The sequence below is a fragment of the Pipistrellus kuhlii genome, unplaced genomic scaffold (assembly GCF_014108245.1).
Source record: "Pipistrellus kuhlii isolate mPipKuh1 unplaced genomic scaffold, mPipKuh1.p scaffold_m20_p_10, whole genome shotgun sequence".
In the NCBI taxonomy this organism is placed as follows: Eukaryota; Metazoa; Chordata; class Mammalia; order Chiroptera; family Vespertilionidae; genus Pipistrellus; species Pipistrellus kuhlii.
The window spans coordinates 16,813,440-16,885,528 of NW_023425405.1; the positions used below are offsets into that span (position 1 = coordinate 16,813,440).

The 72,089-nt window shown below is 38.5% G+C and overlaps 1 protein-coding gene across 1 annotated transcript; it reads right to left on the reverse strand.

The window, feature by feature from the left end:
* Window positions 1-14,519: 14,519 nt before the first annotated feature.
* On the reverse strand, window positions 14,520-58,217 carry MTPN (myotrophin). Its single transcript, XM_036427901.2, has 4 exons — window positions 57,867-58,217; window positions 33,734-33,847; window positions 32,290-32,373; window positions 14,520-17,768 (listed from the first exon to the last, which is right to left on the reverse strand). Exons 1-4 carry the CDS (start codon window positions 57,936-57,938, stop codon window positions 17,682-17,684), a joined length of 357 nt encoding a protein of 118 aa, XP_036283794.1. The 5' UTR covers window positions 57,939-58,217; the 3' UTR covers window positions 14,520-17,681.
* Between the last annotated feature and the right edge of the window lie 13,872 nt (window positions 58,218-72,089).

Sequence of the window (72,089 nt, forward strand, 5' to 3'; positions counted from 1 at the left end):
TGCCTCTCTAAACATCCAGGGGAGTTGCAGTTGGAGAGTCAACGTTGAGGCCAAGGAAGGAGCCATCTGTTTTTCAGAGCGGCTGGTTGACAATCTCTGGAGAATGTGGGTGGAAGAGGTGAGGTGGGGACAGGGGCGGTGGCAGGCCGAGTTGGGAAAACAAGCATCCGGGCTCTGACTCCCAGCGTCACAGGTGGCCCCTGAGGCTCTTGGATCTGGCGTCTTGAAGGCCGGAAGGACTTGCCCTGGGAGGAAGGCTCGGGCTCTTGGAAAAGCTCTCTGCCCAGCTCTCCCTGGAGACTTGCTCATGAATCTGTCTGCCTGTGTTGGGAGGAGTGGGCACTTTGAAGTATCCAGCATCTCTGTGCACAGGGGAGGACAGGAGTGCCCCTTTGGGTATTTTTAAGACAAATCATATTTTGGAATGTGGTCAGGATTCTCAGCATTGAGAACATCCTGGGGAAGGGCGCTCAGCCGGTTATCAATTATTTATGCTTCCAAGGACGCTGGAAACACAGGCAGCAATGGGGTGTAAGAACAAGCCTTGCCAGGTATTAATAACCAGGAAGCCTGATAACTGGGTGGGGGAGGGCCACAGTGGACCAGTAGGCTCCCTAGCTCCCAGGTGAGGGCCCTTCTAATGACTCCTCAGTGAGGCTCCTGGGAAAGAGAATGGATTTTCCCTCTTCAGCCACCTCTGTCTGAAGAACTTCAAGGTAATTCACTAGCAAGCTTTTTATAAGAAGGCAGCAGTTGCTTTGCCTGGATGGACACAGAACATATATACCCGAGGCTGGATTTTTGAAGTAAATTAAGTAAAGGACCTATTGAAAGTCTGTGAAATGCCAGATACTGCTCGAGGCATTGGGGACACAAAACTTAAAACAATGGTCCCTGGCATGTAGCTCACAGCCTGCTTGGGTATTCCAGGTAAGGGGCAGAGCAATGCAAAGGTTGCCAGATCAATTAATATATAAGTGCTTTCGCAGTATTGGTGTGCTTGGGGAGATTAAAAACATCATAGCTTATTTTCTCATGGGACTGATAGGGAAGGCAAAGATAAATATGGAATAGTAACAAGATATTTAATGAAAACTTTTTCAGCAGGACTTTGGAAAAAGGAGAGGTCAGGGTGGATTGGAGTTTAGAGAAGGTCATGAAGACACAGTGGGAGACTCATTTCTAAAGGGAGGATGGGATGGAAAAATGCAGGCCTCAGGAGCAAGGCCAAATATTGAACCTGACATGGAAGCCATGGAGGGTCTTAGAAGAGGAATGTGTTTGTGTCCTAGGGCTGTCCTAACAAAAACCACCCACTGGGTCACCTAACACAGCACAGAGGTACTGGCTCGCCGTCCTGGAGGATGGAAGTCAGAAGTCAAAGTGTCAGCAGGGCATGTTTTCTCTGAGGCTCTGGGGGAATCCTTCCTTGTCTATTCCTAGCGTCAGGTGATGGCCATCCATCCTTGGCTTAAAGTTACATCCCTCCAATCTTCACATGACCTTCCTGAGGACACCAGATGGATTGGACTGAGGGCCCATCCTACACTAGTATGACTTCATCTTAATGAATGACATCTGCAACCCTATTTCCAAAGAAAGTCACATTCTGAAGTATTGAGGGTTAAAACATCAACATATTTTTTGGGGTAGGACACAATTCAACCCATAAGACTGGAGAGCTGGTGGAAGTGGGATATTGATAAGGTTCATCTGAAAGGAGCATGTTGATGGGTTGGATTGGAAGGGGCTTCTGGCTGGCGGTTGCGGCAGTCTCAGGGCCTGTAAGGGGCAGTCGTGTGGAGAGGCAAGCGTGGCCCTGGGAGTTTTTATGACAGCAAGAGAGGATGAAACTAAATGTGAAATCAGGCATGGCTAGGTGGTAAGTCTACATGATTAAAAGAGTGAGGTTGTGACATGTTTAATCAATTGATTTTTAATAAGCATTATGTTTGGAAGGAAAGAAATGTCCTCTTTGGAAGAGTGGGTGAGCAGTGAAGATTGTAAGTTTAGTTTTCGTTGTAGAAGGTACTTGGAGGGCAAGTCCAGAGCGTGGATGAGATTTCAAGAAAGATGTAGATTTGGGAGTCATTCCCGAGGAGTGGGGGATGCCCTGGACCTGGCTTTGGGGTTGTTTCTTGTTTTGATATTAAGCTTCACCCAGTTCTCTCTCCAGTGGGGTCGAGACTCTGGTCGCAACACATGAACACTAGGGACACTGTCGAGGGTGTGACAGGCTGACTGTGGGCTGTCTCCTTGGGAATGAGAGTAAAGGGCTTTAAGAATAGGATGCAGAAGGACTACATCGGTTGCCTGACATTCTTGTTTCCAGGGTATCCTTGTTTATGCCTCCAAACTCCCGGAGCCCTCACTTGCTGGATTAGAAATGGGATGTTTTCAGATTTCCTGAAACCTAGCACAACTGCCTTCTTAAAACACAGTGTCTGTCTTCAAACACATGAATCATTTACCATCATTCTGTGCTGCAGACCGCTGTTAGCTGAGGGCTCTCAGCCCTTGCTTCTCACCTGATTATCCACAAGTGTTTCCGACTCCATTAGTCAATCGAGTTTGAATTTGGCTCACCTGTGCTGCCCATCAGCGGTCTTAATTGAACCTCTTCAGGCCTGTTAGCATCATCGGGGGAGAAAGCAGGATTGAGCAAAGATCTTAAATTTCTGTTGGATGGATTTACGTTTGGATACAAGGAACTTCATCGCTGGTGTCAGCATTGTTTCTGGGTTCCCGGCAGACGCAAGTCAGCTCAACCAGGCGGGAGTACAGAAACATGGACGAGTTGATCTAGGGCAGTGGTTGGCAAACTGTGGCTCGCAAGCCACATGCGGCTCTTTGGCCCTTGAGTGTGGCTCTTCCACAAAATACCACGGCCTGGGTGAGTCTATATTTTGAAGAAGTGGTGTTCGAAGAAGTTTAAATTTAAAAAATTTGGCTCTCCAAAGAAATTTCAATTGTTGTACTGTTGATACTTGGCTCTGTTGACTAATGAGTTTGTTGACCACTGGTCTAGGGTGCAGGTTCAGTGTCTGCAGAGGAGAACATCACACGATATGAGGAAGGAGATGCTGCTATTCGTGGGTGTCCATCCCCATGCAGCCCATCACCCCACACTGAGGATCTGCGGGCACGCCCTTCGCTTTGGCATCTTTTGCTCAGAAGCTTAGGGAAGCACAGATGTCTTTCTGCTTAAGGAGAGGACAACTTCAAAGAGGAAGAATGGGGCCAAAACCATAGATGCCATTTTTGGCAAAAAAGATTGTCAGGTTGACATGCAAAACTGGAAACATAATTCTTTCCTAAAATATGTCAGCACCAGGCCATCTTTAGCCCAAATAGATGACTGTGGCAAGAGAAAGAGAGCAAAGAGATTTTCCTTTTCTTTGTCGCTCCCTAACTGAGCAGGCATGCATTTGACTTTCAGAATAAAATAGTGAATATCTCATAAAAACAGAAATAAATTCAATCAAATGAAAGTGTTCTGGTTCACATTAGAGGTACTAGAGTTTTTTGATTCCCTGATATTGAATCAGTAAGACCACCTTAAAAAATATATTGATTTTTTAAAAAAAAATATTTTATTGATTTTTTACAGAGAGGAAGGGGGAGAGATAGAGTTAGAAACATCGATGAGAGAGAGTCATTGATCAGCTGCCTCTTGCACACCCCCTACCGGGGATATGCCCACAACCAAGGTACATGCCCTGGACCGGAATCGAACCCGGGACCTTTCAGTCCCCAAGCCGACGCTCTATCCATTGAGCCAAACCGGTTTCGGCTATATTGATTTTTTTACAGAGAGAAAAAGAGAAAGATAGTTAGAAACATGATGAGAGAAAAACATTGATCAGCTGCCTCCTGCACACCTCTCACTGGGGATGTGCCTGCAACCAAGGTACATGCCCTTGACCGGAATCGAACCCGGGACCCTTCAGTCCGCAGACCGACGCTCTATCCATTGAGTCAAACCAGTTAGGGTAGTAAAGACCTCCTTTTAAAGTCATGCCCTTTTAATCTTCTGAAATGAGGGAGTTGAAACTTTTAAGAGGTAACCAATATGGGTCACAACCAAAATGTAGGCACTTGGTCTGGTTATCCTCAGAGAAGAATTCCTTTTTTTTTTTTTTTCTTTTTCTTTTTTCTTTTTTTTCCCCATCATCAAACCACAGTCATGTCTCCTGAGTGAGCCGTTCAGTTGCCTGCAGGAACTGGGTGGCAGACATCTAGGTTTAAATTTATTTTTGTTTTTATGGATTGTTATCATTATGAAGAGAATTGTGAATAGTGGCATGAAACAAGCTCTGCACTCCTAGCTATGGTCAGGAGATGGGCCACAGGCACATTCACAAAGAGGAGGAAGAAAGTGCTTCTGTGCTCAGTGCACGGAGCGGATGTTAGGAAGCACGCCCTCCTCGGGGAGAGCAGGCCTGGGACCACGCTGCTCTTTTGTGCAGCAAACGGAACACTGGTCAGCCTCTCCCTGGATGTGGAGAGAGCGCTGGGACTCCATGCCCCTCATGGTTCTCAACCTTTCTAATGCCGTGACCCTTAAATACAGTTCCTCATGTTGTGGTGACCCCCAACCTTAAACTTATTTTCGTTGCTACTCATAACTGTAATTTTGCTACTGTTATGAATCATAATGTAAATATCTGTGTTTTCCGATGGTCTTAGGTGACCCTGCTAGCGGTTCTCAATGCTGCTGTAGAGCCCATCAGGGTGGGGCCTGCTGCTCCTTGGTTAGTGAGTGGACACGGTGCAGAGAGATGCCCTGGGCATTGCTGCCCTGCAGGCAGGGTCATTAGGGTGCCAGGCAATGTCCTGAGGGGTCTGCTGGGCATGTACACGGGTCTCAGTGCTGCTGCCACCGGCCACCTCCCTCCCGAGTCTCCGCCAGCATCAGGGTTACACAACTCCAGATGCGACCAGTGGAGCAAGTCCACCCGGGCGGAGCCTTGCAAACCTGAGGCCTTAAGATTTCCAGGCACCACCAGGGGCGCCCACCGGAGCAGGCCACGGTGCTTCCCTCCAGGAGGGGCAGGCCTCTCTGCCGCCCGCTGTGGGTTGTCTCTGTGGGTTGTCTCGCTCGGTTGCTCATTCCCTGCCAGCACTCATCAGGACAGAATGATTTTGTGTGTTCTCTCCTCCCAGCACCTGAGCCCCATTAGGCTGGAGTTATGGCAGTAGCACTTACTGTAGTGGCTGGTACATATTTAGACAATATTTGTTGAGTGAATGAGCTCTCATTTAGAAAGCTGGCTAGCCTCACCGCCTCCTTTCATTAAATCACACTGAGCTGACATGCCCCTGGTTTCTTCCATAGTTGGGTTCTCTGGGTACCTCATAGACCCTGTGGCTCCTGTATCAGGCATAGCTCTCTTCCCTGACCTTTCCCTTTCCCCTCTCTTCTTGCTCTTGTACCTGGAGGCAATTTTTTTAGTTTCTGGAGCCACTGTGGCTGGTGTGGATCTCAAGCAGGCTGCTTTGAAATGATTGAAAGAAAGATAGTGCTGAGCCCCTCCCCCCTGACCTCCCTCAGCCTTTATTTTTGGCAGGAAGGCCAACACTGGGCTGCACAATGGTTAGCGTGCTCAGTGGTTAGCGTGCTCAGTGGTTAGCCTGGGAATCTTGGTGAGTCTTAGCCCTGTGGCTCTCCTCTTTGTCCTGTGCCATGCTGCCCACTCTATGCAACCTCCCACCTCTCCTAGCACTACGTAAGCCACAACTTTTTCTTGTTGCTGTATTTTGTCTTACAACCACTAAGTGGTTCCTACCAGCAAATCCCCACCAGCCTTTGATTCCTGCAGGGAGAACAAGAAACACCTTCAAGGATGTGAGAGACTCTTTTTTCTGTCTGCACAGATAGAAAGGGATAAAGAAGATGCTAATGAAATGCAAGGGTTCGCTATTTATGGTACCTACACTTTCCCAGAGGGAAGGCAAAGGTTTTTGGTTTTTAACATATTTTTCTTTTCTTCAAGAGTTTGAAAGAAAAGGAAATCTGGGCCCTTAAAGATATTTGTTTGCTATCCCACAGGTGTGTGTGTGTGTGTGTGTGTGTGTGTAACTTCATTTTCCTCTTACTCTTCAGCTATCTTTTCTTGTCCTTAGGAGACGCTACTGATTCTTCATAGTAGATGTCATTCAGAGAGCATGGTGTAGCAGTTACCTATTGCTGCATAAAAAAACCACCCTAAGCTACATGTAAAAATGTGAAACTAGACCACCAATTACACCATGCACAAGAATAAACTCAATATGAATAAAAAAATTTAAATGTAAGTCATGAAAACCACTGAAAAAAACATAGCAAAATCTCAGACAGCTTGTGCAGCAAAATTTTCACAGGAATAAAATACTTAGAAATAAACTTAACCACGAAAATGAGACACTATACTAGCATAATAAGAACTACAAAACATTAACAAAAGAAAAAAGACACAAATAAGTACAAGGGCAATTCATATTCACGAGTTGGAAGAATTAATATTGTTAAAATGTCCATACTTCCCCAAGTGATTTATAGATTCAGCACAGTCCCTAACAGAATCCACATAACATTTTTAAAGACCTAGAAAAACAATCCTAAAATACATTTGGAAACAGCAAAAGACTCCAGAGTGCCAAAGCAGTTTTGAGCAAGAACAGCAAAGCTGGAGGCATCACACTTTCTGACTTCAGAAGATACTGCAAAACTAAAGTAATCATAAAGACAGACATATAGACCAATGTAACAGACTACAGAGATAGACATAAATAAACTCTTGCATATATGGTCAACTAGTATTTGACAACAGAGTCAAGAATACTCATGAGGAAAAGATAGTCTTTTTGTTAAATGATGTTGGAAAATTGGATATTCACATATAAAAGAATGAAATTGGGCTTTTATGTCATATCAGATACAAAAATCAACTCAAAATGGATAAAAAAGTGAAATTTAAACCCTGAAAAAATAACTCTTAGAAACTTAGGAAAAAAGCTATTGACATTGGATTGGGCAATGATTTCTTTGATATGACACCAAAAGCACAGGCCACAAAGAAAAACAGACAAGTGGGACATCACACTGACAGGCTTCTGTACAGCAAAGAAAGCCGCCAATAACATAAAAGGCAACCTATAGAGTAAAAGAAAATATTTGTAAATCATATATCTGCTAAGGAATTAACATATAAAATATGTTTAGAATTCCTATAACTCAATAGCAAAGCCCCCAATAACTCGATTGAAAAATGTGCAAAAGACCTGAACAGACAATTTTCCCAAAGAAGACATACAAATGGCCAACAGGCATATGAAAATGTGTTTAATGTCAGTAACCATCAGGGAATGAAAATCAAAACCTCAATGTGATATCATTAGGTTGGGTGTTATAAAAACAACAACAAAGGACAAGTTGTTGGCAAGGGTGAGTGGAGAAAAGGGAGCCCTTGTACTTTGTTGGTGGGAAGGCAAATGGGTGCAGCCACTAAGGAAAACAATACAAGGTGGGGCAAAAGTAGATTTACAGTTCTGAGGACATGAAACAGTTTATTATTGTGTTATTATTTATTAATTATTGTATTTTCCATACAAGCAATGTAAACCTACTTTTGCCCTGCCCTATGTGAATTACTCCAAATATTAAAAAAATAAACACTTGATCCAGCAATCACAATTCTTATTTTTTAATTTTATTTTTCAATTACAGTTGACATATAGTATCATATAATAGCTTCAAGTATACAACTACATTTATTAGTTAGATTAGACATTTGTATAACTTACAAAGTGACCACCCTGGTAAGTCTAGTACCCATGGACACCATACATAGTTATTGCAGTATCATTGACTATATTCTCCATGCTGTGCTTTACTTCTCCATGACTGTTTTTATAACTGGAAAATTATACTTCTTAATTCCTTCCCCTTTTTCACCCATCCCTCCCCATCTCCCATCTGGGAACCCTCAATCTGTTCTCTGTATTTATGAGTTTGTTTCTGTTTTTTGTTGTTGCTGTAGTTATTTTTACATTCCACATGTAAATGAAATCATATGGTATTTGTCTTTCTCTGACTCACTTCACTTGGCATAAGACCTTCTAGGTTCATCCATGTTGCCACAAATGGTAAGATTTCATTATTTTTTATGGCCGAGTAATATTCCATTATATATATTTATACCACTTCCATTGCATATATTGCATACTGATATACATATGTACCACATCTTTATCCATTTGTCTATCGATGAACACTTAAGTTGCTTCCATATCATGGCCATTATAAATAATGCTGCATATGTCTTTTGGATAAATACCCAGAAGTGGAATTGCTGGCTCATATGGTAGTTCTGTTTTTAACTTTTGTAGGAACCTCTATATTGTTTTCCACAGAGGCTGCACTAATCTGCATTTCCACAGATGGTGCATGTGAGTTCCCCTTTCTTCACATTCTTGTAAACACTTACTTGTTTGTTGATTTATTGATGATAGTCATTCTGACAGGTGTGAGGTGATATCATTGTGGTTTTAATTTGCATTTCCCCGATGATTAGTAACGTTGAACATCTTTTTATATGTCTATTGGCCATTGTATGTACTCTTTTGGGAAGTGTCTATTCAGACACTTTTTTTAAATGGATTGTTTGAGGGTTTTTTTTGTGTTAAGTTGTATGAGTTTCTTATATATTTTGATATTAACTCCTTATTATAGATGTATCACTGGTGAATTTGTTTTTCTTTTTATGGTTTCTTTCACTGTGCAAAACTTTTTAGTTTGGCGTAGTCCCATTTGTTTGTTTATTTATTTTTGTTTTCCTTGCCCAAGGAGACATATTTTTTTAAAAAAATTACTAAAAGTGATGTCAAAAGTTTGTTACCTGTGCTTTCTTCTAGGAGTTTATGGTTTTAGGTCTTACATTTAAATCTTTAATCTACTTGAGCTTTTTCTTGTATATGGTGTAAGGAAAGGTTTCGGTTTCTTATTTTAGTACCCTGTTTCCCCGAAAATAAGACAGTGTCTTATATTAATTTTTCTCCCAAAGTTGCGCTAGGTCTTATTTTCAGGGGTTGTTTTATTTTTGGGGAAACATGGTATGTCTGTCCAATTTTTACACCACCTTTTATTGAATAGACTGTCTTTACCTCATTCTATGCTCTTGTCTCTTTTGCCATAGATTGACAATATAAGTGTGAGTTTTTTCTACATTCTCTATTCCATTCCATGTGTCAGTTTTTATGCCAGTACCATGCTATTTTGATTAGGAGAGCTTTGTAGAATGCTTTGATATAAAGTGATATCTCTTTGTTCTTCAAGGTTGCCTTTGCTCTTCTGGGTTTTGTGGTTCCACATAACTTTTAGGGTTATTTGCTCTAGCTCTGTGAAAAACACCATTGGTATCTTGATATGCGTTGCCTTAAATCTATAGATTGCTTTGGGTAATATAGAAATTTTAATGATGTTAATTCTTCCTATCTATGAGTATGGTATATGCTTCTAATTATTTGTATCTTCAATTTCTTTCTTCAATGTCTTATAGTTTTCCAAGTACAGTTTTTCACCTCCTTCTTAAATTTATTCCACTTTGATGCAATTATAAATGGAATTATTTTCTTAATTTCCCTTGGTATTTTTTATTGGTCTATAAAAATGCAACCAATTTTTGAATATTAATTTTGTATCTTGCTATTTGACTGAATTCATTTATTATTCTAATCATTTTTCTTTGGTGGATTCTTTAGGGTTATCTATAGCATGGGTGGGGAACATCTTGCCCATGACCATTTAAAGGCTGAAAAATCATATGGTCTGGCCCTGCCAAGGCATTAGGGGTGAGTTAATGAAATGTTTGACCAAATAGCAAGCTAATTTTTAAGTTGATAATTTTGTATAATCCTCAAATGATATTATAAATATCCTTGGCAGAAAAAAGGTTCCTTGCCTCTGATATATACATAGTATCCCAACAATTCCATTTTGGGATATATATACCCAAAGCAATTGAGTTCTAAATCTCAATTATTGTAGCATTATTCACAAGAGCCAAGACATGGAAACAACCTTTACAAATAGATAAAAGAAAATGTGGGGAACAGGTGCGGCAAAGTAGGTTTACAGTTGTAAATATGAAAAACTTTCTTCTTATATTATTATTAACTAATGATTGTATTTTTTATACAAACTGTAGACCTACTTTTGCCCCATCCTGTAAACAATGTAATATTATTCAGCCTTAAAAAAAGGAAATCCTGCCATATGAGACAACATAGACCTTGGCGGAAGAAATGAGCCAGACACACACACAAAAAATGCATGATCTCACTTACATGTGAAATCTAAATTACAGTAGTCCCCTCCTTACCCATGGCTTTGCTTTCTGAAGTTTCAGTTACCTGCAGTCAACTGTAGTCTGAAAATGTTAAATGAAAAATTCCAGAAATAAACAATTTATTAGTCTTAAATTGTGCACTCCTCTGATTAGCTGATGATATCTCACCCTGACCTGCCTGGGGCTATAAATCATCTCTCGGCCGTACACACACTCATGCCTATTAGTCACTTAGTAGTAATCCCAGTTATCAAGTCAATTGTCATGGTATCTTAGTACTTGTGTTTAAGACACCCTCATTATACTTAATAATGTCCCAAAAGCCTTTCACATAATTTTTATTACAGCATATTGCAAACATTTTTCTAGTCATTACTCGTTACTGTTAAAATTATTCTATTATTCTGACTGTGCCTAATTAATAAATTAAACATTATCAGATGCATGTATAGGGGAAAAATAGCATACATAGGGTTTGGTACTTATCACGATTTTAGGTATCCACAGGGGGACTTGGAATGTATTCCTCATGGATAAGGGGGAACTAATGAGGTCCAACTCAGAACAGAATAGAATGGCAGTTGCCAAGGGCAGGGGGAGAGGGAAATGGAAGGTGTTGGTTAAAATGCACTAAGTTCTAGTAAATAAATTCTGGAGATCAACTGTTTTATAAATTAAAAAAAGCATCACAGAGCCACCCCACAGACTGAAGCAGCGTTTAGCAAGGGAGTAGGTCTGAGCATTGGTTTTGAATATCTGCATGAGAACAGTTTTTATTTTCACATTATTTGGAGGAGCATGGGTTCTAGAATGAGACAAAATTAATTTTTACTACTCATGTGTTTTCTACTAGCTGTGAGCAAGTTACTAGTATTTCCTCTCTCTTGGCCTGTCTCTCGTTAACATCTAATTATTGTGAAAAGTAAAAAAGATAAAAGTTCTCAGCACAGTGCCTGCCTCCTGTCACACCAGAAATGTTCATTAAAAAAAAAATGACATAAATTAGCTGAGATCTGAATACCTTCCAGCCTGCTGAAATTGAACTGGCGAATCATGAGCAGGGCAACATAGCTGGACTTGGAAACACCCACAAGGAATGTACAGAAACATGGAACATTAGATGTCAGGAAGGGACATTTAAGACATCTTCAGACTTGTTAGTAAAGCCTTAGAAGAAGATAGCTTTTAAAAAAAAAAGTCAATTACTGCCCTGGTTAGCAAACTGCGGCTTGCGGGCCACATGCGGCTCTTTGGCCCCTTGAGTGTGGCTCTGCCACAAAACACCACGGCCTGGGCGTCTACTTTGAAGAAGTGGCATTAGAAGAAGTTTAAGTTTAAAAAAATTGGCTCTCAAAAGAAATTTCAGTGGTTGTCCTGCTGATATTTGGCTCTGTTGACCGATGAGTTTGCCGACCACTGGGCTAGTGTATCCTCAAAACCGGCATCCCCTGGCTAGGAATCGTCGTTGCCCGCTTTCCTTTGTGACAGATGAGTGTTGCCCGACATGTGAGCCAGCATCTACCCCAGCCCTGTAAGTGAGACTCTGCTTGCGGCTGCCGCTGCGGAATGCGATGCGCAGACGTTGCTAGGGCGTCCAGACAATCCTTCAGCTTCTTTTCATAGCTGTGCTTCAGGACAAGCCACAATGACTCAGCATCCCACCCCATAGGCAGCATTTCCCCAGAGGACCATTGACTGCGATCTTTGTCTTTCCTCCATTGATTGTGGTTTGCAGTATCAGTAGTATTTAGGCTCCTTGGCCAATGTGTAGGTACAATTACACTTAGGCCCCGTGATCCTAACGGCAGCAATCCTTCAGCAGGTGTCACTGAAACAAAGCTTATCTCACACACTTGGTTGTATAATGGTTTGACACTAACGGCTCAGAACAAATACAGTGAACATGTACCAGGTGTCAAGTACTATTAAAGCTGCTGATACATTTTCTCAATCAGTGATTATATTTCAAAGAAGTAAAAGCTTTGAAAAAAAAAAATCCTAATGCTGATGTGCGATGATCTAGCTGGCACTGGGGACAGAGTTGACCTGAAACTGAATATACTTGGCACGAGGTTGCACCCACTGCAGTGGAGAATCCAGTCACAGCACTGACGCCAGCGCAGGGCAGTGGGGTGGAGAGAGGAGCCTTTGGCCCCCCAGAGGGCTCTCTCCTGCTGCCGGCCTGGCAGGCAGAAGCCAGAGGGACGCCATTAAGTGGCTGTAGCAATCCAAGTGACCTGCTGTTGGGGAAAAAACCCAAAAGTCTGAGGTCAGGGCTGATTCCAAAGAACTGACATGTAGCTTATTCAAATTCATGAGAAACTTACATACATGGGCAAAGGGCAGAGCAGCTGCATCCTATACGGGCCCCTTTTTAAAGGGGAAACCAGGAGTTAATAGCAAAACCAGATAGCAGGTAGTCGTGCTGAGAGAGCAATGTATCACCATGTGAAAAGTTAAAAGGGAACATCAGGCCGTGATTACACTCTGTACCTTCATTAATCCCCTTCCTGAGGGGATGACGTTTGTCCTTTTGGTGGCATTCCGCTTTTGGGGTAGTCAGTCAAGAATGAGGATACAGAGTTGAACAGTCACAAAAAAGTTCATCTCCCATGGGGCATGGCTGCTGGAGCCATATTGCATCTCTAAAGTGAGTTCCCCTGCACCTGCCACATGGCAAGCCTCAGGAGACTCGACGCTTCTCCCCAAATTCCTGATGTTCCCCTCACCCTCCTGTGGAATTCAAGGAGCGGACCTGGGCAGGGCCTAAATGTCAGGAATTCAGCCGTGCGTGGGGGCCTGTAACCCTGGTCTGTGGGAAATACTATTCACAGCAAGTGAGAGGACATCCTACAGAGAAAAAGCCCTAAGAAAAGTGAGGGGTTATTCTCACCAGTGTTCAATCTTTGGACCCACCGTTACATCTTATCCTGACTTCTTTTGCCCTGAACATACCTTTGAATATCGTCTTGAGATTTCCTTGGGCGTCTAGAGCTCAGGACTTGGCCAGAGTTTTGCCATCTCCCGTGTTAAAGGATTCCATTTACTTTCTAGGAAGCTAGCCTGGATGTCATTATTTACAGGTTTTTTGGTTTCTCCCTTTTGGTCTCCAGCTTGGGCATACATCAGAATCACCTGGAGGGCTGGTTACAACAGACTGCTGGACCCAGCCCCAGGATTTAGGTAGGAGCGGGCTGGGCATTTCTATCAAGTTCTGTTTATGGTGATATTAGTCCAAGGACCATCTTTTGAGAATCAATGGGAATGCAGGAGGAAACAAAATCTTAGAACAGTCCAATACATTGTGTCATGTGAAAGTCCTGTCATAGCTGCTCTCTAATCACCAGTTTCACAGTAGCTCACCCTCAACTCTGTTTCCTATAGATGTACTTCCCATCAGCAGATACTGGTCTTCTCTTCAATTATACCAGGGGGCTCTGTCCTCTTTAACACATATTTAGCCAGACTTACTTTTATAGACCTCAATTCTTAAAATGAGAACTTCAGAGCTTATAACCTTTTCTGTGGACACTCCCACCTACAACCACCCATACTTCCTGTGTGTATTCTTCTGTGGACCACATGCAAGTTCTGAAAGACAGCTTTTGCTGTATTTTAGCATCTGTACATATTTTTGGACCATTTCAAAGTAAGCTATACAATAGTCTTGGGGTATCAAGATTACAATAGAATCACAAATTTATCTACAATCATGTTCAGTTTTGAGATTTAAAGTTAAATCAGAACATTTATACTGAAGAACATACCATACAAAAGTGCTCAGGATCAAGTGAGTTTGGAAAAAATGGAGACCCTTCAAGGATGGTGCAGCAACTTACATGAGCATGTGAAAGATGGATCAACTTTAACACTTTAGACCCTGGAGACCCAGGCTGTGCTGGCTGCCTTGTCCCTTGTGATTGGACCCCATTTATAGAAAAACCATTTGGATCAGGAGACTGACACAAAAGCAGAACTTCCCAATGAGCAGCCAGCTTATTTCAATTAAATCATCCCTAAGTCTTATTTTTCTTTCCACTTATCCCTCCCCTCCCCCCAGAAGTGTGATTCAGGGAGAAAATTTGGATTAATTACATGTTTAAGTTGATCAAAGTACTGGTCCAGCTGTGGAGAAGACTGGAAAAGGAAGGTGACAGTAACTGAGGGAGAAAATGCTGCCAACATGTTAGCTGTAGCACAATTCAAGTTTATTCCATTTGTTCTTGCAACACAAAACTTAAACACAGTATTAGTTAGCATTCTGATGTACATGAACTAGGATAATATGAGAAACCCAATTGTGTCAAAAGTATTACATTGTGGAAAAAATGAACTCAAATATATCAAAATGCACAAAGCATTAGTCTTCCTCTATTACTGCTTAGAAAGATATGATTGTTTCTCCATTTACAAAATAGAATCAGGACAATTTAAATTTTTTAAATTTTGCATGCAAAACACTGCAACTGCATATGTAGGAGGGCACTCTCACCAGCTTCTATACACAATCGAGTATGCAATATTGCATGGAAGAAAACAGCTTAATTAAGTGTTAGGGAGAGAAATCAAATAGGTACGTACTGATTTGAACTCCATTATTTAGGAGAAAGAATCAATGAATAAAGGGGCTACTTGCTTGCAGCTTCCACACACTGACCCACCTACCTCCCCTTCACGCCCCACGGGGTCTAGAAGGTGAGCTCTGCATAGAACTACTTGGTTATTCAGGTGCTGTTCGTGGACTGTAAGTCTACAGATAACCAGTCTGAAGCTGCAAGGGGGGATTTGTTAGTATACTAATAGCATAGTAAACACTCGGGTGTTTTTATACACCTGTTTTTAATTGCTATAGTGCATACGAAATGACTGACTTAATACAAAACTACAGAACATGCAAGGTTTTTGCTGAGATGTTAAATATTACTTCAGTGGAGAAAAAAAACAAAAACTTAACCTTTCACTAATGTATGTAGTACCAAAATGCAGACATGGTTTTAACTTCCTTTATTCAAAATATGAACATTAAGTGTTGCGAATTTTTCTGCCAAGTGGTTCAGAAATACATTATAAATAACCTAGTTTAAAAAAAAAAAAAAAAGAAATTGTAAACCATCTTGGCCAGTCTATTCTATGTTTACATGTTATTTTCTCAAGCAACCGCTTCATAATTATGGGGTTTACAAAACGGCTGGGAAAGAAGGCGGCGAAGCAGCCTCCACTGCATTACAGGGAACACAGGGCAAACTGTACAGAAAGTCCCCTGGCTTCGACACCAGTGACTGTGGGAAGCAGACCAGGTTCAGGAATGATAGGACAGTGCACTCTCTGCAATAGCCAACTAGAACAAAACACTGAGGATGTAAAGGTAAAACTGTGTAGAGGGTAATCCAAGCCTTTTAGATCACAGTATGCCAAGAGGTGAAAACAAAGATTTCAAAACACCTTGTTGATGGTTCAAGACTGAGAGAGTGCCCTCCATCTCCAATGAGGATGGCTCCAGGTTTCAGTTCAGTGGTATCATGAAGGACTGATTACTGACTTTGACTCTTGACTCTTAACAGGCTGCATTAAGGCAGCAGAATTAGCCAAATGTATCAAAGTATTTAAGCCACCATTTTGTGATTGTTTCCTTAGATAAAGAAAAATTACAGGGTTAGGCTAGTTTTAAGTGAAAAAAGCCACAGGATAAAAAAGGGTTCATGGGAAAAAGTGTACATGTCACTCACACTCACCCCACACACACACACACACACACACACTCACCCCACATACCAACCAATCAGCAACTGATCAATAAGACTTGTAATTAACCAGGCTGATGGTTCTTTGATAGTTTAACTCTGCTGTCGAATGCTACATTGCCTTAAAAAAAAAAAAAAAATCCGTAATTCTTTATTTTCCACAATCTGAATACTAGTCCCTAACCCCGTTTTTAAAAATTTGAGGTACGTTTAGTTATTGCATGACATGGCTATGGAAAAATCTTAATATTTTTTAGTAAGCTTAGATGGGTGGCAGGTCAAAGGAATCTTAAATTTTGCTATTGTACATTTAAAATATTATGAGTATATGCTTTAATTAGTCATACTGCTCAAGAAATAAACATTTGAAAATATGTCTAAACATTTTCTGCAGGTCATAATCATCATCTTAAGGTGTATTTAAGGGCACAGAGTACATTTTGAAAGTGTCACATTTTCTTCTATGATGCATGATTTAGAAAAGAAAAAAATATACTGTGCAGGTGGGCTGGCATATGTTCAGCAGAAGTTTATCAACAGCTGGGGGAACCTAGTAACAAGCATATTTTTTAAGAGATGGGGGTTAAATTTGTCCAAATAGTAAATCTCACCCCAGTGATAGCTTTGGTGCAATAAGTAAGTAATCAGCATCCAAGATGGGTCAAAGAGACATTCCTACAATGTTCCTTGTTCTCCACACATAACCGGGGTCAATCCATTCAAATAGCAAATGAAGACAACTATAGTTACGAAGACAACTGTCTCTTTGTATGATACTAACAGGCTTATGGCTATGATTCTAGTTTTACATCCCCTTTTACTACCAGCAAAGTTTTAAAGTGTTTCAATGTTATATAAGTATTTGAATCTAGAGGAGAAAAATTTATGCATACTGGAATGGTTTCTCCTATAGACTTCCAAAATTTAAGATTTTATAAATAAAACTAGTCAGTTTTACCTAAAGATACATGAAATCCATGGGAAAGGGGAGAGGAAATCCAAAGTTCAGGCATCTAGCAATTTAGGTGTGCCCACCTCCCCGTCACTGAGCTTTCGCGTAAAGCTGACAGTCACCGAGGGAGGATCTGGTCACCAACCACAGGCGGCGCGCTCTTCACCACACCGGGAGACCCCAGAGTGCACCTTAAGGCAGAAGGCTAGAGCTAATCGCTATCTCAGCACCCTAAGTTTACACCACAGCAGCCACTACTGCTCGCACAGTTAGGGCTACCAATTATGTAGAGTTGGCCTTTGTATAATCAGACCCTCGACACAATCTAATTACTGAATTAGCTAGGGAGCTGAGAAGGTCAAATGTTACGGTATGTGTCTTTGCTCTCCCTTGGGTATAAACTGTGTATTTTTGGAAGTGGAAAAGAGGCCGACTTGATCAGGAGGCTTTGTAAAAGCCTGATTGTAGTTTTTGCCTCTCCTCCAGAACATTTTTATTTTTTGTTTTCTGGTAGTCCGATTTGTTATGAATTTCTCTCTCCCCTCACCCCTCCTAAAGTATTTAGCTGAAGAAGCTGGCAGATAGAGAGTGACAGACAGACAGGCAGCAGTGTGAGGCCACAGGAGAGTCATTCTTCCAGAGTGTCAGCCCATCCATCCATCACTGAAGTAGGGCTTTGATTGCCTGGTTGTCAGTGGCTTCAAAAGCAGTGAGTCCATCTGGGCCTTTCACAGTCTTATCAGCACCCTGGAGAAGAATGGGAAAAGCCTCTATTATTAAATGAGCCCACAACTGAGAGAAGAGAACGAGACTAGATTACTTAGCATCCACTAGTGCTTACACCTAGAATTAAACTCTCTTACTTAAACAGAGTTCATCCTATTGAAGAAAAAACCCTAAACACTTGGCAAAGTTATAAAAATGTCAGATTATTTTTTAGGCACTAGAAATTCTAAATTACACACACAACTTGCCAAAACATTGGCAACGACTGGCTTTTATTTATACTACTATGTATTTGCCCAATTAATCTTTAAAAATTAATACCCTTAGATGTAGTGTAAAAGTTCTTTAGCTAAAAAAGAAAGTGTCACGGTGACAAAATTATTTTTCCCCTCTCTGCAACTTTTTTGAGCGTACCTAAGCGTTACACACATTATTTCTAAAAATCTGGGGCTTACAAAACTTCTATTTTTGACAGAGTCCTAAAGAACACGTGTAATACTGGTCAATATTCTTATAGACACTTAGCAGTGAGTGCTGGGATGTGGCTAGGAAAGGGGCTCTGTGATGCTCTCTGGGGATGAAATGTCTCCAGCCCACCTCAGCGCTTCTGGAAGCTGCTGTTCTGGACCATTTACTTGCAACAAGATTTCAGGTTTGGGAATGTAGACCTATACTTTGTGTCCATCCACTGTTTTAAATCTGTCTTCCTTTACTGGAATAAAAGTTCCATGGGAGTAGGAACCGTGTCTGTTATCACTCACTCCTGTGTCGCCAGTGCCTAGGAAAGTGCCGAGTGCATGGTAGGTGATTTGCTCCCTGAGCCTCTTTAACTACCAGAGACAGCATTATTCTCTCATTGAGGGTTCTCTTTGCTAGCTCCAATCAACCAGAATGCAGTCACCGAATCGTCTGCTCTCAAGTCCTACAGCTGCCATACTTCTGGCCTCTTCTGAGTCTGATTCTCAGCTTTCCTGTTGGTTCTATGACTAGTCCAATATCTTCAAAATTCTTTCTACTTGTTAGTCAATTTCTGCTATCTGCAACCCCCCAAATCTAGCTTACAGAGTATTTTTTAAAATTATATAAATCATAATTACAATACAAACTCACAACAGAACTCAGATTATGCCAAAAAACAACTCATTTTTCAATTAGTTAATATTCAATATTATGTTAGTTTCAGGTACAGCATTGTGGGGTAACCATTTCCAATGTATAAATGTGTACTACCACTTCTTTTATCCACTTGTGTATTGATAGGCACTTTTCATACCTTGGTTATTGTACATAATGAATGCTTCAATGAACATGCATATATCCCTTCAAATTCATGTGTTGGGTTTTTCTGGATATACACCCATAAATGGAATTGCTGGGTCATAAGGCAGTTCCTTTTTAATTGTTTGAGGAACTTCCATCGTGCTTTCCAGTGTCTGCACCAACCTGCATTCCAACAGTGCATGAGGTTTCCCTCATCCTTGTTTGATAATTTATTGATGACAGCCATTCTGACAGGTGTGAGAAAATATCTCATTGTGGTTTTAATTTGCATTTTCCTCATGATTAGTGATGTTGAGCATCTTTCATATGTCTATTGGCCATCTGTATATCCTCTGCCCATTTTTGAGTCAGATTTTTTTGTTTTTGGTGTTAAATTGTATGAGTTTCTTATATATTTTGGATATTAACCCCTACTGGATGTATCATTGACAATTATCTTCCCTTATTCAATAGTTGAATTTTCATAGAACTAGATGGTTAATAGTTTCCTTGTTGTGCAAAAACTTTTTAGTTTGATATAGTCCCATTTGATTTTTTTTTTCTTGCCAAAGGAGACATATCCAACACATTATTACTAAGAGCAATGTTAAGAGTTTATTGCCTATGTTTTCTTCTAGGGAGTTCTACAGTTTTGAGTCTTAAGTTTAAGTCTTTAAATCACTTTTTATTCTTGTATATGGCAAGAAAATGAGCCAGTGTCATATTTTCATATGTGTCTGTCCAATTTTTCCAACACCAGTTAATGAAGAGACTATCTTTATTCCATTCTATATCCTTGCCTCCTTTGTCATCGATCCATTGACAATATAGGTTTTTTCTTCTGGGCTCTCTATTCTATTTCATTGATTTATGTGTTTGTTTTTATGCCAGCACCATGCTGTTTTAATTTCTATAGCCTTGAAGTATAGTTTGCTATCAGGTAGTGTGATATCTCCAACTTTGTTCTTTCTCCATTGCTTTGGCTATTTGAGGTCTTTTGTGGTTCCATGTACATTTTAGGATTGTTTTAGCTATTTGAATAATGTCATTGGTATTTTGATGGGGACTGTACTGAATCTGTATATTGCTTTGGGTAGTATGGATATTTTTAACGATGTTAATCATTCCTATTCAAGAACACAGTATATGCTTCCATTTATTTGTATCCCCTTCAATTACTTTCTTCAGTTTTATAGTTTTCTGAGTACAATTCTTTCAACTCCTTGGTAAAATTTATTCCTTGGTATTTTATTCTTTATTGCAATTGTAAATGGGATTGCTTTCTTAGTTTCTCTTTCGGATAGTTTATTGGTGTATAAAAATGCAACCAATTTCTGAATATTAATTTTGTATTCTATTTTACTTAATTCATTTATTAGTTCTAATAGTTTTGGTTTTTTTTTTTAATTCCTCACCTGAGGGTATTTTTTCCCATTGATATTTAGAAAGAGTGGAAGGGAGGGAAAGGGGGGAGAGAGTTCTATTGTAATAGTTTTTATGTATGGATTCTTTAGGGTTCTATCTGCAAATAACTGGTTTTTCTTCTCTTCCAATGTGAATGTATTTTCTTTTTCTTGCCTGTTTACTGTGGCTAGGACTTCCAATACCAAGTTGAATGTAAGTGGTGAAAACCAACATCCTTATCTTGTTCCTGATAAGGCAAACACTTTAGCTTTTCACCATTAAGTATAATGTTAACTGTGGGTTTTTCATATATGGCATTTATTATGTTGAAGTATGTTCCTTCTAACCCTACTTTGCTGACAGGTTTTTATTATAAACCGATGCTAGATGTTGTCAAATGGTTTTTCTGTATCTATGGATATGATCTGCATCCTTCATTTGTTTATGTGGTATATCATGTTAATAGTTTTGTGGATATTGAACCAACCTTGAATAAATCCTACTTGGTCATGATGTAGTATCTTTTTAATGTATTGAGGAATTCAGTTTGCTAATATTGTATTGAGGATATTTACATCTATGTTCATCAGGGATACTGGCCTATAATTTTATTATTATTTTTTATAGTGTCTTTGTTTGGTTTTGGTATCAAGATAAGGCTCGCCTTGTAACTTAAGTTTGTGAGTTTTCCCACTTCAAATTTTTGTAGTAGTATGGGCAGAATAGGTGTTAATTCTTCTTTGAATGTTTGGTAAAAGTTAAAGCCATCTGACCTAGCACTTTCATTTTTTGGGAGTTTTTTAATAAAGGACTCAATTTTGTTAGCAGTTATTGGTCTGTTCAGAATATCTCTTCCTGATTTATATATGTTTCTTCCTGGATGTATATTTCTGGGAACTTGTCAATTTCTTTCATGTTGTCTACTTCAGTGGTCGTCAACCTTTCAAACCTCATGAACCACCAGTTGGTGACCACTGGTCTAATTTCTAGGCATATAATTGTATTTCTTATAATACTTTGTATATCATAGTGTCTTTTTCATTTCTGATTCTATTTGTTTGGGCATTCTTTTTTTCTTCTTGATGAATCTGGCTAAAAGTTTACCAATTTTGTTTATATTTTCAAAGAACCAGGTTTTCATTAGTCTTTTCTATTTTTTTGGCCTCTATTTTGTTTCTGTTCTGATCTTTATTATTTTCTTTTTTCAACTCACTTTGGGTATTTATTTTTTCTATTTTCTAATTCCGTCAGGTGTAAGGTTAAATAGCCTATCTGAGATTTTTGTTGTTTCCTCGAGGTAGGCCTACATTGCTAAATTTCCTGTGAGAACTGCTTTCACTGTGTCCCACAGCTTTGGGGTCATTGTGTTTTCATTTTTCTCAAGAACTGAAAACAGTTCTTCCTTGATCTCATTAACCCATTCATTGTTCAGTGACATGTTGTTTGGCCTCCATGTCATTGTGTTTTTCAGTTTTCTTCTTGAGTTCTAGTTTCATTTCATTGTGATTGGAGAAGATGCTTGATATGATTCCAATATTCTTTTTAAAAAATATATATTTTATTGATTTTTTTTTTTTACAGAGAGGAAGAGAGAGGGATATGGGAGAGCTAGAAACATCGATGAGAATCATCGATCAGCTGCCTCTTGCACACCCCCTACTAGGGATGTGTCCGCAAGAAAGGTACATGCCTTTGATCGAAATTGAATCTGGGACCTTTCAGTCCGCAAGCCGATGCTCTATCCACTGAGCCAAACCGGTTTCAGCTGATTCCAATATTCTTAAATTGAGACTTGTTTTCTGGCCTAATGTGGTTTATCCTGGGAAATGTTCCATGTGCACTTGAAAAGAATGTATATTCAGAGGTTTTTAGGCAAAATGTCCTGAAAATATCAATTAAGTCATTCTGATCCGATATGACATTAATACCACTTTTCCCTTGATTTTCATCTGGATGATTTATCCATTGATGTCTATTATTACTACTAGTAACCCAGTGCAAAATCTGTGTGCCAGCAGCTCTCTGCAGGGCCTGGCCGCTCCACACCCACTTTTCAGAGGTTTTCCATGGCCCAGAGACTCATCTTTGCCGAAGTGACAAAGCAAGCATTCTGCCAGGCCGCTCATGCTGCCCGCTCTCAGTGGCCACCCCTCAGGACTGGGGGACTCCAGTGGGGCTGAGAGGACAGGCACCGCCATCTTGTGGCTATGGGTGCTGCCATCTTTGTGACAGAGTGGTGGTTAATTTACATATTACATTTTTATTAGATAGGATAACATATATTTCTCCTTTATGTCTTAATATTTGCTTTATATATGTAGGTGTTCCTACATATATAAAGCAAATAATATGTAATGTTTATGAGTTGATCCTTAGATTAATCCCTTTATCATTACAAAATTCCTGTTTCTTGTGATAGCCCTTTTTTTTTTTTTTTTAAATATATTTTATTGATTTTGTACAGAGAGGAAGGGAGAGAGATAGAGAGTTAGAAACATCGATGAGAGAGAGTCATCGATCAGCTGCCTCTTGCACACCCCCTACTGGGGATATGCCCGCAACCAAGGTACATGCCCTTGACTGGAATCGAACCCGGGACCTTTCAGTCCCCAAGCCGACGCTCTGTCCATTGAGCCAAACCAGTCCCGGCAATAGCCCTTGTTTTAAAGTCTATTTTGTCTTTAATACAAGTATTGCTATCCCAGCTATTTTTCCTTTTCCATTTGCATAATATATCCTTTTCTATCCCTTTACTTTCAGTCTGCATGTCTTTCAACCTGAAGTGGGTCTCTTGTAGGCAGCTCATATACTTTCATTAAAAAATAAATTTCCATTAAAGATAGTATTGATAGGTATGTATTTTATTGCCATTTAATTGTGTAGTTTTGTGTTCCCTATTTTCTTGTATGCTGATGACTTTCTAGTGCAATGTTTAGACTTATTTCTTTTTATTCTTATAAATTTCTTATAGGTTTTGGTTTGTGGTTATCATGCACTTCATTTTTATCAAACTATGTTTATAGCAGTCTATTTTAACTTGATGGCCACTTAAATTCAAACACGTTTTTACTTACCTGCTCCATATATTTTTGTCATTATTTACTTTTTTTGTGTTTGTACTTATTAATTTACTGTTGTAATTACACGCTTTACAACTTTTGCCTTGCCTTTTAACCTTTGTACTGTAGTTGGTTGAGCCACTGATTTTTATTAAGTATTTGCCTTTGTCAGTGAAAATATTTTATCTTTTCTTATTCATATTCTAATTTTTTTTATTTAAATAAGTCCCTTTAGCATTTCTTGTAATGCTAGTTTAGTGTGATTAATTTCTTTATTTCTTAACTGAGAAACTAACTCTTTGTTGACTTTAAACGATAGATAGCCTTGCTGGGTAATCTTGGTTGTAGGTCTTTGCTTTACATTACTTTTGAGTATTTCATGTCAATCTCTCCTGGCCTAAATGTTTCTGTTGAGAAATCACCTGACAGTATTATGGGAGTTCCTCTGTATATAACTAAATGCTTTTCTTTTGTTCCTTTAAGATTCTTTTTTTTTTTTTTTTTTTAATAAAGACACAGGGAGTCTCTTTTTCTTTCTTTTTAAAAAAAATATATTTTATTGATTTTTTACAGAGAGGAAGAGAAAGGGATAGAGAGTTAGAAACATCGATGAGAAAGAATCATCAATCAGCTGCCTCTTGCACACTCCCTTCTTGCACTCCCCCTACTGGGGATGTGCCTGCAACCAAGATACATGCCCTTGACCGGAATCGAACCTGGAACCTTTCAGTCCGCAGGCCGATGCTCTATCCACTGAGCCAAATGGTTTTGGCGTCTTTAATCTTTTGACATTTTAATATTAATGTGTATTAGTATGGGCGAATTCTCTGCACTTCCTGGACTTGTATGTCTTGTTCCTTCCCCAGGTTAGGGAAATTTTCACTCATTTCTTCAAACAGGTTTCAATCCCTTACTCTTGTGAATGTTGGAATGCTTAATGTTACCTTAGAGTTCCCTCAATAAAAAAAAAAGTATCCCCCTCGGCCCCCGTTCCGGTGGTCTGTGAATTTCCTCTAATGTAGTCTTCATTTCAGTTACTGTATTCTTCATTTATATGTGTTTTTTTAAATCTTGGTTGAAATTCTGAGTTCATGTATTCTTCCCTTGAGTTCATTGAGCATCCTTATAATCTGTGTTTGGAACTTTGTATCTGGTAGATTGGAGACTGAAGTTTTGTTCTGTATTTTCATTTGGGACATGCTTCTTTGTCTCCTCATTGGCCTGACTCCCTGTGTTGTTTCTCTGTATTAGGTAGATATGCTTATTCTACTCATCTTAGCAGGTATCCTATGGGGCCCAGGGGCACAGTCTCCCTGTTTACCTCAGGCAGTTGCTCCAGGGCATCCCTTATGTGGGTGTGTGCACCCTCCTGATGTAGTTGAGCCTTGATTTCTGTTGGCACATCAGTGGGTGAGATTGACTCTCGGGCTGACTGGCTTTGAGGGCTGTTGGTGACTACAGAACACAAGCTGTTGTCTGGGGGCTGATCCCATGGAGCGGGAGTCTTTACTGGGGTTCTGGTGCCATACACATCTGCCTTTCATGTGTAAGGATGTGGAGGTGGCTGGGTGGTGGTGTCTGAAGGCAGATACTACGTGTGTTGTTTCTGGAGCTTCTTAGGAAGAGCTCTGGTTCAGGTCAAGATTAACTGCTGTTTGTGTCCAGCTTAGGGTGACCAGTAGGAACTACAAAGTAATCTGCATATGGTTGCTGCTTGTGTTGGAGATCCTAGGGAAAGGCTATGCTGTGTACTGAGGTGCCAGGCTTGAGATACCTGGGTGGGCACCATGATACTAGTTGAGTCAATTCAGTTTTTCCCCATATACCTCTGGTGCTTTTTCAACTGCTACCTTTGCAAGCTTAGGGTAAGTTTGTCAGCCACCAAATCTTTGCATGGGGCTGAAACCGGTTTGGCTCAGTGGTAGAGCGTCGGTCTGCGGACTGAAAGGTCCCAGGTTCGATTCCGGTCAAGGGCATGTACCTTGGTTGCGGGCACGTCCCCGGTAGGGGGTGTGCAAGAGGCAGCTGGTCGATGTTTCTCTCTCATCAATGTTTCTAGCTCTCTCTCTCCCTTCCTCTCTGTAAAAAATTAATAAAAATATATTTTTAAAAAAAATCTTTGCATGGGTCCCTCAAGAGGAAAAATACTTGGGATTCTCACAGCCCTCCATATCACTGTGATATGCAATCCCTGCTGGTTTTCATATCCAGATGTCAGGGGCTCCTCCTCCCAGCACTGTGCCCCAGGAGCCGCAGGGGGGACCTCTGCAGCCCAGATATACATCCCAATTCTTAATCCACACACGTAGGGTGTGGAACCTGCTTGTTCTGTCTCCACTCCTCCTACCAGTCCCTACATGGCTTCTCCCCTACATCTCTAGTTATAGGGCTTCTGTTTAGCTAGTCTTCAGGTGGTTCTCAATGATAGTCATTCTACAATTTAGTTGTAATTGTGATGTAGTCAGGGGAGGTGAGTACAGTGTTTACCTACTCTGCCATCTTGACTGGAACAGTATTACATTTGATTCTCAATTCAAACAGCAAAATCTGCACCAGTGCCACTTTGAGGATTTGATAATACATTAATACCCCTCTCAAATACCACTAGCATAATCAATAAATGGCTGTATGAATTTTTTTTAAATGTAGCACAGATAAAATATTGAACAAAACATGAATGCTATCAGATAAGGTGGTTTTTTACATTTTCTTAGCAAACTAACTTTTAATATTTTTTACTCTATAGCAGGGGTGGGAATGCCCAGCCTGCAAAATTATTTGGCCTGGCCCTGCCCAGGCATTAGGAGTGAGTTAATTAAATGGTTGACCAAATGTAGCAGGTTAATTTTGAAGCTGATAATTTTGTATGGCCTGAATATCCAAATGGCCCTTGGCAGAAAAGAGGTTCCCCACCCTTGCTCTATAGCAATTGTATTTAAGATGTAAAGATTTTGACTTATTGTAAAACAAAAGCACTGAGTAAACCTTTGTTCTATATCTCACTCATTTATCTCCAAAGCAGGAGCAGTTAACTTAGAGTGGTCTGAACCAGCTATGAGTAAATATTGTTCAATAATCAGTGGTCAACTGTGGAGAATGGTATGGACTTTCCTCAAAAAAACTAAATATGGAATTTTCCATTTGACCTCGTGATCTCACTTCTAGGAATATATCCCAAGAAACTAGTAACACCAATCAGAAAGGATATATGCACCCCTATGTTCATAGCAGCACAATTTACAATGGCTAAGATTTGGAAACAGCCTCTAAGTACCCATCAGCAGATGAGTGGATTAAAAAACTGTACTACATCTAACACAATGAAGTTCTATGCTGCTATAAAAAGGATAACCTACTATTTGCAAACAGTATGGATGGAGATGGAGAGCATTATGCTAAGCAAAATCAGTCAGAAAAAGATAAATACCACATGATCTCACTCATTTATGGATTATAATAAACAACATAAACTGACTAACAAAAACAGAGAACCATTGATCAGACTATCAAACCTCAGAAGGAAGGTATGGAAGGGTGGGGGTAACGAGGAAAAATCAATCAAAGGACTTGTATGCATACATATAAGCATAACCAATGGGGGGAAAGGGACACATATGCAATATCTTATCAATAAAAAAAAGAGAAAAATTTTAAATGGAAAAAATATAATCAGTGGTTATATGTATATGGATATTTTTGTTGTAAGAAAGTCTAAGGAGAAACTTTCTTTGAAGTGTGAAATTGGGCAAGAATGGAAAACAAAACAAAATTTCTTTTGTATTTTCCTCTCATAATTTAAAATGTTGCCATTTTTTTTTTTAAATTTAAGAGTAAAACAAACTGTTTTAAAATGAAAATTTCAGTTGAGATTTTGATTTTTTTCATTCTTTTCTATTTAAAAAAATTCTTCTTATATAGAAAATTGAGTGGTATGTCCTTATAAATGATGGAATATAAACACACACAAAATATAGCTTATCTGTCTAAATTCTAAATTGTAGCAAACTTAACATCTTTTTAAAACAGCGATAAAGAAGTAAACTTTATCGCTGTTTTAAATTTAAATATTTCTTCTTCCCCACAATATGCTACAGTGAGTTATCTATAAATGGTTTTCCCTTAGGATTAGGGAACAAGGATACTTAAAATCCTTTATTACAAGGCATTACATAATTTATAAGGAATTTTAGTATTATAGAAATTTTGATATACATTAATACTACAGGAAATGCCTAACATGGTAATGTATTAAATTTTACAGGGACTACTATTATTTCTCTTAGAAGATGATTTCTTTAATCATGGAAACTAGATTATGATATCAAATTATATATGCAGCTGTGAAAAATAAATGGATTTTGGACTTGTGAAAGTCTACTGGCTAATATCATAGTTCAAGAGTAGCATTTCATGATTAATTTTCTTTGAAATAATGTAATAATGCAAGCCTTCTATTATTCAGGTATCTGGGGTTTTAACCAAGAAGACCAGTTTAGTAATTAACAATGAAAATTCCATATTTCGTTTGGCTACATTAATTGATAATAAAAATTTTCAACAAATATGCACTAGCATAGTCTAGTAAAAGCATCCAGAACGATATACATTTTTACTATTGAGGGTTAAAGTTGTGAAATGCTGTGAGCTAAAAGAGGGGTCAGCAAGCTATGCCCTAGATGCTTGTTTTTGTAAGTAAAATTTTACTGGTATGCAGCCACGTCCATTTGTGTCTGTATTGTCTGGCAGCTTTAGAGCTATAGTGGCAAAATCATGACAGAAACCACATGGTTGAAAATTGAGCCTAATGCTCTAAAAAAAGGCCTGCAACTTCTAACTACAGAATATTTTATACTGCCTTTTAATTTTTCCTTTTTTATTGCAAAAACTTGCCAGTTAAGATTTTCTAGGATGGAAAAGGGAAGCTTATTGAACTTACAATTCAAAGTGACATGTGCTTACACTCTACTTTTGCTTTGATAAGAACAGGCTGCTTGGCCTTTTTATTGACTGCTGTGCTGTTCAGTTGTCACCTGTCTATCATGATGTCTGTTTCATTCTCCAACTTGGGTTTCTTCCTCCTCTACAACTGGTAAGCTTCCCAGGATGCTTCTTGAGCCTGTATTTTTACTTGTTTCATCTGTCTCCTTTCCCTTTTCTCTTCTCACTAGTTTTATTAATGTTTTTCACATACTCCAGATTTCAAAGAGTACCAGGAACTTTGATCATTCTGCTTCCATTTTATAGATTATTTAACAGATTATTTAATAATCTGTAGTATTAGCTTATTTTAAAAAAACTTTAGTGCTCTGCATTTTAATATTTGTTTGGATTTATTCACATACTACTAATTTTTTGCTTATGACCCTTCTTGTGTCTCACCTTTCCCGCTGGGTTTATTTTGTTTCTGCCTGAAGTGCATTCAGCTCTTCACTTATTTGCTGCTCAGGGGCACTAACCACTTCTGGACCTGGAGCAGCCTTGGATCAGCTTCTACCTTTTGTAACAATTACCCTCTTGCTCATGTTAGGAAATGCTTTCTATACCCCTATCCTGCTGCTTTCTGTTCCTCAAGGATTCATTATAATTTCTTATGGTTCACACCAAATATTAATTCATTCATTTTAAAAACATCTTTTCTATGGTTGGGAGGGAGAGAATACACTGGCATGTGCTCACACCTTGAAGTGTAAGTCCTACATGATACATTGCTAGCTCACCAATTAAAAATCAGCCCAAGTAGCTTTTCTACATGTTCAATTTCTCATAACTGTTTCTGACAGTAATTAACCTGAGAAAAATGGTCCCCTTATCCATAAAATGGAGATGAATATACTTATGTATATTGGTTGATAAAAATTAAAGGAGATTATATACATAAAGTGCTTAAAATATTATATAATGTTAGTTTGTTAGTTCTTTTGCTATGTGGACAATCAAGAAATGTTTTAAATTCTTGTGTCACAAATTTCATCTTCCACTGCATTAAATTTTAAAAATAGTCCAGCAAGTATCACATAGTTAATTTCAAATATTTTAGCAATCTTCTTTTTGTTTTTGTTATTTCTCTCCCCGCCCCCCCATTAGTTGCAATTATACTGAGTTCCTAAATTTCTGTTTATTGTTTGGCTTTTTTCCTATGCTACTCACCACCTGAATAGTATACTAAGAATGTCAATGAATCTGGTAAACTTCTTAAACTACTTTTTTAAATGAATTTATAATAATACATAAGGATTCTATTTTTGATAAAAAGTATAATTAGATTTCATAATACAAACATTGACTAATGTAAAAAAAAAGGCACTGAAAACAGCTTCATTTTAGCAGCCATGGATGTTTTAGAGTACAATCAGTTCCTAAAAGATATACTGGTTAACAAAACTACAGGGTGTACTTTAAAGAAGCTATGCAATACTAAAATGAAAGTAAATAATTTTGAAAAAGCAGAACTCAATTTTACTAGACTACTTTTATAAAGGTTAAAAAAATGCCAAAAAATGCCATCTAAAACAAAAAAACAGCTCTATAAGGTTAAAATTGATCTGCTATCAATAGAGCCATCTCTGAATGTCCCTGACTTAGCTACAAAAATCAAGGCTCAAACACAAGCAAAAGAACAAAACTGCAGGCACCAACTAAAAGAAAAAAATAAGCTATTTAAAAGTCAGACACCTCAATTGACTACCAATAATTTAGCAACAGAGTACATATTTATAGCAATCCTTCTGGCATAACATATTAGGGCCTTCATGTAAATCAAGCCAGCCTTTCAACAATGACCTGGAATATATTTTGGCAATAAGGGATAGACAACAATGAATGGTTCAGATCTCTCTAGCATAAGAATAATTATGTTTTATTTTGTTTGTCCCACAGGAAAGAGAGGCATAGCAGAATGAAATAGTTTGGATCCACAGTTTGAGATTGGGATATCTTATTTAGCAAATGACCAGAGCCTAAGGACCTAAGCTAAACATGATCCCACGGAGGTTTTTATTTTCAGACAATTTCACCTTTGGCGGGGTAGAAAAACATCAGGGAAAGAGGTAATTTCTTTTTATTCTGAATTATGAATTTATTTTTAACTGAGATAACATGTAATAGCTGTATTAGTTTAATTTGATATTTGTACATATTGTGAAATGATTAGAGTAAGTTTAGTTATTTCACATCCTTTACTTCTCATCCTTACAAATTTTGTGTGTGTTGGCAACTTGTAGCTTTCAAATATACAACAGTCTTGTTAGCGGTTTATTTTACTACAAGCTTAGCAGATAGGTCGAGGCCAGGGGAATACAGCCTATTTTGAGGAAGGGCGCTTACAGGTAAAAAAAAGAAATCAGATCCTGGTCCCATGGCTTAAGCACAGGGTCAGGCAGTATCTGAACTGTAGAATTATATGCGTCAACAAGATCTCCTTAAGCCTATCTAAACTAGGGTTAGTAACTTGCAATACAAAGAGTACAAACTAATAAAATATGGGAAATTATCTTTCATGAACTATACATCAATATTTGTAGCCTGTGACAACCAGTTTTTAATACAGTAAACAAAAATAATCCTCTAGGGATGAAATTATCTGGTAGTTTACAAAGCTGCTTTTTAATCTTTTCATGAATATGGGGGAAGGAATGGACAGTAAAGAGAAAAACAGTGACTGGAAGTCTTTGTGCGCACATCCCACCACACATTCTGTATCTATTAGTGGCAAAAAATATTTCCAGTTGGTTTTAGAAGAATTAGTATGTGTGTAGTAGCTAAAAATTACTATTGATATTTACCAAAATCCCTCCAAAACTCTTAAAACAACTGCACATTAAAGAAATCCAGTAACTGTGTTTAACATGAAGCTACCGTAAAAACCCTGAGTTTTAAAGGACCTGAGTTAACTACTTTCAGAACAGTATCTTTAAAAGTTCTCAAAGTATTACAAGACAAATGTGTTACCTCCTTTCCCAATTTTACTGAGTTGACTTGGGAAAGCATAAAATCCTCTTCAGTCTTAGTGTTTAATAAATAGCTTTTATTATAACTAATGTACCAGGTATGGTGGCAAAATGCTTTACTCATTAGATTTCTATTCTTTCAGTAGGGAGTGTTAAAATACCAAATGAAATGTTATAAATAACACTTTCTAGATTATGGTCATAAAATAAGTTTGAGATTAATACTAGTGCCTTCTTTTATTTAGATTTGTCTCCCAAAATTTGGAGGTCCTAATACAGCTAAATGGTTGTATCTGGTGCACTGAGGCTGGGTTTTGAACTCCAGCTAAGAATTTATAATAGCAAAGACAAAACATTGGAAAATTCCAGATTTATCCTTATTTCAGTAACATCAAGAAACCAGATGACTTGGAGAACCTTTACTTAGAGAGTAAACTGCCTCTAATACTCTTCCCAGTATGTATTCTTCTCAGTACACACCATAGAAAAAGAAATTTACAAATTTCATTCCAGGGCCACTCAAAATGTGGTCTGTAAACAGCTCTAGTCCATAACATTTTCTATTTCATTAACTACAATGCTTATTTCAGTTAAACAGTTTGCAACTGAGCTACTGTTTGCGCCAGAGCCATTCACAGCAACTATTCTTAATTATGAAGATTGTGTTGTTTTATATTCTAGCCCAAGGTTCTTACCCATTACCAACTAGTAATAAGTTTGTGGACCAGCTATTTTGGGTTATAATATTCTAGACCTCAATTTTAGATACTAATAGATTTCTGTCCCTGAGGCCAAACGAATAAATTAGCCAAATACTTAGCTGAAAGTCACACAGCAGTGGAAAAGGCAATAAAAAGTAGTAATTGACCTCACCTTTGACAGAAGCAATTTCACACAGGAAACGTGACCTTCATAGACAGCAGACAGAAGAGGAGTAATATGATGTTTATCTGGAGCCTGTGAAATAATAGAGATAAAACCACCTTATCCATTTTTTCTTTCTAGATGGTATTAGGAAACACTGATGAATATTTTCAAGTCAATGTTTACCTATTTGCCTTTCTATCCAAAATCACTTTATAGGTACACATCTCTAGTCTCTGGAGAGCTGCCCTCTAGAGCAGCAGTCGCCTGCGCAGACCACTGGTGGTCTGTGAGATGTGAAAGGTTGATGACTCGCAAAGAGAAACCTTGCTTGTGGGTTTGGGCCTCTAGAGCAGCAGTCACCAAAGTAGAGGGAACAGGGCTTTAACCCCAGCTCAAATCTTGGCTTTGCCACTTACTGTGTGACTAATTATAATCTCTCTGAGCCTTACTCCCCACTAATACAGAAATACCATTCAGGTGCTGAAGGGAAGAACATAGCCAATGAAAAGTTTGCCACAGCTCAGCCAAGTGACTTAGTGTCCCCTGAAATGTGAGAAGTTCATTTCACTTGCTGTCATGGTTACTTAAATATTTTTCTAAAACTCTGAAATGCAGAAGCCACAAAAGAGTCAGGAGATGGCTACTTCTGTCTGACCACTTGCTTACTGACCTCTGTCAAAAAATACACCATATTGCCGGGACTGGTTTGGCTCAATGGATAGAGCGTCGGCTTGGGGACTGAAGGGCCCCGGGTTCGATTCCGGTCAAAGGCATGCACCTTGGTTGCGGGCATATCCCCAGTAGGGGGTGTGCAAGAGGCAGCTGATCAATGACTCTCTCTCATTGATGTTTCTAACTCTCTATCTTTCTCCCTTCCTCTCTGTACAAAAATCAATAAAAATATATTAAAAAAAAAAATACACCATATAGCCGAAAACTGTTTTGCTCAGTGGGTAGAGCGTCAGTCTGTGACTGAAAAGTCCCAGGTTCAATTCCGGTCAAGGGCACGTACCTTGGTTGAGAGCACATCCCCAGTAGGAGGTGTGGAGGAGGCAGCTGATCAATGTTTCTATCTCATCGATGTTTCTAAACTCTATCCCTCACTCTTCCTCTCTGTAAAAGATCAATAAAATGTATTTTTTTAATAAAAATGCACATTTACAATGACTGCAAGGTTCCATGGTCCACTGGCAGATAGCATTTGCTACTTATAGGTAGCGCAACTCTCAGGTTGCTTTAGAACCTGAAAAGCAGCAGCCAAGGGGAAACATCCTGATCCTCAGCTTGAAAGTCAGTCTGTTTGCTTGTTTAAAATCCCAACTATACATTTCTAAGTTACAGAAATTATGGAATAATTTAAAATGAGGTTTCCACAAGAACTATTTTATACATCTACATAAAATAATTACAACAGAAATTTTTTTCTAGAATGACAATGTTCTTTACATACATTAATATCTGCTCCTTTCAGCAGCAGAAATTCCAGGATTTCAAGCTGCCCACAATCTGCCGCATAGTGAAGAGGTTTCCTTCCACCTTCTAGCGTCCGGTTGACATCTTCTCCCTTATAAAATAAGCCAAAGAAAACAGTATGTATGTGGATGGTAGACTGAAGGAGGGAAGGTGCTTGATATTTTTACTTTCTTAAAGCTCTAAGAATTTCATGAAATATTTGCATTTCTTGCAAAGTGAAGTAACCAAAAACTTGAAATACTGCACACAGTTTGATAGTAATTCAAACCACGATTAGTCAAGCTGAAAACAAGCAATAATGCTAAATGTAATGAAATATACAGTGCTCTATTTCTAAGAAGTTCAATCAGCATAACATCAAGAGATGGCCAAATGAAACTGATGAGTTCAAATACTGACTTTTTTACACATATCACATGACATGTATTTTAATTCTTCAAAGAAAGCATCACTACTTTGATGGCATCGGCCATTATCACAAGGAATGTATTAGCTATTAAAAATTCATTTCATTCATCATAGTCCTACTGTATGGTAAGCACTGTATACAGGGAACAATGGTGAGCGAAATCAGACATGGCTTCTGATTGCACAGAGCTTACCATCTAGTGTAATCAGGTTTAAATGTATTTCAAAATATAACTGCTATGAAGGAAAGGAACTTAGTGCTACACGAATACTTTTCAGAAGGAATATGACAATCTTGGTGATAGACAGGAGGTGGGTAGTATCAGATGATGAACTTAAGGCCTCAAAAATAGTTTCCATTCATTGAGGATTAACATTGAGGATTAACAGATTCTAACAGTTTACTCTAATAAGAGAAACATGCAAATTAACTATCTGCTATACCCACAAGACATGCCCACCAGCCAAGCAAGCAGGAGGCTTGGGTTGCCCTGGTAATAGAGAAAGCCAAGCTTCCCCGTTGCCCTGGCCGGCCCTGGCCTCTGCTCAAGGCTACAAAGTTTCAATTGTAGAATAGATTCCTGTTTCCAGCTAGCCATGGCCTCCACTCCATGGAGAATATTTAAATATCTTCCCTTGTTTATAAACCGTCAACTTCTCTATCTCCTTTCTTTCTCAGCAGATAACCTCATATCCTTCTTTTCATAGAACACTGCCTCCAGACAAGAATTCCTCCAGAACTTCTCTCTACCAAGCTATCTATTATATCTAAAGCCAATCTCTCACCTATATGTGTTAAATATTATCCTTTCTTGTTTTCTTGAAAAGCTTACTCCTTTGTTTATCCCTTTTCTTGTCTGTGCTTTCAACTGTTCCTGCTCTACTGGCTCATCAGCATATGCTTTTTACAACTCTTCCACTAAAAAAGCAAACAGCAACAAGAACCTCTCCTTGGACCTGACATCCACTTTTTAGTGACTGTTCTCTTTCCTATCCTTTCATGGCTAAACTTTCCAAAGAAGTACTGTCTATATTCGCTATCTCCAATTTCTCACCTTCCATTCTAATCTGACTTCTACCTGGAACATCATTTTGCTGATGTCAATGATCTCCATGTTGTGACTGACAATGTTGACTACTCTTTCCTTTTTTAAACACTTTCTTTTGGCTTTAGTGACACCACATTTTCCTCCTACTCTGCCTGGGGCTTCACTGTTTCCTCTCCTGACTCATCCACTTCTATCAGATGTTTAAAACACATTTTTAGAATCTTAGTTATGGTTTCATGAATTTTAAAAGATGAAAAGAAACACTGCATTAGAAAAAGACACACTATTTACAATTCAACAAACATTTACTTAGCCTATCATAAGTTAGGCACTGTGCTACTTACTTAGGATAAAATAGAAAAGTCTGACTTAATGAATTTGCTGTCTACTTGGGAAGATACAAAAGAGCTCTAATTGAGGGAATGCTCAATAATTTAACTTATTGACTTTTTTTTTTATTGCTATTTAGTTTTTCATGTATTTATATTTTGTGTTAAATTGTAAAGGTCCTTGGGGGTCAGAGACTACATCTTTCACTTCTAAATAAAATCACAATTCACAATGCCAAATGTGGCACTTTGTTATTGTTGATTATGATAGCATATCATAAAATGCTAAATAAAGAAAATATCAGTATTAGACACGCTGTCTATTGATTTAGAGATCGTGGGTGTGAGAGAATATGCCTGAAGAAATAAATTAATACATTATTATGTATGGAATACCCATAAACCAACTGGAAACCAGCAGGTACTAATATGGAAAAGTATCTACTACATATCATTGTTATGAGGCTTCGCCGAAATAATGTAAGGTGCCTACGATTATATAGAAAGACCTCAATAAACATCAACCACTATTATTATCAGAGGCCTCACTACTTCTCACTTGAATAGCTTTCTACCCAATTTTTCTATACTCAACATTTCAACCAATATAAATCAAGTACATCAATGTTACTAAAGAGTAAATGATCATGCAAAAAATTCAACTGTTTCTTTTGTTTAACAAAAATCCTCATGGTGACACTAAAGTCATCTTCAATTTACAATTCTGGCCTTTTTATTCTCATTCATACACTGCTCCAAACAAATAGGTGCTTTCCCACTTTTGGCAAACTTGTTGTCTTCCTTTGGCACAGTACCCAACTTTCACTCATATCTTCAATTTCTGAAATTCTACTAACCCTTTAAGATCTATTTTCTATATAAAACTTTTACCTGATACTCTTGATAAATGAAAACCCCCATTAAAGAACAATGCCTTACTTATACAAGTATATATCACTTATAATGTCTATATGCAACTTTCACGTAACATTCCAATTTAATGAATTGGTGTAGTTACTTATACCATCTTTGTCATACTATGTAACCCAGTGTTTTTCAACCTTTTTTGGGCAAAGGCACACTTGTTTCATGAAAAAAATCACGAGGCACACCACCATTAGAAAATGTTAAAAAATTTAACTCTGTGCCTATATTGACTATATATAAAGTAATTCTCTTGAATAGGAATCAAATAAACACAAAGAAAGTATTTTATAATTACTTTATTATGAAATATTAAGTAAACAAAATAGTGAAAAATTATAAAATTCTTGTCTTGTCTGCACCTACGGCACACCAGGCAACATCTCGCGGCACATTAGTGTGCCGCGGAACAGCGGTTGAAAAACGCTGATGTAACCTGTTGGTTACCAAAACAACTACCACTTCACAAAGAGGTATTTTAAAATCATTACTAAAGTGTCTGAAAAGCCACAGAAACTGTTTTGAAAAGGACTTTGAATGCCATCTAATTCAACCACCCATTCTGTGGCTGAATCCTTATTTGTGTATACTCTACCTGCAACCGAACTTCTCTAATGAAAAGCACCTCAAGATCTTACTGATCAATCCATTCCTGTTTAAATGCTAAAAAAGTCACTATTTACTGGTTCTGGTTCTATCCTTGGGGACACATGAAACAAGCAGTCCCTATTTCACATTAGATTATTAATTACGTTTAGCAGTAACATCACATTATAAATAAAACAAAATTTTTTCTAATTTATTATCCTAAACTTCAGCTACTGATTTCCTGAGTATATATGTAGGGCCATCATATTAATTGCTATTCAATTGCATCTTATAACATTCATCTTATTTTCCCAGGCTCCACGTTCTTTCTAGATTCTTATTAAAAGAAACCAGAGGCCTGGTGCATGAATTTATGCACAGGTAAGGTCCCTCAGCCTGGCCAGTAATCAGGGACCGCTGGCCAGGGGGAGGGACCATGGGAGGTTGGCTGTGGGAGTGCACTGACCACCAGGGGGCAGCTCCTGCATTGAGTGTCTGCCCCCTGGTGACCAGTGTGCATCATAGCTACTGGCCATCATACGGTCATAACAGTCACTTAGGCTTTTACACACACACAGAGACTAGAGGCCTGGCGCACAAAATTTGTGCACAGGGGTGGGGGTGGGGGTGTCCCCCTCAGCTCGGCCTATACCCTCTCCAATCTGGAACCCCTCAGGAGATGTCTGACTGCTAGACATCCCTCTTGCAAACCATATAGGACCACTGGTCCTATCCGCTCACCTGCCTGCCTAATCACCCCTAACTGCTCCTCCCTACCATCCTGATCGCCCCTAACTGCTCTCCCCAGCTGGCCTGATCCTCCCAATCGCTTCTGCTCGACCCCCGTCACCATGGCTTTATCCAGAAGGACATCCAGTCTATAGATTTGTTAGTCCATATCCTCCCCAAACTATCTCCAGCTTTCCTCATCACTGTCACTAAGGTATTTCTAAAAAAATGTAAGACTGAAGGATGAGCACCACCAGTGTTCAGTAAATTTCCTTCTAGTTTGCTATATAAAGAGGTAGTATATTTGGCTACTACAATTCAGAGTCTTGAATCTGGTTCATTCACTCATCCAATCATCCTTTTCCATCATTCCCCCAAGCATATCATTGAGACATTTAAATGTCAATGAAATGTTTGAGATTTCCTTTATCTAACAATCTAGAACTACAAAAAAATTAGTATAGCAGGACTTAATTCTAAGCATTTTTTTCTTAAGTGTTACAAACAACCCCACTATCACTTATACATAATTAATAAGTAACACATGAATTAAATAAAATTTGGAAATTAAAATGTTTTTTTCTAGTAAGGCCTACCATCCAAAATACAACCATTATTACTATCTTGGCATACTTCTGTTTTGTTTTTTCCCTATGAAAGGTAGTTGCTTAAAAAAAGTTACAACACAATTATTTAACATAGGAAGGATCTTGCTGTTATTCTTGAAAGCTACAAAATATTTTATCAAGTAGATGAGTCATAGTTTACTTAAAATTTCTCTTAATTCTGAACATGCAGATTAATACCAAATACCCAATAACATTAAAGCTTTTATTTTGTAGAATAAAACTATCATATGTCATTGGTTCCAAAACACATGTTTTCCTTTATTTTAACATCTCTGAGTCACAAGAGAGAAAGAAAAATCTCAACACTTGGCCTTGGTGAGAGATAAAGGGAACTTATGGGCTGATTATGTGCTTTGTAAAAATACTAATGGTCATTGCCCATGCCTGGCTTTAATACAGAAACTAACATATAATGGATCAAGATGCTACAGTGTGAAGTACAGAATTAGATTATAAATGAATTTAGAGAACACAGAATAGTGAAATTCATTGAAAGTTAGACCAGACAATAGTAAAGCCCATGATGTTATACACCCTTCTCCCTGCCATTCAGACCTTTTCCTGCCAGTTTGTTAAAGCCAAGATGGAAGTGAACTGGTTCACCCAAACTCTGTCTCTGCTAACACCCTTTTTCTGTTCAGACTTTGGACAATCTTCTTTGCCTGCCATTCAGACTCTAAATTTTGCCAAAGATGTTCACGTTGAACTGATACAGCTTAATCTGATCTTGATATTACCTTCTGGATAGAGAACAACTACGAGCTCTTTCTATATAAATTCATGTTATTCTGTTATACACTGCTCTAGATCCTTTATAAGACCTTAAAACTTTAAAGAACTTTTCACTCACTAGTCATTTATTTGGTCAGTCATTCACTCAACATTTAAGAGCACCCACTATGAGCTGGAAATTATTCTAAGTGGTAGAAATACAGAAGTGAACAAAAAAGACAAAGTTCATCAGGTCAAGTAACTGCTCAAATAGGCTCAGCATGAGCTGGACTATGCTCACTGTGGTTCCAGTTTTTCTTTTGGCAATAGGTTTGTGCTAAGTCATACAAACATAAAATGAAACTCCATTCCTCCTCTATCTGCTTAATCTTTTAAAAAGTACTCACACACAAGCATAAAATAAATAAGCCCAGATCACCTTCTTACAGATATACAAAAATAAACTAAAAGTGGATTAAAGTCTTAACTGTTAGACTAAAAACAATAAAGCTCCTAGAAGAAAACATAGGTAGTAAAATCTCTGAGCAGTGGTTAGCACACTGGCCCATGGACCAAAGAGTCCAGGGTTTGATTCCCTAGGTTGTGGGTCCAAATCCCCAGCCTTTGTCTGGATGAGTGCAGGAGGCAAGCAATCGATGTGTCTCTCTCACATTGCTATTTCTCTCTGTCTCGCTCCTTCCCTCCTTCCACTCTCTCAAAAAAATAAAAAATAAAGAAAAAATAATCAATGGAAAAAATATTCTCGGGTGAGGTTTAACAAAAACTGACATTTCTCTTAGCAATATTTTTTTTTTCCTGATGTATCTCCTCAGGCAAAGAAAACAAAAGAAAAAAAAATAAACCAACTAAAGATTAAATACACTGATCTAAAATTTTTTGCAGAGCAAAGGAAACAAAATTACAATCTAGTGAATGGAAGATGATAGTCACCAATAATACATCTCATAAGGAGTTAATATCCAAAATTTATAAAGAACTCATACAACTCAACAACAAAAAAAACACAATTCAATTAAAAAAAAAAAATGATTAGAGGACCTGAATTGACACTTCTCCAAAGAGGACATTTTGATAGTCAATAGACATACGAAAAGATGCATTCATGTTGTTAATTATCAAAGAAATGCAAATTAAAATCACAATGAGATATCACTTTACACCTGTCAGAATGGCTATCATCAATAAATCCACAAACAAGTTTACCTGAGGATATGGAGAAAAGCTAACCCTTGTGCATTATTGGTGGGAATGCAAACTGGTGCTGCCACTATGGCAAACAGTATGGTCTTCAAAAAATTAAAAATGAACTGTCAGCCCTATGACCCAGTAATTCCAGTTTCATTTCTGGGCATAACAGAAGAAATGCAAAAACACTAATATGAAAGAACATATGCACCCCATGTTCATTGCAATGCTATTTACAGTATGAAGATATGGAAGCAATGCAAGTGCCTATCAATAAGAAGAGTGGATGAAAAAGCTGTAGTACATACAGGTAATGGAATACTATTGGGCCATAAAAAAAAAAAAATCACCCCATTAGTAACAGCCTGGATGGACCAAGAGGGTATTATGCTCAGTGCAATAAGTCAATCAGAAAAAGACAAAAAACATCTGATTTCACTTATGTGGAATCTAAACAAGATAAACAAACAAAAATTGAAGAAAACTCAACACAGATAACAGACTGATGGTTGCCAGATGAGAGGAAGGTTTGGAGACTGATGGGGCTTGATGGAGGACGTGAGACTGCGTCCCCCCCTTCCCCAACCCCCCACACCTGGCGCCAGGTCAGGGGACCTGAGGCCAGCCCAATGCCAGGCTGGGGGACCTGAGTCTGCGACCCCGCCTGAAGGCTTGATGGGGGTAGGGCTGGTTGGGTCTTGGTCTTCTGCATTTTTAAAGTACGTGTGGGTGGTGGGCAGGGACTTGATTCTAGGTCCCACGATGCACCCCAGACTCTGACAAGAAGGAGATTTTCATATACATTTTACTAATTTTCTTTCATCTATGACACTTATATTATAGAGAAAGGGCAAACAGCAATATTAAAATATTTCCTCTAATTAATTTCCTTTTAATGTACACAAATTTCATGCACCAGGTCACTAGTATTATAATAACTAAGTATGGTGCCAGGTGGGTACTGAAAACACTGGGGGTGGAGGTGAGGGTGGGGACACACTTTGTAAAGTATATTACCTAACCACTATGTTGTATACCTGATCTAACACAAAATAATATAAAATGTAAACTGTAAATAAAAGATAAAGTTTCTTTTTTTTTTTTTTAAGTACTCAGGTTCATAATTATATGAATATGGAATCTAACAACCTAAAGACAAATTCCGGCTTTGCCATTTATTAGCTTGGTTACCCTGGGCAAGTTACTTGAATTTCTGCAAAAACGATCTTTCAAGATGAAGGGAGAGGGATAGAGAGCCAGAAATGTCGATGAGAGAGAAACATCAACCAGCTGCCTCCCGTACACCCCTTACCAGGAATGTGCCCGCAATCAATGTACATGCCCTTGACCAGAATTGAACCTGGGACCCCTCAGCCCACAGATGGACGTTCTATCCACTGAGCCAAACCCGTTTTGGCTCAAGATAACTATTTTTAATCAAAATTTTATGACAATTCAGTGAGAAAATGTAGAGAAAGTACTCAGCAAATAATCTAACATAAATGGTGACCATTAGAATATCATTATTATTGTTATATTTCATAACACAGGTCACATATTAGGTTTCGTTTGCTTTATCTGTATTGATATTATTATTCTAATCACTTATAGGGTTCAACAGTAAATTTTTTTCTGATGGGCTGCTATTACTATCATTACAAGTACAAGCTTATGGAAGTTTAAGGCAAACAAGGTACAACAGATTAGGTACACACTGGTGAAGACAAGAAATCATTTCAAGGGGCTCTGTGATAGGTGTTAATAGCTCAAATATTTACAATATAAATATAGAGTAGGTCAGAAAGAGTCTAGTGTACTTAGTATTTCTATTTTTCTAGATGTCTCACTCTTATTTTTTATTTATTTTAAATATATTTATTAATTTTTTACAGAGAGTAAGAGAGGGATAGAGAGTTAGAAACATCGATCAGCTGCCTCCTGTACACCCACTACTGGGGATGTGCCCGCAACCAAGGTACATGCTCTTGACAGGAATCGAACCTGGGACCTTTCAGTCCATAGGCTGACGCTCTACCCACCAAGCCAAACCGGTTAGGGTTAGATGTCTCACTCTTTTAGTAGATTTCCCCTAGCTTTTTGCAATCTTCAATTTCCCCCCAAAACTATTCTAAATAGTTTTAATATGGAGTAAAAACCCATTTACAAATGTGAGGTATATTTTTAATAGTTTCCGATTTCTCGCTCTTAAATGGCAAAATCTTCTGTATTTTTCTCAAAAGTGTACGTAGCGTGGTGGAGATATTTACTAAATCCAGTACTTCTTACGGACTCTATTACACAATATGGTTTCTTTGAGTAATAAACATTCACATGAGAAAGTATTCTTCATACTATTTCTAAATGAAATGGTCCACTGATTCCTGCAGAGAACTTTAAGCCATTCTTCAGGCAAAAAGAAACAATTCTCTTCCTTTGATCTCCAAGATATGTACAGGTTGCTGCATCTGAGTTCTAAGGCATAAGTACATACTGTACTGTCACAAGAAACCAGTGTCCTCAAAAGCTACTTAACAAAACAGGAGACTAAATTAGCATATGTATGACCATTTTGTAGCACTGCAAGTAAATTAATACTGGATAACTGATAAAGTAGAATGCAGCAAAACTATTAAATTTAACAAATTCTATACAGTTGTCCCCAATAATTCAGTTACAACTAAGTATTACCTTTTGCCAGTTAGAGTTCAGAGGAAAAAAAAAATTGTTCACATTAAAAAAAAAAAAATCACAGCAAAGCATATATATTAAGAATAAAAACTACAAAATAAAATGCTGCGTTTTTAAGACAATTATACATATAACTACATATTTCTGTTTCTGGGATTCTTAACCTAGAACTATTCAAGGTCTAAAATACATATATAAATAATAGGCTTATTTTTACTTACTTACCAATATTACACAAGCTAATGGAAATCAAAGAAAAAAATGAGCTAGGGAAAATTTTAAGAGCAAAAATAATGCTTAACTCTTTGTATTTTTAAGCAAAAAAAAAAAAAAAAAAAAAGTATTAAGCATCTATTTTTCTTTCTAACAAAGAAGTTTTTAAATGGAAATCATGATAGTTAAGGCCCCAAATCTTATGGCATATATCCCCCATCTACACATCTACATAGAACTTTAACTTAAGCTTCCCCTCCTTTCCAAAATAACTACTTTAGTGATTTAAATTAGTTTTATATAAGTGTGATACTTATTAAATGCATACTTTATTTTTCTTCTTTGGAAAGTTTAAAAGCAATTAGTCATAGACATTTTCTAACTTAAAATAGTGAAGTATTTGAATAATTTTTCTACTGATGGTATAAAGTTAAAATTCTAATTTAACCAAAATACATGTATTTATAGAAAGAAAAACTACCGAAATTAAGAAAATCTACTCAAAACACTATAATAGAATTTCAATTTGGACAAAAGACTAATATGAACAAAAATTAGCTTGTCAAGAAAATATTCATGGCTCCACAGTTGAAATTTATTCCTAAAATCTTAAAGTAGCCTGGGAAATATCTCAAGTTCTGATCCAACAGATTACATTCCTAAAGGCTGTATCTGTAAATAAACCCATGAGAAAGTAGGAAGGAGAAAAAGGAAGGGAAAGGGAAGGCAAAAGAAGAGAAGGAGGGAGGGAAAGAAAAATTCAGCCCTCGAGTTTCTGACATGATTTATACGGCAATCTATTGTATGGAAAGGGGGATACATACAGGGTGGGGCAAAATTAGGCTTACATTTGTTCATATGAAAAGTAATACAATAATCAGTAAGTAATACAATCGAAGTGTTTCACCTATTCAACTGTAAACCTACTTTTGCCCCACCCCATGTTTTGAGATTGTTTTCCTGTTGCCATCCTACATGATTAACAGCTTGAATTATTTTTTAACATCTTTTATTCCTAACAGAACTGCTTGTTTTCCAATACTATCATAGAAAATAATCTAAAGATAAGTCAATTTTATTCCTTGAAACTGTTACTTTGCCCAAAAGTTTACAAATTTTTAAAAAAATTGTATTTAATAATTTTAGCTACATATGTCTTGCTCATCTGTGTTTACTAATATTTAAACAGAAGTATGGCGACCCTCAATTTCTAACCTTGGATCTTCTCAGTTCAGAAAACTTCTATTTCTATCTATCAGTTCAAACTTGTTATTCTTGACCTAGCCAGTGTGGCTCAGTTGATTGAGCACTGTCCCGTGCACCAAAAGGTTGCAGTTTCGATTCCTTGTCAGGGCACGATCCCTGGTCAAGGTGCTGTGATGTTTCTCACACTGATGTTTCTTGATCTCTCCCCCTCTCCTCTCCCTTCTTCTTTCTAAAAAATAAAAACATTTCTTAAGTAAACTTACATGTTCTTCCCTATCTTTTGCTAATTTAGTTTCTGCTTTATCTACTATAATACTTAATTTTCAATTTTTATTTTTAATATATTTTATTCATTTTTTACAGAGAGGAAGAGAGAAAGACAGAAACATCTATGAGAGAGAAACATCGACCAGCTGCCTCTTGCACACCCCCTACTGGGGATGTGCCTCAACTAAGGTACATGCCCTTGACAGGAATCAAACCTGGGACCCTTCTGCAGGTCGACGCTCTATCCACTGAGCCAAACTGGTTAAAGCTAATCTTCTATTTTTTTAAATCTGGTATTTCATTTGTGGTTCTGAAACATTTCCATGCAAATGACTGAATACAGAATGTAACACAGTTCTGGAATGAGTCAGATCAAGTCCTGTCTTTCTACTTCTTAGCTATAGGACCTCAGGCAAGTTAATTTCTATTTCCCTAACCATAAAATAGAAAACTGACCAGGGTAGTTTTGAGAATTAAATTATATGCATGTCTATATGTATATTAATTTATATGTAGGGCCATATCTGGCATAGAGTAAATACTCAAAGATCACTCAATAAGAAAGCACTCAATTTTCATTATCTTTCATTTGGAATTTTATTTGGCATTGACTTCTCTATTAAAATTTCTGCCTGGTTGGTATGGCTAAGTGGTTGAGCGTTGACTTACGAACCTGGAGGTCATGGTTCGATTCGGTTAGGGCACAAGACTGGATTGTGGACTTGATCCTCAGTAGGGGGCATGCAGGAGGCAGCCAATTAATACTTCTCTCTCTTATCATTGATATTTCTCTCTCCAACTCCTTTCCTCTATGAAATAAATAAAAATATATTAAAAATAAATATAAAAATTTCATCTGAATTTGATTTGGTGTTGATTCTCCTGTATGCTGCAACCAATTGTGATTCTTCTTGGCTTTTACAAATAGTCTATTCTTTTTTTAAATTAAATTCTTTATTGTTTAAATTATGTATGTCTCCCTTTCCCCCCCATTGACCTCTCCCTGGCTACTCCCACCCCCAGCACATGCCCTCACCCTGCTGTCTGGGTCCACGGGTTATACTTACAAGTATGCATACAAATCTTTTGGTTGACCTTACACCTCTCCCCTGCCTTCCCTCTGAGGTTTGACAGTCTGTTCGATGCTTCTATGTCTCTGGATCTATTTCTGCTCATCAGTTTTATTTGTTCATTTAGTCTATTCTTTTAGTTGTGTGTTTTCTTAACACAGCAGTATAGCTGCTTCTAAGTTTTATTCATGCCATCTATTAAATAGGGAAATGATTTATTCAGAACCCATACAACTATCTTGTTTGCTATATACACCCTTTAACTGAACCTACTTAAAAAACTTATTCTCAGAATTATTCATTATTGTATTTCCATGGCTACTGAATACAGTGGAAGGCATGGTAGGTGCTCAAATGATATTAGGTGAATGAATTATTAATGAACCAGTGAAAACTGTGTTAACTGCCTCCTCTTTCACTTCTGGAGTTGAAAATCAAGCTGAGTTTCAGGACTGACACTAGGGCTGGGGAAAGAAAAATTCTGGAACAATTCCTAACTTCGAAATAATCTAGGCATCCTTCCCTAAGTTTCAAATTTACTGTAGAGATTTTATGCTTTTTTTAAAGAGATCTTCATTCAACCTCTCTCTTTCTCTTCCCTATCCACACATGGCTTTTTATGACAGTTCACTCTCTTTTAACCATATAAGTTTCTGAATCAGACTTTTGGAAATGCTGATCCCGAAAGTAAGTTTTGTATTTGCTCATAAAATTTAAATTATTTTTTATCTCAAGAACTCAAGGGAAAAAGAAATTAGATAACACGGTTTTTACAACTTCAATGTTATACAGAACTGAGCAAACAAGGACCCACTGGCCAAATCCAGCCTACTGTGTGTTTTTTTTTTTAATTTTTTTTATTTCATTATTTAATATTTGAAATGTGTAGATTTTTTAAAAATATATATATTTTATTGACTTTTTACAGAGAGGAAGGGAGAGAGATAAGAGAGCTAGAAACATCGATGAGAGAGAAGATGAGAGAGAAACATCAACCAGCTGCCTCTTGCACACCCCCTACCGGGGATGTGCCCGCAACTAATGTACATGCTCCTGACCGGAATCGAACCCAGGACCTTTCCGTCCACAGACCTACGTTCTACCAGTGAGCCAAACCGGTTTCGGGTTTTTTTGTTTTTTTGTTTTTTGGTTTTGTTTTTAAATCAAGTGTTACTGAACACAGATATGCTCATTTGTTTATATAGCATCTATGACTGCTTTAGCACAATAGCAGACATGGCTCACAAAGCCATATAGCCTCTGTCACAACTATTCACCTCTTTGAGGAAAAGGATCTACATAAAAAACAACAAAAATGGCAAATATTTACAGTTAGAATATAATGTGTTGGGCACTGCTTTGTGGATTTTACATCTACTATCTCTTTTAAAAATTAGGTAAGACGTGAATGGACACTGATGCAATCCCCATTTGCAGATGAGAAAGCTGAGGTTTGATAATTAACTTGGCTAAAGCTAGTTAGTTAAGTGGTAGGGTTAGGAGTCAATCCCAAGCCTAGTGGAATCTGAAGTGAAAGTATAATTACTATTCTACAGAAGGCTTTAAAACAGTGGTTCTCAACCTTTCTAATGCCGTGACCCTTTAGTACAGTTCCTTATATTGTGGTGATCCCCAACCATAAACTTATTTTCGTTGCTACTTCATAACTGTAATTTTGCTCCTTTTATGAATTGTAATGTATTTTTGATGGTCTTAGGTGACCCTGCTAGTGGTTCTCAACCTGTGGGTTACAAACCGCTGTTGTAGAGCCCAAGACTATCAGAAAACACAAATATTCATGTTACAATTTATTAAACAGTAGCAAAATTACAGTTATGAAGTAGCAACAAAAATAATTTTGTTTGGGGGTCACCACAACATGAGGAACTGTATTAAAGGGTCACGGCATTAGAAAGGTTGAGAACCACTGCTTTAAAATAACAAAGGTATTTTCTAAGTTTGCAGCTATTGTAGAATGCTTTCAGTTGGACTGGGTTGATGATCACATGGTTAATCCTCCCACTCGATGAGGATATTTTCTCATTGGTTTTTAGAGAGTGGAAGGGAGGGGGAGAGACACAGAGAAATGATGTGAAAGTGACACATCGACTGGTTGCCTCCTGCATCACCCTAATCATGGGACTAGGGCTGTGATCGAACCTGCAACCATGGACCAAAGTACATGCCCTTGACTGGAATAGAACCCACGACCCTTCAGTCCTAGGGCCGACACTCTACCCAATGAGCCAAACTGGCTAGGGCTCCACATTCTTTGATACTGTTATAGGTAATGTGGCATTGAGTATTTATCCATTTTAATATTTATCCATTAGTAACAATAAAAAGCACTGATGATTCTTATTCTTCACAAAGGAACAAGCATAAAAACCATCTTTACTTTTACTGACATTATATAGTAAACTGTTAACTGGAATTCTAAAATGAGCCCTCAGCTTGGGACGGCTTAGGTGCAACTTTTCTTTGGTCATGAATCCAGGTTCATCGACACCAGCCACTTCCACCATGCCACAGAAGTTGGGCCCCGAGAGATCAAAGTCATATATCTGAGGTGCACTGGTAGGGAAGTCAGTGCCATGTCTGTCCTGGCTCTCGGGAGCCCCTAGGCTGTCTCCAAGAGGTTGGTGATGACACTGCCAATGCAATCAGTGATTGTAAGGATCTGATTATTACAGTGAAACTCATCATTCAGAACAGGCAGGTCCAGACTAAGGTAGTACTTCTGTCTCTGCCCTGACCATCAAAGAACTGCCAAAAGACACTGATCTTTAGCTAGAGAACTTTCTGCAATCATTAAAGAGATCCTGAGGATTGCTCCTTGGGGGACTGCAATGTTGATGGCCACCACCCTCACTCCTCATCATATCAAAGGTGACATCAACAATGGTGCAGTGGAATGCCCAGCTAGTTAGGAACTACAAAGGAAAAGATTTCAAATTAAAGACCATTTGACAACTGGAAAAAAAAAAAAAAAAGAATTCTAAAATGTTGGCCATTTTAACTGAAAGCTGGTGTTACTATTTATACAACTATTGTTAAAACTTATTCTACAACTATTGGAAAAGTTGAATAAAACTCAATGACATCATTTATACTAAGAACATTTGTTACAAAAAGGCATATAGTAAAATACTGTAAACAACAAAAGGAGTTAATTCCTAGAAATACCACTGAACCTAAATTTAACTAAACTATATGGCAGATAAGAGACAATGTGATAAATATTGGGAATACAAAACTAATTTATATATTCTAAAAGCTCACAGGGGAGTTAGGAAAAAATTAATATGGGCCCTGGCCAGTTTGGCTCAGTGGATAGAGCATCGGCCTATGGACTGAAGGGTCTCAAGTTTGATTCTGGTCAAGGGCACATGCCTGGGTTGCGGGCTCAATCCCCAGTGTGGGGAGTGCAAGAGGCAGCCGATCAATAATTCTCTCTCACTGAAGTTTCTTATCTCTCCCTCTCTCTTCCTCTCTAAAATCAGTAAAAATATTTTTTAAAAAATTAATATGGAGTTCTTAAGTACAAGAATAGTAACCAATTCATATTGATGAACAGAAATGTAATACACCCCCCCCCCCCCCCAGATATTAAAAGTAGCTCTCTAAATTGCTGGGAAGGTTGAAGAACTAGACTCAGTAAATGAGTAAGACCAAGGAGGTTTAAAAGAAAATCAAAATCTGTCACAAGAATGACGTGGGCACAGAAGCGATGCCACAATGGGCACCCCACTACTTCTGTTTTTGGAAATAATGTCTTATTGCAGCCACTACATCCTTTACTGTGCTTGAGTTTTTGTATTTAGCTCCAGATAAAAGCACCCAATTAGCCATGCTTGGGTTAGGGGTCCATTTCTAAGTGTAGGCAGGAGAAAGCCATTCATTTGCCCTCTTTGGCTTTGCTATGGTAGGAGCCAGGCCTTGCATTTCACCAAGGTTCATGAAATGTATGTACCAGTTCCCTATGCACCACAGAACTCCTCAAACACAGGGAGGGATTTCAAATGCTGGGAAACCCTCCACCTACCAAAAGACAATGTCCCACCACCAACACTATCTTAAGCCAAGATCTGTTGGAATATTATTGGGGGAGAGTCTCTGAATTCTCAGAGACTATTGACAGGCACTGTTCACATATTTAAATGGAAACAAATGATCCACATCTGTACATGCATTTAAAAACAAACAAACAAAAAACAGCCATTAAGAACAAAAGACATATGCCTTGGCTGGTATGGCTTAACTGATTGGGCATCACTCCGTGCATTGAGAGGATGGTTCTCGGGTGACACACCCCAGAACCCGGCTCCCTCCTCTCTGGTTCTGGGTGCATCACCTAAGAACCACAGCTGCCAAGTCACTGCAGCTTGGAAGCTCCTGAGCGTCTGCCCCTGGTGGTCAGTGCGTATCATAGCTACAGGTTGGCTGGTCGAAAGGTTGGCCGGTTGCTTAGGCTTTTCTATAGATACGAGATGTTTTTTATCTCTCTTTCTCTTTGAAATCAATAAAAATATATTTTAATAAATAATAGATAGGAGGTGGCAGATAAATTTCAATATGCAACTTAAGATGTATTATTAAGGCATTTTAAAAAAGCAAAAGTGCAGAAATATGCACAGAATTTTTTAAATAGAGAAAAGAATAAGTGAATTTTCTATCTTTTCCTGAAATTAATTTTGCCAACCTGTTAAGAATGGCTTGCTTTGTTCACAGGGACTGGGCAATAGAATCATAGGTGTTGCATTTTCTAATCTGTATTTAAATTAATTTAATTTCATCTTTTAAAATTACTAGGAATTAACTAAGTCATGGGCCAATTTTTATCTTCTTTTACATGTCTTAAAAATACCTATTTTATATTTTAAAGAAAGATATCTGGGTAAGGAGAATGGGCAAGTTTCACTTTATTTAATTCAGCTTTATCTTTTAATTAATAAGCATAAGTTATATTTGTAATATAAATCAGCTTTATTACACTTTTAACTGTCTGTACTAGTGTAAGGATAATGTTTAAAAATCTCAAAGGAAAAAATAAAATCTCAAAGAAAAACAATATAAATAGCCTATGACATCTGAGTGAACATTTGCCTTCCAATATAAAAAAAAAAAAAGCCTTTATTTTATATTCAAAGAAAAAAGGGAAATTTTATAAAACTATTATCTGCAAAATAGATTGAATCAGGACCCCTTTTAAATTGCTTATTTTATTAGGAAATGATAAGTGATCCCAATAAATCTTGCAATTTCTAAAGATTAGAGTTGACACTTTACTCAGGTTCAAGAGATCCTATCCTTTCAAAGGGTACACACTTGTTGCTTTTCAAACCTATCAGTGTCAAAGGCGGATGTAATTAGAATGGGGGTTGGAGAGGGAAAGGAAACCACGGAGAGGGAAGTTAGAGACCTGATGTATAGTATTTCACAGCAAGTGAAATAGAAGCACATTATAAACAAGAGTACATATATCAGACTTAATGGAGATTATCTGGAATTACTTATCAATACAACTCATAAGCATTCACCTGTAAGCGAGCTAGAGCCTCAAAATCTTTCACAAAGCTCACCTCTAACTAGTCTCAATGGATAATTACCATCCTGCATTTTTTTTAACACATGTGTAATAGCAATTATATAACAATACCTGAGTTACCTAGCATTACTGAATAGTCAGAGAGACTGAGTTAAAATCTCTGCTTCTAAACCATTATTGTTTGTCTCATTTTCGGTTCTTATAAGTGTATTTCCAGTAGGACATGATCTCACTCATCTAGGGGAAAATGATGAACATGGACTGATGAACAAGAACAGACCCGGAGACAAGGAGGCATGGGTCAGACTGTTGGACTTCAGAGGGAGGATGGAGATAAAAGGGAGAGATCAACCAAAGGACTTGTGTGCATACATATGAGCCTAACTAGTGGTCAAGGGCAATAGGGGGGTGGGGGCATGAATAAGGAGGGGTTGGGGATGGGAATGGGGGGATGAGGACAAATATGTGATATAATCAATAAAGAAATTAAAAATAAGTAAAAATAAAATAAAATCTCTGCTTCACTACTCAAGAGCTTTATGACCTCAGGCAAGTTATTTTAATCTTTGTCTCAGTCTCTTCATCTCTAAAATGGGATCATGCTATGGTTGATATGATAGATGGCATTATACCTGTGCATAATACCACAGTGCTCAAATAGATAAAAATTTAAGACGATACTTTTTTCAAAGAGTGCTATTTAATTTAAAACATTCTGAACATGTCACAATAGTGTATTGTTTCTAAGACAAATAGACACAATTTGACTTTTTCTGTAATGTATAGAATCACAATTACAAACTATAACAATAAATTATGAATGACTATAAATACAAAAGTTCCCATAAGCTATCAAATAGTCTCTTTATAGAAACATCATGAGCCTCTGATGAGATTTAAAGTTTACAGAGCTGTTGTTTCTATGCTAATTATTTTCAAACTAGAGGCCCAGTGCACAAAATTAGTGTGTGTGTGGTGGGAGGAAGTTCCTCAGCCCAGCTTGCACCCTCTCCAATCCAAGACCCCTGAGGGGCCTAAACCGGCAGTAGGACATCCCTCTCACAATCTGGGACCACTGGCTCCTAACTGCTTGCCTGCCTATCTGATCATCCCTAACCACCTATGCTGGCCTGATGGCCCCCAACTGCCCTCCCCTGCCAAACTGATAGCCCCTAACCACCTCTGACTCCTCAGCCCCCACCACTGTGGCTTTGTCCAGAAGGAAGTTGGACATCTGGAAGATGGCCAGTTGACCTGGTCTAATTAGCATATTAACCTTTTATTAGCATAGTTACATTAAAAAGTGTTTAATTATGGCCATTTTTCTACTTTTCATTCATAGTCAGAGATAACTTGTGCCTGCCTCTTGTAAGCTCTTTTCATTTTTTTAATGTGCTGATTCTAACCTTCTGTGAGCTAAGAAATCAGATAATCATTTCAAGATAGACTGATATGATGAAAAATATAAGGGCTGTAAATTCAGACAGCTCATGGTTTAAATCCCAGTTGTGCTACTTACTTAGTGACCTTGTTAAGTTACTTAATTTCTCTAAATTCAACCCTTAAATCTCCTCATCCTTAAAATAGGAATATTATTACCTATGTTGAAATGCTGTGGTAATAAGCAAATAAAAACTTAGGTAAAAATCTTGCAGAGCACTTTATAGTACCTGGCAACATAAGTCATCCTGTCAATGGTAATTATCATTATATAACATTATAATGAAGTATGTTATAACTGTAGCTAAGTAACGAATAAGAAGAATTTCATCCTTGGAACATATGCTTTTAATGTGTGAAATTCCTTGGCACTATACTGGGGATACAGACATGAAAAAGAATGTAACATCTACCCTCCAGAAGCTAGAGCCTAATTGAAAACAGACATGCAGACAAAATCATAGCAATTTGATAAGTGAAACACTAAAAGCAGCAGCACATCATTAGAAGTCAAAATATTTTCTGGAAGAGGTGATATTTAAGCTAAGAGGATAAACAGAAGCTCACCAGGTTGGGGGTTAGGAATTGAGGTGAGCAGACTTAGTCAAGGAGGATGACTGCAAATATACAGTACAAGAAACACCATGGCAGAGTCTGGAGCAGAGTGTAGAGAGGCAGGAACAGGCCAGATTGGAACAGCCAAGTATGCCAAACTAAGGAGGAGTTGACCATTAAAAAAAAAAAAGATGGGGGGAGGGGGTGGGAATCACAAAAGTATTTTAAGGGACTGAAAAGATAACATGCCCAGATTTGCACTGTAGAGAGCTCTCCAGCTAAAACATTCGAATTGACCTGGAAGGAGGGAAAAATTAGTCAAGGAAAATAGCGTCCAGGCAAGAAAGAGGCAACAACTAATATAAAAATGGTAGCAATAAGGATGGGGAATAAGGAGAGAATGAGAGAGTCTACGAAGGTAGTCTTGATACCGCTCAGAAATTTGGGAAAATACCCCCCATTTCTAGTTTGGACAAATGGTGAGGTCATGATGCCATTTGTTAAAATGGAGCCCACAGAAATAATTTTTGAAGAGAAAATGAACCCTCAATTTGGAATTTATCAAACAGAACTATCCATTCTGGAGCTCAGGTAAGAGCTGAATTAATTCCAATGGGAGAAATTAACATAAGGGCAGAAATGGAAGATGAAGGCAAAAATGTCCCTCAGAGGAAGCATATAAATTGAAAATAGGGCTATGAATATCTATTATTGTTAGCTTTCAGTCCTCTCCCAATTGGATAAACTAAATTTTGTGTTGGATGTTACTTATTACTTGTATACTACTTTTAAAGTATGATAGCTTTTCCACATAGTCTGCTGAATAAAGACACTTAAGTTTCAGAAGCACTGTGTCTAACTTCTTTACCATCAAAGTCCCTCGGACCAATAAGTTAAATATGGTCTTTGAAAGGGTCAATCAAAAAGCCAAAATGTTTCAGGTATTGTTTTAATGTTACCGATGAACATTTAATAGGGAGTTTTCTTTATATGCTGTTTTTCTTTTTCCATTTAGAACTATACAGTTTTCAATGGTTTGGGAATTCTGAACTGATTTTTGAGAGTTCAGGAACTCACCCAAACCAACAACTTTTGCCTATCCATACTTTATATTTCTGTGTAAAAGTCAGAAGCAGGTAGAAAAATACAATTATTGATTTAAAAAATATATCAGTTTAAAAAAGGGAGCCTATTAAAATATTTCACTTAATAATGAGATCTTCACAAGAGAACACAGGAGAGTATTTTAAAGGCTCAACCCCTCAGGAGAAAAATTAGACAAGTTCAACTTTTAAAAATATAATTCCTTTGCATAGAACTTACATAAACTCAGAAAATGGTAACAAGTGTTCACTAATTGGTGGATAAAAAGGGTGAGTCAATGAATAAGCAAGGGGGAAGGCTCTGGGCAGGAGAAACCATGTTCTAAGGTACCCTCCCGCAGGTAAGACCAAAGAAATCATTTGGTCTGGCCCTGCCAAGGCATTAGGATAATGTGAGTTAATTAAACGTTTGACCAAATACAGCAGGCTAATTTCTAGGTTGATAATTTTGTATGGCTCACAAATGATGTTATAAATATCCATATGGCCCTTGGCAGAAAAAAAAGGTTCCCCACCCCTGTTCTAAGGACTTGAGCGTGAATAGGTACAGTAAGGAAGCTCAGTCAGTAAAAACTCTATTAGTGCCAGAAACAAATCAGTTTCACTAAAAGAGAGATGCTGACAGGAAGCCAGGAAGGCTGGTCAACAACCTTAATTGCTCTAACCACTCACCCTTTCTTTAGTTGAGACATTGTTAGCTGAAGCAGCCTCAACCTTGTTTGTCCCATGTAAGTTTCTATTATTTCCTGCCAAAGGGCTACATGTAAATTTTTATTTATCTTGCCTAAGATGTTTCCCCCAAAGATTCAATAAAAGGGATGGCAAGGCCTGAGCAGAGAGTTCTCCCACTAGAGTTGGATTACCGCCTGGTCCCCCATATCGCCAAATAGAATTTCTTCAAGTCTCTTTTCATTTGTGTGTGGCCCTTCTCCAGAACCAGAACCCTTTCCACGCGGAACATGAAAGAGATTCCTACAAGTTGGGTTTGGGTTGTTTTTTGTTATTTTTCACTAACAAAGCAAGAAATATTTTAAGAGACTCAAGTTAATAAAAACTAAGAAAGGATGCCTGGCTGGTATGGCTCAGTGGTTGAGCATCGACCCATGAACCAGATGAGGAAATCATGGTTTGCTTATTAGGTCAGGGCACATGCCCGGGTTATGGTCTCAGTCCCCAGAAGGAGGTATGCAAGAGGCAGCTTATCAGTGATTCTCCCTCATCATTGATGTTTCTATCTTTCTCTCCCTCTCTCTGAAGTCAGTAAAACCATATGGGGGAAAAACAAAACAAAAACTAAGAAAGGAAAAAGCTCAATGATCTGTTTTATAGGATTACATTACAGTCCAACTTTTTTGGATAAAAAGTTCTTAATACTTCCTTTTACTTTTCTTTGAATGTCTATTCCTTTTTGTGCACATCTTTTTTGTTAATGATAGGCAGTAATGTACATTAGGAAAAAGCCAAAATCAAACTGAACATAATGACCTAATTTAAAAAACTGAAAATAAATGAATCTTATTTTTTCATAAGTGTGTTTGTGTGATTGACAACTCTGTACAAGTTATCTTCCTGGACATGGACCTTGGGAATGTCCTTCTAGAAATCTTGGTATCAGATGCTTTGCAACTACACTTTAGAAAATGAGAGAATGCAGGGAGCAGTCAAAGAGGCTACGTTTGGAGTCAGCAGTTCTAGCTGCATCATTCATCTCTGCAACTTTGAATTTTTTTTTCCTTAAGTACCCAGCATCTCAGTAATCTTATCTGTACAATGGAACTAATGAAAGGCCTTTACTTCACAAAGTTGACAAGGATGATAATAAAAAACAAAGTGTCGGGAAGACACTACATAAATTGTGTTAGTTTTTGTAAGTGTAAGCTCAGTACTTATCAACTTTTCTTATTTCAAGGTTCCACAGTAACACCACAAACACGAAAGCTCACTCACTTCCAGAGTACTGCAGTATCCGCCACTGGAAAGGGCACCACAGACTAAAGTGTTCCAAGTAATTTCTCCCCTTTAAATTTACACTGAAATATCCAGTAAGTCAGGTTTCAGACTGCTACTACCTGAGAAGGTGGTGAACAGTATCCTAAAAACCCACTGCAAACAACAACTAAGTTGCATGCAAAAAGGCCGAATTGCAGTGGTAGAGAGAGTAAAAACTATCAGTCGTTTACCTTGCACAAGCCTACAAGTAGAAGAAACTCTGCCTCTACTGACTTGCTTCCTAACAGATCTCTGAAGCAAAACACAGCACCCCATCAGTCAGTGGACACACCCCCTGAAGAACTAAAACCTGGACGGGGTTCTCACTTTCAGGTGAGCGAGACGCCCTCCACGGTTAAAGGAATAAAATTAAATACATTTTGTTTTAGAAGATTTCTTCCTCAATGCTCATCCTACCAGAATCACGTGTGTAAGTTCTCTCATAGCGAAAAGGCACAATTTTAAGGTCCAACGACAGGCCAGCTTAGAATCATACCCATCTCCCACAAAGTGGATTCTGTTTTTGTATTTTGAGTTTAGTTTTGAGATGAACTGTCCTCATCACGATTTCACCACCCTCAAGCACACTGTGGTTAAAACTGCGTTGCTACCACACGTGTAAGCATTTCAGGCGGAATCCGGAAGAAAGAATCAAGTGAACGTGCTTGTGCGAAAGCTATTTAGATTACCTTCAACGCTGCTGAAAACTCCCCACTTGAAGCAAATGAAGTATTTGCTGTAGGGGAGGGGGGGGGGGGGGGGAAGAGAGAGAGAGAGAGAGAGAGAGAGAGAGAGAGAGAGAGAGAGAGAGAGGAAAAGGCCACACCCAAAGTGTAGACTCGAGGGTGAAGTGATACCGAATTTCTTAAGTTTAACCATTGCTATTTCTGGTACCCCACTTCCCCCCCGCCCTCTCGTTCCCCTCCCCCCGCCGTTTTTTTTTTTTTTTTGTTTTTTTTGTTTTTTTTTTTTTTTTTTTTTTTTTTTTTTTTTTGTCACGGTCACTGAATACGTTACACTCATTAACGGCCCACGGCTTAAAAAAAAAAAAAAAGTTCCTCTGATTCTAATCACTGAGTCACTTCATTCAGTCAAGGGCAGGTTCAAGATGGAGACTTACTTCATTCAAAGACACACTGAAGTCACAACTCTGGCCGGGAAGAGAGACTGGGCCGGACTCGAGTGGTCAGCGCTCACGGGGGAGGGAGATAGGCGCCCGTTACCACGCCTCCCCTCCCCCAAGGGCCAGGCAAGCAGGGGCGCCCCTGGGTGCAGCCCCAGCCGCTACCTGACACGGAACGCGCCCCCGCGATCGATCCCGACCCTCCTTCCAGGTACGGCGCCCCCCGCAGGCCTCTCCCCGGGGCCGCCTCCGCCCGCCCCCCGCCTCCGCCGGCCCCGCTCCCCGCGGCTCCCCCAGCCTCCGCTCCATCCCGCCGCCGCCAGCCGCCCGCTCACCTTGGCCACGTAGTCCTTCACCTCGTCCAGGTCCCCGTTCTTCAGGGCCCACATGAACTCCTTGTCGCACATCACTACAGCGGGGCGGGCCGCCGGGCCGGGCAGCAGGCGAGGCGGTGGCGGCGGCGGGAGCGAGCGGGTCCTGCCGGGCGAGAGGGAGCCGGGCCGCGCCGAGCGGAGAGCGGAGCCGGCGGGGGAGGCTTGCCAGGAGGGCGAGGCGCTTGGCCCAGGCGACAGTTGGGGCGGGAGAAAGTTCTTTTGCAGCCACCGGGCCCGACAGAGCAGGTTCCGCCTGGCCGAGGAGCAGCCCGGGCGCTTGCACTTCCGGTTCACTCCCCCAGCCAGGGCCCTCCCACAACTTCCTCTTCCTTTTTCCCCTCCGAGCGCTCTGGGACCCCGCCCCGGGGCCCTGGCGGAGCCGCCTGTGTGCGCAGGCGCGGTATCTGGGCCGGCAACCAGGGGCCTAGGGGTGGGGGGAGGAGAAGAGGGGGAAGGAGGCGTCAGAGGACTGGAATCCCAGAGTGAGATTGTGAAGGAAGAGTTAAGAGTCCTGTATTGCTGATGGGATCAGGACGTTCCTGCACACCATAAAAGGGAAAAAGTAAAAACAACAGAAAAACTTGGAAGGCATCTTGCTCACCTGAAAGTCTCCAGTAGAACTGTCTAGTTCTCTCTCCTCTTTCTTTTCTTTCTCTCCTTCTCTTCTGAGCTGTCAGCATCTCTTGGGCTCCTAAGACTGCTAGGATATAGTAAGAAAATAAAATAATGAAGGAAGAAGGAGAAAAAAAAGAAAGATGAAATAAACTAATTCCTGTGTGCAAGGACATTTTTAATACTTACTGTATTGAGCATGTCAATACTATGTATAATTTCTGTGGAGGGAAAAACTTTAATGTGTGTTGGGGGAAAACTTTATTCATCTTTCTGAGAGCAGTTATGTTCCACGACTAGGATTTCAGTTTGGTGCCATAGGGCACAGCAAACCCAACTGTTCCGTACAATTGCATTTTTAATATTTTATGTTCATTTGTTCTTTAAAAAGATTTGAAGCTTCAAGACTGGTCTAGTGAAGCCAGTCTGTTCTTCCCAGAATTAGTCTCTAGTACCTCGAGGCACAGACACCAGGGGAATTATGCTTCAACCCTAATAATCCAGATATACACACATGACCATAGCAAGGTCCAATAAAACTCTTATTGGAAAGATTATACATATATAAAGACTACTATTTATTAAGCCAAACTACTTTATCATGCTTATTGCCATATAGTATAAAGGTTCAGAACAGACTCTGGAACCAGATTGATTAGTTTTGAATAGAGGACCCAACCCTTACTTATTTTGTGTCACCTTTGGCAAACTGACTTACTTCACAATACTCATAAGGATGTTCAGTTTTCTAATTAAAATGAGGGTAATAATAGTGTTCAATAAATGTAATTTTGGGACTAACATTTAGAAATAGCAAATAGAGTTGGTTTAAAATCAGAAGAAAATCTTCATACATTTAACAATACCATTGTTTTTCTGTTCATTTTATTTTGTGACCTTTAGAAATACAACTTTATACCTAACAATGATGGAAACAAATCTCAAGGAGCAATATGTTAGGCAAATCCCTAAGTCTTCATCTCTTCTCTTGCCTCGCACTCTGACCTGTGTGAACTTTGAGTTACTGTATTTTTCTGTGAATAAGATACTATTTCTAAAATCGTTAGACTAAAAATGGAGGGGCATCTTATACACAGAAGTCAGCAGAGGAAGGAGCCACAAAGGCGCTAGCTGCCCATACCTTGTCAAATAGGCTTCCTCCAATCATGAGCCTTATTGTTACCAACATTAGCTAATGCCACAATTGGAGGTGGAGGTGGAGAGTGCGCAGATGCAACAGGGACCCGAGCGTTCTGAGTCCATAAAGATGCCAAAAAATAAAAAGATAAATACTGGTAAGCGATTGTCTTACTCTGCAAAATTCAAATCGAATGGAATCAGCTATGCCAAAGAGCATGGAAATAGAGCTGCAGAGAGACAATTTTGACCTCCTTCCTCTGAGTAGATGTCAGACAGTGGAGAAAACAGGAAGAACAACTCCTTCAGATGCCAAAAAAGAAGAAAGCCTGAAGAGGAAAACCAGCACAATGGGCAAATTTGGTGCAGAGGCTAAAGACTTGAATTATGGAGCAGTGCCAGAGTGGCTTCTGTGTGTCAACAAAGCTTATTCAATGTCAGGCAAGAATGTTTGCAAGTGAAATGAACATTGTTGATTTTATAGGAAAGGCAAAATGGTGCTTCAATTTCATGAAGTTGGCCATGAGAACACAAATAAAGCTAGCTCAGAAAATGCCACCAGTATATTATGACAGTCTCACATATATAGACAGGGACTCAGAAGACAGCAGTGATAAAATAGAAATTGAAGAAATTAATATATCTGGAACTAATAGTGATGAAGAAGAGAGCAGTGATAAAGTGATATGATGCATAATATCATAGTACTGGCATATTGACATTACCTGCAGTAATTACTAAATAAAGGTATGTTCTGTTTTGTGTTTGAAATACTGATTTCTTATTTTTGGGTTGGAAAAGTGGGCGGCGTCTTATACATGGAGGTGTCTTATACATGGGAAAATATGGTATAGACAGCTCTTGATTTATAGTTCCAGCTCAAACTTCTCCTATGTGATCCATTAGAATGTCTCAAACTTAACATACCCAAAGTAGGATTGTCTCCTCTAAATTCTAAACCTAGCTTTGCTTAGTCTTCCCTGTCTCTGTGAGCCAACACTAACCAGGAGCCCTCTTCCCAACTAGGCCTCATCCTCAATCTATAAAGACTTGAACAAACACTAACATAGTTCCTAACAGCTTAAGACCACATCACTAAGATGGCTCTTGTCCCCCCCCCCCAAAGTTCTGCTTCATAAAACGCAAAGCTGCTATTGTTATTTAATTTTTATTTATCTATTTTTTATTTTTATTTTTTTTTTACCATTTGTTCCAGGCAAGTTTGGAATGAGCCAGTTCTTGGTGCAAGCTCAGAGGAAAACGACATGACCTCAATGCAACCTTACTAGGGTCCTGGACTAATTATAATAAAGTTTGCATTACAGTTTTGACCTCCCCGTGGGTTTTTCTATATGCATTATGGGTAAGAGCAGGCACAGAAAAAAATGCAGTCATATAACCCTTTTCTGTCAATCATCCCGGAATGCAAATGAAAGTCTCCACGCAGAAAAATTCCACATATAGCCAGAATTAATTTTTTTAAAACATAAATCAAACATGTACTTCTTGTCCTAAGATCTTTCATTGGCTTCCTGTTGCATTTAGGATAAAAGCCTGATTATTTGTGTGGTTCTTCAGGCCCTTTATGGTCTGACCCTGACCCTGATGGTCTCTCTGATTTCATGACCTACCTACATTGCTTCTTTGGTTACCATAGATCCCATCTTCTGGCAGTTTCAGTACAAACCAAGTTCATTCTACCCTAGGGCCATTATGCTTGTTGTTTCCTGTATGGAATATTCTTTTAATTCTTGCTCACTCCTGACCTTTGAGGTTTCAATGCAAATGTTCCCTCAGAGAGACCTCCCAAACCACCCACAATTATTTCTACCAGATAGCTCAGTTTTATTTCCCCCTCCATCTCACTTATTACAAATATTTTCATTACTTTTTTTGTTTTGATTACCTACTTTGTTTGGCCTTCTGGTGTTTCAGAAATGTTTCCTTTTGTCTGACATCCTGGGCACAAGAGAGAATTGCTCTTTCTGGCTTCCTTGTGGTTGAGTAATGTCATGTAACTAATTTTGGCCTATTCATTATGAGCAGAAGTAACATGAGTCACATTGGCGATGAGGAGAAGTAATATGAGTCAACACAAGACCCTATAGACCTGTGGAACCCCTCTGCTATGGCCACCAGCAACTATCAAGACAATGGGTACAGTCACTCTGGTTTCCTGAGCTTTGTTGTTTATAGACACTGATATTTTGGTGTTTATTACTCTCTTTCTGGTAACATATGCTGGGGAGCAAGATCTCAAATGCTCTCAAAATTGAGCCAATCTTGACTGATACAGAAATTTTTGTCAGGAGGTTTTGTTACTAGAACAAAAACCTTGATTATGCTAAGAGAATTCCCCTCTCCACTAATTCTAGAAATATTCATGGAGCACCTACTATGAGCCATGGTAGTGATAAATTTCTGGCATATAACTGCAGTAAGAAAAATAAGATTCTGGTTCTCATTCAGTCTATTTCTAATACAAAAGGCAGACAATAAATAGGTTATTTTTGTCCAGAATAGGCTACTTGGAACAAAATATATTCTGCAATAACATACACCACCACCACCCCCAAATAATAGTGGCTTAAAACAAAAAGGTTTATCTCATTAATGTTACCTATCTATTATGAGTTGTAGGGGAATTTGCTCCTCATCATTACTTAGGAACCCAGGCTAAGAGTTTCCAACCTATTTATTAGAAAAAAAAGTGTATTGGAGAAACTTACTTTGGCAAATACATGTTTAAGTGTTCCCTTATGTCACAATCCCTTTTCTAAAACCAGTCACATGGCCAGCCTTTTTACTCACTAGGAGCCTAGAAAGTGCCCAAAGGGTGAAGCATGAGCAGTTAAGACTAGTGACTACTGCCCTCAGCACTTCTGATCATTAGGTATTAAGTTTACCTTTCTTTCCACACACAAAATATATGCATACTCTCCTCTGGGAAAATAACCCAAAAAGTTCTCTCCTATGACAGTATCAAGTTCAAAGTTTGTGATCTCATAGTAGTTGAGCCTGGATGTATCTGCTCTTTATGGAGGCATATGAACTAATAATCAAAATGTCTGTGCTTCTCCACCCACTCCATATCCTATATATCCTTTATTATAAAAGTCTAATATGCAAATAGGCTGAATGGTGGAATGACTGGTCGTTATGACCCACACTGACCACCAGGGGACATATGCTCAATGCAGGAGCTCTTGGCTGGTGAGTGAAGCAGCGGTGGCAGGAGCCTCTGCTGCATCTGCAACAGTGCTAAGGAGCTGTCAGTCAAACATCCCCCACGGGCTCCTGAATTGTGAGAGGACACAGGCCAGGCTGAGGGACCTCCCCATCCGAGTGCACGTATTTCATGCACCAGGCCTCTAGTCTAATATATAATGGTAGACAGGAACAGAATAACTACCATAAACACTCTCATTCAAAAAGGAGAAGAATGGGATTCAGGTAGCAACCAACAGCATGTGGCAATTATGGAATCCTACCAGGCAGACACTGCAAGCACCTCTACACCAGGTGGGGATATTCCTTGATTAGGCCCCAATTCTGAGCCACAGTAGATCCCCTTCACTGTATTGTATTCTGTAGTCCTTTATGCTGCCTTCCATCTTCTAAGGGAGTTCTCTTTCATTATCCCACATGTCCTTATGTCAGAATTGAGTATAATGGTAGGACAGGTAGCTGGTGATCAAGTACTGCTTGCTGGTATGGTGAACCCTGCCCCCAATATATACATCGTGGAATTGGATATAGAACCTTTAATTTTGTGTGTGTGTGTGTGTGTGTGTGTGTGTATACATTACCCAAAATGTATACATACTTTGAATAATTATTAATTCTAATAGGTCAAGTGTGAAAAATAAATCAATTGAGTTATCAGCTATAAAGGGTATATACATTTTTTAGGGCACATCCTGTATACATGTACACATATAATTAGAAAAAAAATACTAGAAGGAATCACATATTAATTATGCCATGTCTGAGTTGTGGCAGTATGGTTGACTTCTTATTTTCTCTCCTATACTATGCTATATTTTCTAAGTTTTCTATTAACAAATATTAATTTGAGAATCAGAAAATAAAATTATTTTTACTAAGTCATATATCTGTGTAGAGCAGATTTTATGTCCAATTCAATTGTAGGAGTTTCAGTCACTGCTACACATTTATCAAAATGAGGTGACAAGAAAGAATAATAAAGTGGATCCAAGATGGCTGCGCCCAGGTAAACACCTAGCCACAGCCGCACACAACAATTTCAATAAAGTACAACTAAAATATAAAATGGACATTACCCAGAACTACAGGAAAGTTGACTAATTGGAAATTCTACAACAAGAAGCAAGGAGAAAACCAGAAGGAAGCGCGGAGGAGCTGTAAAAGCCCAAGGTACGGAGACACGCAGCACAGAGAGGACAGAGCCGGAAAGGAGGGAGGCCAAGTGCCTGGCTGGCGTTCCTAGTGGGAAGGAGATAAAACTCCAACTGTGTTGGACCCCAGTTCTGACTGCTCTGAACCCCAGTTCTAGGCCAGACCCCGGGGACCCAGGCTCATCCATAGGGAGCTGGGCTGTAAGGCGGAACCCCAGGGAAGCAGTGAAAGCAGTCCCGGCAGCGCGCACATTGCGCACAGAGAAGGGACGGTCGGCTGTGCCGTGGGATTGCCCTGGCCCGAAGGAGACTGGGGCTCGAGTCTGCTCTGAACGCCACTTCCAACTCCACTTCCAACTGAACTGAACCCCAATACCGGGCTCATTGAGGGAGAACATAGACTGTTTGGCAGCAGGCGAAAATCGAGGGCACCTTTCTCTCAGAGATGCTTTGCAGTGATTACTGAAGGACCCTGAGACACAGGAGCCGCATAGGGCGGGGCTGACGGAAGCCAAGGCTCCACCCTGAAATCCCGTCCCATCTGTAACTGCGAAATGCGACAACGAAATAGATCACAAACAAAAGAAATGGAGGACAAAAAGCGACTGGATATAGAGTGAATCTACACTTATAAGGTTTTTCAAAAATTTCCTAGAAAAGATCGATAAGACCTATGAGGATATGAAAAGAGATCAACTAGAATTAATAAGGAGTCAACAAGAAATGATAAGGGATCAACAAGAAATAAAGAATACATTGTCTGAAATAAAAAATATTATACAGAGTCCTAAAAACAGAATGGAAGATTGCAAGAATCAAGTCAAAGATTTGGAACATAAAGAACCAGAAGACACTCCTCCACAGAAGCTAGAAGGCAAGAGAATCCAGAAAATTGAAGATAATGTAAGAAACCTCTGGGATAACATCAAGCGAACCAACATCAGAATTATGGGGGTCCCAGAAGATGAGAGAGAGCAAGATATCGAAAATATACTGAAAGAAATAGTGACAGAAAACTTCTCCCACCTGGTGAAAGAATTAGATTTACAAGTCCAGGAAGTGCACAGAACTCCAAACAAAAGGAATCCAAAGAGGACCACACCAAGACAAATCATAATTAAAATTCCTAGAGCAAAAGACAAAGAGAGAATATTAAAAGCAGCAAGAGCAAAGAAGGTAGTTACCTATAAAGGAGCACCTATACGATTGTCAGCTGACTTCTCAACAGAAACCATGCAGGCCAGACGGGAATGGCAAGAAATACTCAAGGTGATGAATAATAAGAACCTACAGCCAAAGATAATCTATCCAGCAAAGCTATCACTCAGAATCGAAGGTTAGATAAAGAGCTTCACTAATAAAAAAAAGCTAAAGGAGTTCATCAACACCAAACCAGAATTATATGAATTGCTGAAGGGTGTTCTTTCAGAAGAGAAAGTAAATAAAGATAAAAATTATGAACAACAAATACGTAACTATCAACAAGTGATTCTAAAAACCAAGGAAATTAAAAAAATCTGATGAACAATATTAACTGTTGAATATAATAGAATCAGAGGTATGGAAGGGGAGTGAATTGACGATTCTTGGGGAAAAGGGGAAAGGGGGATGTGGGAAGAGACTGAACATAAACTGTGCACCTATGGATGAGGACAATGGGGAGTGGGGAAAGGGCAGAGGGTGGGGTGGGAACCTGGTGGAGGAGAGCAATGGTGGGGGGGGAAGGAACATTTGTAATATGAACAATAAAAACTTATTAAAAATTATGTTGATTATAATAATGGTTAAATTAAAAATTTTAATCTGCCAGATGCAATACAGTTGCCAAAAAATTTTGTAATTTCAAAATACTTCTGTCATGAAGCCATTCATCATTTGTGAGATACAGAATCTCACAAACTTTTTGAAACTGCACTATTTTCATTGATTGTGTGTGTGTGTGTGTGTGTGTGTGTGTGTGTGTTTCATCAGTCCCATGGGTTGTAAGACTAATTTTTTCAGAAGCTTTGAAAAATTTCACCTTACTTGTATAGTCTCTTAATTCATATTTCAAAGGTTTAGCTCAGCTAAGTGCATCTCTTTTTAAAACTCTCCCCTTCACTGACTATTCTATTTTTAGATTTAATATGAAGTGGTTACAGGAACACAAATCTACTTTCCAATGTTGATGAAAGATACTGAATTTAAAACAAATTTTTGTTATGAATGCCAGAAACCTTAGGCATTTTGATGTGTTTTCCAAGATAAAAAGATGGCTGTGAAATAGAAAATAGGAATCCAGAAGAAATAGATATTGTGAAGAAATACTAAGTGAAAATCAAAATTATAATTTGGGGTAAAAGCCTCATTGCTAACAATAATTCTTTCTGTAACATTTTATTATCAGTTTGTACACTATAAAGAATAATTGTTGCTAGAACATTATTTGGAACAGATTAGGACAAAAAAGACAAATGATGCAATTTACTTTTTTCTTTCATCTTCAGAATCATGTTATTTATTTTCATGTCTCCTTTTATGTCTTTCAATAAACTTTATTTTCCCTCTTTAAAAAAAAAGAATAATAAAGTGGACATAGCTCTACCAGATATTAAAACATAATATGAACTTAAAAGAAATAATTAATTAAATAAATACTCAGTGCTTGGCACTGTTTTAGAATCAGTAACTGAGATAAGATCTCTGTCCTCGTGGAAATAAATATTCTAGTGAAGGAGACAGATAATAAACAAGTAAATTAATGAGATAGTTTTGATAGTATTTAATGCTAAAGAAGGATGTTACTTTAGTGAATGTTGTTGGAGAGAACAGCATTAGCTAGGTAGGGCAGTCAAAGGCAGCCTCTCTGAAAGCGGAATATTTGAGTTGAGACTTGAATGAGGAGTCAGTGAGCCATTCAACCTTCTGTAGGGAGAGCATTCCAGGCAGAAGGAACAGCAGTGGCAAAGGTCAAGCAGGTATAGGCTTGGCAGAGTTAGAAATTGGGTGGGCTCAACTAGAAGCAATCTGTAAAACTCATGGCAAGTCCTGAGAAATAATATGGACTTGCTGAATGTGCTGCAGGAATTTTTTTTGGGAGAGAAGAAAGTATGATGAAATATTACTGACAAACTTTTCAAATGTAGTCAGAACGATGCAGTGCTGAACTGGTGTTAACATCACACAGAAAGTCTACATGAGTATGAAGTTCAATTTTCCATTTCTCCTGCCTCTCTCAAGTTCTCATTTAGGTCAGGCGCCTCATGCAGATACTCTGTTATGAACAGCTGAGAACCTTATAGTTAAACAATTTCAGGAACCCTGTTCTCCATTGTGCCCTGGTTAAACCCTCGAAAATCAATGCAGGTTATCAACACAGTTTCCAGTAGCACCTGCAGCAGTCAAAGGCCAGAGCTGGGCCATAGAGGCAGCCTACAGGCCAGGTTGTGGGTATGGGTATGGGGGAGGGGTGGCCATGAATCTGGGAGGCCACAGCTTTTGGGCTGGATCAAGTCTGGTGCTAGAACTCCCTGGGTACTTCTGCTTCAAAGGATCTAGGTTTGCTGCAGAATGGGAGTAGGCTGGGCTTCAATATTCAATAGCCTCAGCTGTGGGAGGCAAAGAACATCAGGAGACAGGAAATTATGCTCTGATCCTTCAGAAACTTTCATCCAAGGATTGGGTCGTGATGGTAGCAGCAGACTCAGAGGTTGGCTGGCTTAGCTGAGTGGAGACGAGCCATTTTTGGAAGATGATAAGTTAACTTATGTCAAACAAAGATGTTTAGTTCAGTGATAAGGCGGATCCTGACTTACTGTAATAGATGCTTATTTGTGAGAACTTTATCTACTGGAAAGTTTGAATTTCTTCTTTGTTCTGATTTATGTGCCACTTTTTAGACTTAATGATCAAGAATGAGTTAACATTATTGCCTTAAATATGGAAACAAATGTATTGTTTAGACAAAACATTTTCAGTTGCAAAGTATGCTGTTTTTTTCCTTTTAGTAATCCATACCTCTGTGGATTCCCATGCCAGGCACCATTACTCACCTTTGGCAGTACCTGTATTTTAGGTCACATCTCTGGGTTGAAATGAATAGTCTCTGAAATATTAGCTTTGTAATCCTAAACCTGTAATAGAAAAAGCAAATGTCACACTGTCCCAAGAGGCAGCAAATGGACCCTTAGGGAACCACACTAGGCTGGATGGATGAAGAGACTGACTTAACTTGCAAAATCTGCCACATTGAATTGAGTTTGTGACACACCTAAACACCCCTTATAGGAAGAGCCAAAATTTTACTGAATTATTGAACTGCAACTTGCCTTCAGTAAATTGTCAGTAATTATGACAGTCACATTATGGAGACAGAAGGAAGTCTAATCATGTGCATCAGAAATCACTTCCAAAAACATGCCTCTAGCAGGAGGGAAATTGATTTTTAAAGAGAGAGAGAAAAGGGATAAGGGGGGGTGGGAGAGAGGAAGAGAGAGAGAGAGAGAGAGAGAGAGAGAGAGAGAGAGAGAGAGAGAGATTTATCCATTCATTAGTTGATTCTTATATGTGCCATGCCTGGGGATTAAACCTGAAAACGTGGTGTTTTGGGACAATTCAATAACCAACTGAACTACCCAGCCAGAGCTGAGGGAACTGAATTTTTGATTCAATATTCACATATATAAAAGTCTGTATTTATAACATTCCTGACTATAATAATTCTGAAATGTTCTTCTTCATGTATACTCACTAAAGAATACATATATATGCTCTGGCTGGTGTGGCCTGGTTGTTTGAGGCATCATTCTATGCACCAAAGGGTTACAGGTTCAATTCCCAGTCAGATATTGATACATACCCAGGTTGCAGGTTCAGTCCTCTGTTGGGGCATGTGTGAAAGGCAATTGATTGATGTTTCTCTTTCACATTGATGTTTCTCTCTCACATTGATCTTTCTTTCTCTCTTTTCTCTCTCTCTCTCTCTCTCTCTCTCTCTCTCTCTCTCTCTCTCTCTCTCTCTATCTCTCTCCTCTTCTTTTCTAAAATAAAAAAGTGGGGGGAACCAATATATATATAGAGTTAAGAAACGATATTTTAGAAAACTGAAAGATAGGTGACTAGGAAATATAGAAGATGGTAAGTGTGTGTGTGTGTGTGTGTGTGTGTGTGTGTGTGTGTGTGTAACTGGATAATTAACACCTATAATTCACTTTGTGAATAGATTAACTCATTCCACAGTTTCTGAAGTAGTGCCTCATGCTATTGACTCTGGGTAATAACTCAGGGGAGGAGGACAAAGGGTGACAGTGTGTCTCAGTGTCCATTAACACCTACCAATGCCCAAAGCCAAAGGGCTGTACTTGTCCTTTATGCCACTCCTTTCTTGATGTGACTTGCTTACCCATCCAATGCTGCAAGATAGAGGCAATGGGGAACTTGATTTCTTTGGAAAAGCTTCAAATGCTTAGACCTCGCAGTAGGAATAATGATTTCAACACTGCTAGGTCCTCCAAGGTAGGTAGAAAAAGTTAAATTATTTCTGCTAACTTTAATGACATTTACTAAGGGAAAAAGGAGGATAGCAATTCAAACTTCCACAAGCTATGTTTTCATAAAACATAAACTATTCAAAAGTCATAAACAAAGTCTTATAAATGTTAATAAAAATAAAAATATCATATATCAATGTGTGGAACACATTTATATTTCTTTTCTATGACTTGAAGCATATTTCCACTTTAAAGATTATAGGACTTTATTCTTTCTTTTACTTATTTAATGTCATATCTTTTCAACCACAAATTATAATGCCCTTCTTATGAGAAAGTATGGTCTTTTATAATTTATTTTATTTATAGTAAAAATCCTGAACCATTTGTTAATTATTTTTTCCACTGAATTTGAGGAGAGTCCAATTGCAATGTATCTCCTTCTTCACTCTTCACAACATGGGACTGTGTAGATTCATTGTCTATATGGATTAGGAGCTAGTATAATAAAAATGCATGTTATAGATATGACTTCATTGTTAAAAGCAAATTCTTAACTGGCATGATGTGGGATATCCTTATCAGGGAGACCTATACATATTAATCACAGGGGAGTAGGACATATGAAAGAGTTGGGGAGAAAAAGGATAATAATGGATAATAATTCCACTGTTTTATAGATTGAAAGATTTTATATAATTTCATCTGATCAAACTATGCTGCTAAGTTAATTTTATTGTGTCATTTTGCAGAAGTGGAAATGAAACAGGAAGAGTTTCTGAGGCTTTCTAAGGCTGCATAGACTACAGGTGGAGAAGCTGGGTGCCATTGGGGTTTTTGGCCCATACTGTTTAGAAAAACTGGGACCAGACACGCACACTGTGGTGAGAACAGAAGTTGGGTTTGTTAAAGTCCAGGTTCAAACATCCATCATTTAGTGAAAGCATTTCCGAAAAAGCTCAAATCAAGGAGTACTTACCAAGGTAAATTTGTTCAAAGAATTTTCAGAATTAGAGATCAGGGTGTGGCTTCCTCTTCCTCAGTTCAGGCTTGAGATTGAGTTCTGGGGAGATCACTCAGAAAGAATCTTGCTTCTTTAAAGACCTGAGAGCCAGAAGAGATACTTCTAGGCCACAGAGGGAGAGGGCTAAGGAGGGAGGAAGAAAAACTGGAAGTGCAATGAAAGTCATTGTGTTCATATCAGGTTTCTCAATCTTGGCATTTCTGACATCTTGGGTGGGATAATTCTATGTTGTGGAAAACTGTCTTGTGCACTGTAGGGTGTTTAGCAACATTTTTTGGCCTCTACCCCATAGACATCCGTAGCATTGCCTCTTTCCCTCCAACCTGGGCAACCAAAATGTCTCCAGACATTGCCAAGTGTCCTCAAAGGAGCAAAATCACCCTGGGTGAGAACCATTATTTAAGGAGGATCAAGCTGAATTAAGTAACCAATATATATATTGGTATACTGCAAGTTTACCAACTGCATATGGATTGCATCTCAACATGTTTTTTTCTCACACAGTTGTATTTTTATTTTTTGTTAATCCTTGCCTGATATTTTTCCATTGATTTTTAGAGAGTGAATTGAAGGGGAGATAGAGAGAGAGAGAGAAACATTGATGTGAGAGAGATACATGATTGGTTGCCTTCCATACTTGTTGGCATTGCACCTGCAACTGAGGTATATGCCCTTGATGGAATTAAACCCACAGCCTTCCAGTCCCCAGGCTGACGCTCTATCCACTGAGTCAAACCAGCTAGGAGTGTAAGGTATTTTTAAAGCAATGAGATCAGCTTGCCAGATGAATGCTTACAGAAAAAACTTTTATAGATGTGCAATTTTGGGGGGAAATAAAAGGAGAGATTATGATCTCATGATAAAAGACTAGAGAAAAATTCCACATTCTTGAGATAGTGCCAATAGAATATAACCTGAAGCAGAAATGTAACAAGTCTCCTTCTTTTGAATCACATGTAGGCATGCAAAATGGCACAATCTTTTTGGAGGACCATTTGACCTTGACCTTGGTGCCAAGGATTCTGTGTCTGGCATGTAGAGGAGCCTCTATGTCATGTTAAGTTCACTGGTACCAAATCACAAGGGCTCAGAGCTGTCCTTTGTGAAGCTTCTCATGAGAGAAACTGTCATGACTGTTTCCTAGAAAAATAAAATAAAAATAACACAAACAAAACTTTTTTAAACTTCTTCCAAGAGATCATGAACAGCAACAACTTAATTCTTAAAGGGCAAGAGGCCTGTAATATCCCTGCTTCTGAGGCTGGAAGAGTACAAGGTTTGGTGAAGAAATATAATATGCAATTTATGATTTTTTCTCATGGAGGAAAATCCATCTGTGAAAAAAAAATAATGCAAATAAATCAGTCAAATAACCAGTATTTGACCAATATTTCATTCTAGCTCCAGGAATATCATTTCAACCTAAGAAGGAATATAATGAGGGATGTAAATCCTTGAGAAAACTTCACCTCTGGAATATACTGAATTTTTAATGTATGGTTTAAAAACACCATGCTTATCATGCAGATATTATTAATGTCCACTTTAGTGGACTTTAGCTATC

Excerpts from the sequence above, each read along its gene's own strand:
- MTPN (XM_036427901.2), bottom strand. The coding sequence starts at position 57,938 with ATGTGCGACAAGGAGTTCATGTGGGCCCTGAAGAACGGGGACCTGGAC. Across the intron at positions 33,848-57,866 it reads TGAAGGACTACGTGGCCAAG|GGAGAAGATGTCAACCGGAC; the intron begins GTGAGCGGGCGG and ends TTATTTTATAAG. Across the intron at positions 17,769-32,289 it reads TGAAATTGCTTCTGTCAAAG|GGTGCTGATAAGACTGTGAA; the intron begins GTGAGGTCAATT and ends ATTCTTCTCCAG.